At 46.3% G+C, this 70,553-nt stretch overlaps 2 protein-coding genes and 2 non-coding genes across 4 annotated transcripts; 3 read left to right on the top strand and 1 right to left on the bottom strand.

Annotated features, from left to right (window-relative positions):
• The first annotated feature begins 17,461 nt into the window (after positions 1 to 17,461).
• Positions 17,462 to 54,446, top strand: NRDE2 (NRDE-2, necessary for RNA interference, domain containing). Its single transcript, XM_090271288.1, has 14 exons — positions 17,462 to 17,573; positions 22,004 to 22,112; positions 25,676 to 25,909; positions 28,972 to 29,121; positions 35,264 to 35,714; positions 36,490 to 36,895; positions 38,487 to 38,620; positions 40,975 to 41,095; positions 44,028 to 44,206; positions 45,994 to 46,380; positions 47,294 to 48,222; positions 48,896 to 49,034; positions 53,409 to 53,480; positions 53,982 to 54,446. The coding sequence occupies exons 1-14, from the start codon at positions 17,477 to 17,479 to the stop codon at positions 54,105 to 54,107; spliced, it is 3,534 nt and encodes a 1,177-aa protein (XP_090127414.1). The 5' UTR covers positions 17,462 to 17,476; the 3' UTR covers positions 54,108 to 54,446.
• A 1,245-nt stretch (positions 54,447 to 55,691) lies between these two features.
• On the bottom strand, positions 55,692 to 67,985 carry PSMC1 (proteasome 26S subunit, ATPase 1). The gene is made up of 11 exons (XM_090271287.1): positions 67,954 to 67,985; positions 65,056 to 65,109; positions 63,839 to 63,935; positions 61,573 to 61,697; positions 61,161 to 61,346; positions 60,858 to 60,986; positions 59,740 to 59,836; positions 58,239 to 58,428; positions 57,663 to 57,814; positions 56,984 to 57,138; positions 55,692 to 56,016 (listed from the first exon to the last, which is right to left on the bottom strand). Exons 1-11 carry the CDS (start codon positions 67,954 to 67,956, stop codon positions 55,882 to 55,884), a joined length of 1,323 nt encoding a protein of 440 aa, XP_090127413.1. The 5' UTR covers positions 67,957 to 67,985; the 3' UTR covers positions 55,692 to 55,881.
• Positions 64,091 to 64,211, top strand: LOC150017157 (small nucleolar RNA SNORA32). The gene has a single exon (XR_016510301.1). It is a non-coding gene; the product is annotated as a small nucleolar RNA SNORA32 (small nucleolar RNA).
• Positions 64,480 to 64,604, top strand: LOC150017156 (small nucleolar RNA SNORA25). Its single transcript, XR_016510342.1, has one exon. It is a non-coding gene; the product is annotated as a small nucleolar RNA SNORA25 (small nucleolar RNA).
• Positions 67,986 to 70,553: the final 2,568 nt, after the last annotated feature.

Here is a 70,553-nt window from a genome sequence, read left to right as displayed (position 1 = left end):
CACCTCTAGTCTCATCTCCAGCATTCACTCTCACTTCCTCTCATTCAATCGGCAAATATTTATAGAGCTCCATGTATCTCGTGCGCTAGACTAGGCACAGGGCATACAATGAGCTGCAGAAAGTGATTCCTACCCTATGTCATACATCAGAATGAAATTTCGGATAAAGCAAAAATTTAGCTGTAAGACATGAAACTAGAATGTAGTAAAATATAATTTTGGTGAATGTTTATATATAGGGTGGGGCAAAAGTAGGTTTACAGTTGTTCATATGGAAAATAATACAATGATTAACAAGTAATAATCCAAGAATAAACTGTTTTTGCGTACTCGTGCTGTAAACCTACTTTTGCCCCGCCCTGTATTCTAGGAGGAGTGACCTTGATTTTTTCTAAGCATGACACCAAAGTCAGAAGCCACAAAAGTGAATAGACTAATTTGACTAAAAGGAAATTATAAAAACTTTGCCATGACAAGCAAATCTCATATAAGCAAAAATTTAAGGTGAACAACCACTTGAGAAAATATATTTTATAAAATTTAAAATATATAATAGACCCGTGTAACATCCTATAAATGTGTGTAGAGAGAATTCTTACAAGTAAACAAGGAAAAGACAAACTCTCCAATAGGAAAATGGGTGAAGGTTTTGATTAAACAATTTATGAAAGAGGAAATAAATATAAAGGACCACAAATATTTAAGTGTAAATTAGTATAATATTTCTGGAGCTAATGTACAGCATGGTGACTAGACTCTATTATATACTTGGAAATTGCTTCCCCCACGCACACACACAAATGGTAATTATTTGAAGTACTGGAGGTGTTAACCTTACTGTGGTAAACATTTTGCAATGTTGAATCATCATATTGTATGCCTTAAACTGACACTGTTACCTGTCAGTTATCTTTTGATAAAGTGGAAAAGAAATAGTCTCTGATCAATAGTCTATATAGTTCATCCTCTCTTGATTCTCAATAACTCAGTGCTTTCATCTGCTTCAAAGCAGAACTGTATCTTCTTGAGATGTTGAGACTCAAATGAGGCCCAGTCTTCTCCCAATCATATAATTTTGCATTTTCTGCTTCTCCTGGCCAGGTGCCAGGGCAGGCCAGCTCAGGGACACAGAGAGAACAGTTGTGGCCTCAGCTAACTAAGGGGTGGCAGTGCAGGGGGTGTGAGTGTTTAAGTAGTCATAACAACAGTAACAACAACAGCAAAAATACCTCAAATGACTTCACAATAAAAGACACTGTTGTCCCAACAGGCCATTGATGTGCTTTTTTAAAAAAAGTTTTTAAATTTAATCTTTGTTGTATTTTTTTTTCCATTACCATTTAGTTCCCTTATATCCCCTTCTCCCCAGGTTTTTAAATTCTGTTACATGTGAAACCAACTGATAGGAGTCAAATGGTGATAAGCATTCAAAAGGGTTTTTTTCTTATCAAATAGAGACCCTTGTTGCAAAATCATTATCTACAGTCTAAAACAGTTGATAATCTTGTTAGGAACCTCAACTAGAAGGTCTTCAAAGTGTATTTTTTCCTTAACTTCCCTTCAGAAGTGGGTAGCATGGAGAGAGCTGTTACCATGGGATACCATGACCGGGGAAACTGATTTATCTTGCTCTTGCTGAACAGGTAGGTTGGTTGATAGAATTCAATACCAGCTGCCAGAGCAGGTGAAAATTACAAGGATGATTTGGTGCGAGCTCATGAAAAATATCTAAGCATTACTTGCTCAGGTCCCCTTTTCACACAAAGGAGCATGGAAGAAAAATGCTCTTTGCGGTTCCCAAGTGCCCCATCCAAGAACCCACACCCTGCCGGCCATGAGGAGCCACAGAGCGAGGAATTTACCCTGGGTGGAAAGTTCACGGAACATGCTGCGCTCTTTGAAAATTACTTGTTCCAAAAGCCCTTCAGAAACCAGTAATCCTATTAGCTTGGCTTCTGGAACAGTTACCTGCCTGCAGTAAAAAGTAATTACAGCTGTCAGCCAGCAAATAATTGCTCTGGTGTCTAAATGAATGGGGACTCTTCTCTGGAAGGAATTACAGTTCCTTAAAGGAGTCAGCTCAGCCTGTCATCTCTGCTTTGGTTGCTGGCACATGGGGACATCTGCTGAAACCAGAGAGGAAGGGCGAAGTGGGGAGGGAGCTTTAATTGGCAGAAACAAGGAAAGACAGGGACTACCGAAAGTTTAGCAGGTGAAGGGCTCCCCACCCCCCCCCGGGCTCCCCACCCCCCATTTTCTTTGAAGGGCTTTTCTGAGCCACCCTCAAGTCTTTCCTGAAGAAAGCATGGGCACCCTGGGCTGGTTTCAGGTGGAAGACGTGGCTGCCCGCTGCATCATAAAACCTGCGAATCTCCGGCCTTTTCCTCCCATTCTTTGCCAGTGCTCACTTCATTTACAAGGGAGTCTGGAGGACAGGAATCCCCACGCCCACAGCTGCGTAACAAGGTCAAGGGGTGTCAAAGTAAATGCTTCCAAAGGAAATCAATGGGAAGGGTTTGGGAAGGACAGGGGTCAATTTGTAAAGGGAAAAAATTCCAGTGAATTGAAGCAATGCCTTTCTAATTAATACTACTCAAAAGCCCCAAATGCTGTTCAGGACTCCCAAAGGACCCTGCTTTCACCTCCTGAAATGCCAGCTCAATTTTGGTTGCTATCCCCACATCTCTAACGGCTGTAACTGGGGTACAGTGGAGCCTATTCTGAGGGGAGAAGATGACGGTTCCGGCCCAGCCATGCCCTAACCAGCTGCACAGTTCTGGGCCAGCTCTTGGATTTTCAAGTCACTGTTTTGTCACGTGTAAAATGCGAGGAACAGTTATTGTTGAGAGCTCTCCTAGTTGGAAATTCTCCTCTAAGCCCTGGCTGGTGTGGCTCAGTGGATTGAGCGCCAGCCTGTGAACCGAAGGGTCGCCGGTTCGATTCCCAGTCAGGACACGTGCCTGGGTTGCAGGCCAGGTCCCCAGTTGGGGGTGTGAGAGAGGCAACCACACATTGTTGTTTCTCTCCCTCTCTTTCTCCTTCCCTTCCCCTCTCTCTAAAAATAAATAAAATATTAAAAAAAATTTTTCTAAATTTGGGATACAGTTGGGCTGTATGGTTTGAGTGCTGGCGGAATGCTGGGGGCACTGGGTAGTGGATGAAGGTTTCAGGAGCTCTCAGAAGCTTAATTAAAAGGTTTTTAAAGGACTCCCGTGCATGGAGGTCCCCAGGGCATGGTTAAGCCCTGGGGGAAATTCATACAAAAATGCACTGCGGATTTGGAAGGCAGTAGATTGTCAGGTAGAGGCTTGTAAATGAGAAAAAGACAAACCACAGAAACTGTGTGCCTGGAGCCTGGGACCTGGTGCAAGTGACCAAACTTGCTGGACCTTGATATTACCCACTGCCCTCTGCAGACGAGGAAGATGAAGCATTGCAGGAATGTTATATTGGTGAGCATTGCTGATGCTGAGCCACGAGCTTCCTGCTTGCTTTTCCGTCCCAGTAACAGCTAACTTGGCAACTCAGTTGCCTATGAAAATAACACATCATAGCGTGGTTATGTATCTGTGCACCAGCTCTTGTTTTCTGTTCTCTTTTCAACGCCAAGTTTAATATTAGCGTTGACTCATAATATTAAAACACCTAACTTAACTGCAGACACATTTACTACTTAGAGACCAACAGTATCTGTTTGAATGTGTTGCTTAGAAGACATGAATTCTATCCTAAATAATTATGCCTGGGGTAGTTGCGTAAGTAACAATAAGCAAATGCCTGAGATAATTATTTACAAATTATTAACTCAGAGTGTATTTTCTGTCTCTCCCCTTTAGACATACTTCATTACCATATCTATAAAAAACGTAAACCGAAAGATGTCTGTTTAAGGCTGTCATTTGCCTTTTGGTGTATGAACCACTATAAACTGCTTATCAGCTATAATGCTTTTATAAATAGCAATTTATTACGAAAGTAATTCACTTATTTTTTACAAAGCACTTGGCTCAAAGTATTTTGCGGGCAAATTTGACCCTATGACACTCCGTGCACCGCCCATCAGACAGGTTTCGTTTTCCATGGAGAACAGGTGACACCCGCATTCCTTCTCTAAGCACTGGAGCAGCGCTCTTTTCGGAGCGCTGTGGCGGGCGCCGAAGTGCTGTCGGATTGAGAATGAGCTCTTGACTGCTTTTTGCTTTTATTCCCCCTTGGAGAGCTCTTTTCATCCTCAAGATTGAAACTTTGGAGAGCTTGTCTTTTTTCCAGGTTTTCACGTCTAGGCAGACAGTTCTCAAGTCAATGTTTCCGCATCCCCTCTCAGGTAGATATCCTCTCACCTGAAACAAAACTCTGAATCTCGGTCAGTCCTAGTCTGGAAGGCTTCTTGTGCTGGGCCCGGAGGTGTGGGGTGTGGACGGGTGTGGGGAAGAGGGCAGGGGACGTTTTCTAGGTAGGAGAGCGGCCAACAGAGAGCCACTCTCAGGCTCCTGGGGATGCTTCAGGCAGGGAGGTGTGGGAGGGCACAGAAGCCGTTAGAACTTGTGTCTGGTTGATGAAACGGTGGCATGGTGTCAGTGTGCACAGAACGGATTGGAAGGAAACTGGCGGCAATGGGATCAGCCAAGGGGCCATTGGGATAATGCAAGTATAACGTAATGATAGTATTGATTAAAATGACAGACCCTTTTGATCCCTTTGGAGGAGGAGCAGGTCATGGAGGGAATAGAATGAAAGCTTAGGGGTCTTCTCCCAAGAAAAATAGGCACACATGCATCCAGGGTTATGTATAATTGCGGGGGGGGAGGGGAATGGGTCCCAGTGGGTGAGGAAATAAATGGATTTGGAATCCCCAAAGGAGATAGGAATATTTGCACAGTGTAGCTGATAGACGTCAACGGGAGAGTTGGACAAGGAAGTCATTTGGAAAGAAGGGAACAGGCTTAGTTTCATAGCACGGCACGTGCGGACACACGGAGATGTGCTTTTGGCAGTAGACAGGCGTCCAGAGCTGTGAGGAGGGATCTGGACGCGTGGCCGGAGGGGGAGATCTAAGTCATTCGATTCCATTGCAAGAATTTACATTATGAGAATGAATGAGCTCCCTGGGTTCACAAAAAAAGTGGAAAGCAATCAAGTATTTTTTCATATAAATAATGGAGGCATAACTAGGCAGGTAATATCCCTACAAGAGTTTGGGATTGCTATTGCAAAAACCATACATAAAAAAATAGACACTCGGGGAAGGGGGCGTCTAAGAGAAATAAATAGTAAAGGAAAAAAATACAATAAAGATTAAAAAATAGACACTAGGTGAATTCCTAAGTAAATTATTCATTAATATTTATTCTAAAGCTTAAACATTAAACACAAGTTGTAAGGATCAAGATCAGGATAGAAGCTGACCATTTAAAATGATAGTTATTGAAATCAGTTTAAGATGAACAGATAGATCAAGATGGCTAAACCCTTCCACACCATTTCCACAGCGTCCGTGTCGCAGTGGAAGCAGTGCAAGTGACAATAGCCTGCCTCTGCAGTTCCAGGCCCTCTGCCCGCATCACCCTGAGCTGGCAGCCAAAGCAGCTCCTTCTCTGACCCTGTAACCTGTACTCAGTGGGGGCTTTTTTGGAGACTGGTCTCCCGGGAGCTGGTGTGTCAAAGTAGACTGCTCTCGCAGAAGAAAGAAGGGAAATGATATGGTTAGTTCCTAAAATATCCAGGCTGCTGCCCGCAATGTACACAAAATCACCACTCTGACATTCAGCGTTGGGAATTCACCAGTTCTTCCAACTGGGACCGAAGTGACACACCTATCCCAGAGACTGAGAGGGGACATAGTCGTGAATCCTCCCTCCTAGGCTGTCGGGGGTCACTGGACAGGCCATGAGGGGCCCTGCGTGGGTCCAGGCTGGGACTGAAGATGTGATAGCCGCACACCACCTCGGAACTGAGCACTAATCCTGACTTTCTCGGAACCCACATCCTATTCACTACAATCAGTTCTCTACAGCCAGGTTCTAGCAATAACCCAAGATAGAGAGCAGGATGACGGCTAAGGGCGCGGTGCGGTTGGGGGGAAGAGTTACAGGCAAAGAGATTGAGGAAAAAGGAAAAAAGGACTCATGGGTATGGACAATAATGTGGTGATTTGGTGGGGGTGAGGATCGTACAGGGAGACTAAATGGTAATGGAAAAAATACAATAAAAAAATTAAAAAAAAAAAGATAACCTGAAAGCAGAGAATATCCCTGAATTATCAGAGTATTTCTGGGCAGTGCGATTTATTTAACAAAATAATTGTGGCCATTTCAGAGGCCCTAAGGAACCTTTACTTCCCAGGGGCTGTATAGCTTTAGGGACCCATTCAGATAGTTACAGCATAGCAGGCCTAAAAGACCTCCGCTCCCCAAACTTGCAACTACTGGAACACTGTTGCTTATTTATTTTTTTAGTATGATACTTGTCCTTTTTGCTCTTCAGTGTATCTGGATACCAACTAATGCTAAATGAAGTTTGACATGTACCCCTAAGAAACAAAACTTATAAATTGTGGCTTCAAAGGAAACCTTGAATAAATAGGACACATTTGTATCTACCCAAGCTAACATCTAACATATGCTTCAGCTTCCTGATGATGAGACAGAGCAAAATAGCCCCTAGGAAAATTTGTAATTGTTTATTGCTTATTTGACCGGCATGTACAATATTAAATACCAGGCTTTCGTTCTCTTATAACTAGTTTTTTAGATGAAAATTAAAAGCACAGAAAAGTAGATTTGACCAGGTGTAGGATACTGAGATAGTAGGCATCCATATTGTACCCTGTGTATAAAGGCTTAAAAACAGTGCTAAATTCACCAATAGCAAGATTTGTATGCATATAAGTTTTAGAGCATACTTCTCACACACTGTTGCTAGTTGACCCTTTTTGAAAAGATTCAGAACCAAAGGCAAAAGCTCTTGTATCAAAAAACACCAACTCCCCACCTCCACCCCCACCCCGGTTTACTCATTCATCCAGAAAAATACTTACGGAGCTTCTACTATTTTTCCAGCCATTGCGCAGGCATTAGAACCATATTCAGTAAGGACAGAGTTCTGAACTTCCAGGTTCTGAGAGAGTTCGACGCCTATCTGCCAAATATTGTGCCAAACACATGTTCCTCACTACCAACAATATTGTACATGTGTGGAGCAGAGTATGGTTTCAAAACATTTTTTTTTTCACATACATTATCTTAGTTGATCTTGCTCAGTAAGTATGCTGGGATATGGTATTATGGTCCTTGTTTTAAAGGAGAAGGGGTGTCAAAGCTGGATATTTGTATCAATACTTTGGACATGTGGGGATGTGAAAGTAAATTTTTTTCTTGGCTAAGAAAGTCTTACAAATATGAATTATAACATCATGAGTTCTTTCAGCTACCCTTGGGTTTTAAGTTGGTCACACACTAACAAAAAACAGCTAAGTAGTCCAACAAAGTATGCACATTTTTATTAAGGGAAATTTCAGACGTATGCAAATGTAATGAAGTCAATAAAATGAACTTCCAGTTTCAACACTTAAAAACTCATGGCTAAACTTCATCTATATACCTATGTACTCCCTACTGTCCCCAGATATTTCATCTATGACTATTTTAGTGTATATCTTTAAAGGGTGTTTTATTCTTTAAAATACAACCACACCGAAGACACTTAACAGTAATTTCTTAATATCAGATATCTGGTCATGTGCACATGTCCCCTCTCATCTCATAACCTTAATTGGCTCCGGATTAAAAAAAAAAAAAAAATCGACCCATAACACAAACAAAATCTTATTTAAGGTTCATGTATGTCAATTCATTCTTTTTAACTAATAGGTTTTCTGTGTCTTCCCTTGTTTCCTTATGGTTTTATTTACTAGTTTCCCTGTATTTCTTGCATGTTGGTAATCAGGCTTTTTCTGTTAAGCTGTTGCTTCATAAGACACAACACCCAAATTTAGTGGCTTAAAGCTCCAGTGGACTCTCACAGTTTTGAGGATGGATGGGCTCAAAAGGGTGTTTCTCACTTGGGATCCCTAGTATGGTTTCAGTAAGATGGTAGCTGTGGCTGGAGTCTTCTGAAAACTTTCTTACATGTCTGGCTTTTGGGCTGAGAAAGATGGAGCAGTTTGGGGCTAGCTAGCTCCACATCTCTGTCTCACTGTGGCTTTTCCACATGGCTGGGTTGGACTCTTACATAGTCAGACTTTTTATGTGATAGCTGGTTTACACCAATGAGTGTACCGAGAGACCAAGGCTGAAATGCGAGTTTTCTTCTGGCCTACCCTTGGAAGTCACACCTTGTTACTTCTTCCACACTCTGTTAATAAAAATGAATCACAGGGGCAGCCCAGGTTAAAGGGATAGGACAATGCAAAAGTAGGAAAAACCGAAAGAAGCAGAGTTTTGGGGGGACAGATGGGACATCTTTGGTGACTAGCTACAAGGAGTTTGGATCAAATTGTTTTGCCAAATATATTTCATAGGCAGTGGCACGAATTTCCATCACAAGTCTATTTGCCATTAAAAAAAAATCAGTCACTGTAATCATTGCTTAGATCAGTTAGTAGTATTTCATTAGAGGTTAAGAGGTTGCAAAATGGTATTTTCCTAACTCTCTTTCTTCATTTATTTCTTCACTTATTCTTCATTTATTTTCTTCACTTATTTATTTTCTTCATTTATTCATTTATTCTTCATTTCTTTCTTTATTTGTTGGATTGCTTATAACTTCCCTGCATCAATTCTTTCCCTACCTTTAGTGGCATTTTGTCTAAAATGTCTGGATAAATGCTTGATTTTTTCCATTAATTACTAGTTTTCATTACCCTGGCTGGTTTGGCTCAGTGGATTGAGCGTCGGCCTGCGAGCTAAGTGTCGCTGGTTCGATCTTCCAGTCAGGGCACATCAGAGAAGGAAAACTCTGACTCCAAAAAACCTCCGCTGCCTTGCGGCATACCTCTTCAGGGGAAAGGCTAAGGGAGTAAACCCCGACAGAAAATCCGGAGCCGGAGTCCCTAAGGCGGTTTGACGTTGTAGTCAACACCGGCAACTCCTGCGGCGCACCTGAAGCCAAGCTGTATTGACTCCGTCTTTCCCTTGGACCCTTCAGCTGCGAAGAGAGGGGGAGTCTGCTGCATGGGCAACAGCAGACCCTCCATATCACCCTGCCCAGGCTCTGTAGCTTCAGCTTCACTGGAGAGGACACTCCAGCGTCATCGCAAGATGTCGATTCAACACGGGAGGAGACAGATACCGTGTCACTCCCGAGTCGGACTGCACAGCCATTCTCGGCGGTGCAGATAGACTCTTAAGAAGCTACACCATCGTCTCTCGAGACGGATGGCTGCCGCCGACGACGGATACTTGTCCTTTATCAGGAAACATCAAATGGCAAGAGAGGGACTCAAGCCAAGGATTCCAGTGTCAGGTCCTATTAGCTGATAAACCACATTGCAGGGTGAACCATACTCCGCGTTGCCTTCTCTGACGTTCAGGAGGATCCTGAGGTCCATACCTTCCCCATTCATCAAGGAAGGACCGGACAACCATCCACGAGATCTTTTGAAGTGTTGAAGCAAAAGAAGATTTTCTCTTTGGCTCTAAAAAGCAAATTATCCAGAAATGCCTTGGTCTGCTCAGCTGCAGGAGCCGGGGCTGGCTTGTGGGACCTGTCCTGGGTAAGGGGCTCCTAGAGGGGTGTATACAGGCCTCATAAAAAGAATGGGTTTAGCTCAAGGAGGAAGCAGGAAGACAGGGGTAAGACCCAAAAAAGCCATCCTGGGCATCAGGTCCAAGGGACTCAGAACAGGTTGGGAAACAAGAAGTGAGGGGTCAGGCCAGACAGATGCTTGTATGACAGATGAGTGTATGACAGATGAGTGGATTGGGACCATCCCTGTGATGAAGGAGGCCATGGCGCTGCGGGGACATATTCTGATTTAGGATGACCAAAAGGGGTGAGTGCAAATTGGCCACCTAAGATATGCCAGAGATGACTAGTTAGGAAAATTCTAGAAACCTGAGGTTCTATTATATTTTTGATAAAGAAATAAAATGCCTAAAATTAGAGTTTGAAGTTTCCTTGTGCTATGGGCATGTTGTATAATTTTGCAAAGGACGAATTAGTTACACAGCTACTTGCTCGTGCCAAGCACCGTTTCCTTCTCATGTTTTGTGTGATCTGGTCCCAGGCTGAGTAACCAATGGGCTCCCCAGACTCTGGGAGATTACTAATGCAGCCTGTTGTCATCAGGCCTCATTTGTTTTGGGGTGGTAAGAGGTCTAGCCTTCCTGGTTCCATCCTTATGGTTGAATCCCTCGAGCCAAGTGGAAAGCTCCCCCTCTATGGGCACATCTGGAGTGCCTGTGGATTGAGAGTCACAGGGCAGAGTGAGGTGAGCTGGCTGGAGGAAGCCTGGGCCGGCCCGTGGTTCTGTATTTAACTCCTCCAGCTTGCTGGCTGGTGCAGAATGCGGGCTCCCACTGAGCTCATTGCTGCCTTTGTCTCCCGGCCAACCGCTTGTCCTCACTCCCCACCGCTCTACTCACTCTTGTGTGATTGTGGGAGCCGTTCAGTGAGGCCCTCTCTAACCTTTCCTTGCCTGGGCCTCCCCTCCCTGGGACTTTTCCAGCAGAGATGATGTTCTACCCAGGGCGCTCCTGCTGGGAATGACACAGGGTTTCCAGGAGATTAAAAAACCCTGGTGGGCATGTCATCTCTGTGTTATGTGCCCCGAGCCCTTAGAGCCCAGGGCAGTGCTGGGAATCATGTCTGTGCTCACTGAAAGAAATACGAAAGGAAATCAAACACATGGACACACTTAGGGTTTAGTGCAAAGCTTAGTGAGGTCAGTGCTTCCAAAATCTCAGCTGCCTCTTGCTATTACCCTGGATCCTAGGGATTCCTGCTTTTGAGAGCTGTGGGCGATGGTTCGCTGTGACTCTTCAGTTGCTCAAGGGCAGGAGACCAGGTTTTCCTGAGCATTCTGGTTCTGAAAGGTTCCCTTCTGGGAGGTGCTTTGCAGGCCCACCAACACAAAGCCTAGAGTCTCTGGCTGGCATACCAGAGATGCTAATTTAGTCTTCTGTCTTTATTACGTGATCCCATTTAAAAGAAAAACTCCCTAGCACTGTTCATCTGATTGCTTAGGATCTCATGCCATGATGTGTAAAGTTTTACAGTAATTGAAAAAGTAATGAATAACACCCCAGGCAGTAAACAAATCACAAAGTTCATTAATTCAAAGTACCAAACATCAATTTGTAGAACACTATATAGCACAGTGTAAAATAACATTACCTACAGGGTAAGAATGGGAAAGTGGGGAATTAATTTTATTTTAATTTTTAATGCACTTTTGACTGCTCCAAAAGATATTAAACATTAATATAATTTAATATGTACACTGGCATTTATTAAACCACTGATTCATGAACAAATTAAGCATTATGTATTTTTTAAGTATTAAAGAGTCAATAGTGATAATTAACTGAAATGTCAGAGGAAGCCATTATCAACATATTCTGCAGAATCCCCCGTAGATTATGCAACCCACACGCTGAAGGATTGTGGAAAGTTGCAATCAGCTGCCTGATCATCTCAAGAGAGGTTGAAAGACCTCTTACTTTCACTTGTTCTGATGAATCACTATTTGAAGATAGTGACAAATCAGGAGCTGAATTGCATCCTTGATGCCTCCCGTCCATCTGACAGGGAGAGATGTGTTTTAGACAAATCAAGCTGCATCGTGGAGTTCTGCCTATGACATAAGCATCGCTAATGAGGCAGAATGGAGTGTTGCTTAGTCTGAATGACTGTCGCCACTATGTGACATTTCATTGCTGAGGTCTTTGAATTTGAGGGACCTGACTTGAATTTTGATTTTTTTAAATATAAAAACTGAGATGATTTTTCACTAAAAGAGAAGAGTTGTCACTCTGGGGACTGAATTAATTGGTAAACCAAGCAGGTGCTAATCCAACACAGTCTTCTTGCCCTGGTTTTGTCCTAGATATAAAATGGATTTACCCACGGAATTCTGTTTGGTTGCTGTTGAAATTGGGCATGGAATCCCAAGCTGCTAAAAAAAAAAAAAAAAAAAAAGAATTTATTGTCTCTGAAACTTGTCAGTATATATTTCTGTATTTCTCTCCTCTAACAGGGCCTTTTGGTTTAAATTATCTAGTCTGACAGGCTAGAATGATCAAATTAACAAAATGATTGCCAAGTGTCCATGAAGCACACCCATAAATTCTTTTGGAGAATTAATATTGTTTATAATTCCCCCCCAGATGAAACTCTCCCACTCAAGGTTGTAATCTGCTACACCTCAGTGCCCTCTTTGCTGGCACACTGTGTAGAACCATAGTTTGCAATTATTTATGCAAAAAATTAGTAACCAGAAGTTAAAATTTATTTAAATGATCCTCGAAGAAACACATTTAGGACTGAACTGTCCTTTTGTAAATAACTTCTTTCTCCTTTATTATACAGGTAAGAATATTCATTATATATTATGCATTATAATGTAAAGTTGAATGTGTATATTTCCCACAACTCTGCTGCCCAGATGTTACCTTGTTTACTTTGGGATGCATAAACTCTTATTTTTCAATTATACATATATATTTTTCCCAAAAGTGTGGCCCTTATGAAGCCTATTGTTTTAAACCTTTTATGAAACATGTCGTATATTATGGCAGCTTTCCATATTAATAAGTAGAAATCAATTTCATTATTTTTAAGGCTGCATAATTCTTTACTGGATGAACCTTTAGGTTGTTTCTAATTTTTCACTGTTTGTTGTGGACTGAATTGTGTTCCCCCCAAATTCGTAAGTTGAAGCCTTCAAGGTGACTGTATTTGGAGATACGGCCTTTAAGGAGGTAATTAAGGGTAAATGAGGCCATGAGGGTGAGGCTTTGATCCAGTATGACCGGTATCTCTCTATGAAGATGACAAGACACCAGAGCAAAGGCCACATGAGGACACTGGGAGAAGACAGAGGTCTGCAAGCCAGGGAGAAAGGTCTGGAAACCGGAAAAGCTTGTGTTCGTGCTGCCGGCCACCTACCAGACCCAGTAAGCAGAGACAGGGATTGAACCTTTATGGGCGCTTTATGCAGATGGTTGGTGATCTGAGAAGACAGTGGGTTTGTACCCTAACAGGCTGTCGTAAATTCCATTATAAACGGACCCTTTTTATAAGGAGAAGAAATGTGTAGGTAAGGGGTTTGGAATTCAGGAGAAAAGTTAATCAGATAGAAGCTCCAGTGTTCTTTCATCTGTGTCCCGGGGGCGGTGGTCTTTATCTGTGTCCTGGGTTGTGGTCATCTCACCCTGGAGCACAATGGCTCAGATACCATCTTGATTTCTCCCCATCCTCCTGAAGCACAAAGGTGGAACTGCTCATGGTTTCCTGGAGTCAAGATGGGTCATACCTCCAGTTACTGAAACAATAGCTTTTTATGTAGATCGATTACTAAGTTTATTAGCTATTACCTGAAACTAAACTTTTCCAACATTTGAGCCCTCCATCAATCTCACCAGAAACTAACCCTGCTGACACCTTGATCTTAGACTTCCAGCCTCCAGAACTGTGGGAAAATAAATCTTTGTTTAAGTCACCCACGCAGTCTGTAGTTTTTATATGTCATCCCCAGCAGATGAACACGCCATTATAAACACAATAGATAGATATTTAAGGTAAATTCTTAGAAGAGGACTTGTTAGTTCACATAGTGTTCCCTGCACCTTCTCCTGTTCCCCTCCACCTACCTTTATTTTTACTTCTTTGACATTTTTTACACATATTACTAAATTCCCATTCAGAAGATTTCCACCTAGGTATCTTCCCACCATCAGTGTATGTCTGCTTTCTGCACCTGGAAATTTACAGGTGAAAAAATCCACAGTTTTCCTTTTTTTTTTTGGCTATGAGAGGAGGCAGTGAAAAGAGAGGTGCAGATGGGAATGAAGGGGGGAGGAAATACACCAGCCACTCCTGCCCCACATTTAAAAGCCGCCGGAGCACAAGCCAGAGGAGGTGCCAGAAACAGAAAAGTCAGCAAGATAAAGGAGTTCTTTTTTTTTTTTTTTTTTTTTAAAGATTTTATTTATTTATTTTTAGAGAGAGATGAAGAGAAAGAGAAAGAGGCACAGAAACATCAATGTGTGGCTGCCTCTTGCACGCCCCCAACTGGGGACCTGGCCCACAACCCAGGCATGTGACCTGACCGGGAACCGGCGACCCTCTGGTTCGCAGGCTGGAGCTCAATACACCGAGCCACACCAGCCAGGGCGATAAAGGAGTTTTTAAATGGAGACTGAGATCAAATCAGTTCTTAAAAGGTCACTTTTCTAGTCAAAGAAAGGCACCCTGAATAGTGGGGATTTAATTATTTGCTTATTAAAAAATTATAAAAATATAGAAGATGTATGTTGTTTTGTTGGTCTCTTCCATTAGCAGCATAATATAAGACAGATATCCCTTTCTGGAAGAGCCCTATCCACAACAAAAGCTGAAAATTCTTTCAGGGCATTTGGGGAAGAAGTGTTAGTTTAAGAGTAAGCTCCCCAAGAAAATTCAGTTAACTTTTAAAACGCTGGTTAAAATTACTTTTATCCAAGGCTCTTAAAAATGCCCCCAACCTGACCACACAACCCTCCTTAGAGAAGCGTAAACCTAAGTGAGGCTCCTCGTAAAGATTTTAAATATTCTAAGTGGTAACATCATTTAGTATTGTTGCTAACATTAATTTCTATACAATTTCTCAAATCCTTACGTATTTTTCAGACAGATTCTTGAGTATGTGTATTGTGAGTAGGCATATAAATAGGCTAGTTTAGCTATGATTGAAGAACTATTGCTTGGGATTGTGTCCAGATATTAAGGCATTTCCAACCCAAGACATTCCTACTCTCACTACCCACCTCAAAAAAAAAAAAAAGTTGGGGTGGAATGCAGATCATATCAATGAAGTGGTTCGGGTTCTTTTATTTTCTTGCTGATATCTCTGGTTTTCAAAGGCATATTTTCTCTCTATTACTTCAGAGGGATTACCAGAAAATTCCTTGAGATTGAATGGGTTGATAGACCAGTTTCTCCAGTTTGCCTGAGTTGGTGAGGATTCTTTCTTAAGATGAAAGGAGTTTGCTTTTACATGTTCTGGGGTAGAGCAGTTTAAAAGTCTCACTCATCACTGAAACTAGCTGGAACACCTCCAGACTCTGGGATTATTAAGACCTTGAGTGTGGAAATGGTGTCATTTACCCATTCATTCGCTTTGTCATTCTGTATTATTTGGGACTCTTGGTTGTAAATGACAGAAAGTGAACCTGAATCTGTTTAACTAAAATGGGGAATATACTGTGATAATATTCAGCTGTTTCCCAGAATCCAAGCATAGGAATGAGGTCCCATGGACAACTAGAATTAGAGTTCCAAAATCTCTGGGACCCTCTTCTCCAACTGACATCCGCTTTCATCATTCTCCCTGAGCAGGCAGGTTTCCTCCTCTCCTCCACTAGCTCCTGGGCTATTACATCTTGCAGTCAAGACACACAGAGACATACTAGCTTATCTTTCTGAGTCATAGTTCCAAAATTCCTAGAAGAGAAAATTTCTTAGTCTGGCTTGGGTCAGAGCTGGGTTGAGCACCTACCACCTGAAAACCTGGCCAGGTTGAGTCACATACTAACCCTGACCAATCAACCAGATGGGGTCAGGACAGTGAGGCCACACTGTATGAACACAACCACCTTGTACATTCAGAAAACAGGGTGCTAATTAAGCAAAGCAGAAGGTGTTCACTACCTTTCTTTCTCCTATAATATCCTTCTGCAAAAGTAAATGGGAATTATGTAAGTGCTATTTCACCAGCAAACAAGTACTGAGCACCTAACGCATCTTGTGTCCAACTGCGTCTTGGCAATCCTTTTGTTCATTCTGTGTTCTCTATGACATTGCTTAAAGGCCTGTTTTTCTCTAGTTTGCAGCCCCTACTCGTGCCTACGTCTTTTCCATTCTTCATGGACTGTCTGGCTGCTTAGCTTACCGAGGTCAGGACTGTACATCATCTCTTGTCTGACTCCTCTGCCACTAAAATAAAGCCCCTTTCACACACCTCTCCTGCACAATTTTTCCTTCCCCCCTTTCCTTCACATAGCTTTTCTTCCTCCAGTTTCAGAGAAAATACTCACTCTTGTCAGTGTCAGAGGTCATCAAGATCTGTGAGAGAGATGCGGGCTAAAGGAGAATACACTAGAAAGTGAGATAGATGCCAGAACAGCAACATACCAATGTAGGTAAGTAATCTCTGCCACAGAGAATAGAAATACTTAAAAGTTGTTGAGTAGTGCATTCTCTTTCTTTAGTCAAGCCACTTAAAAAGCCAAATCATAATTCGAAACCATTTTTAGTTTATTCTAAGAAATTCCTATCTAACTCTAAAGATCTTTGAACTCCCAGGGATTCAAAAAATGTACTTTCATGTATTTATTTCCACCTGCAAACACTACAGTATGTATCTCTAACATGTAAGAACTTTTAAAAGTAACTTTATTGCCATTAGTTCATCTAACAGAATTAAGAATTACTTGATGTCATCTAATGCTTTGTTCACCTGTTGCTTCTCCATTTGTCCCCAAAAGACCTTTTTACAATGTGTCCAATCAGAATCATAATGAGGTTATATACTGTGTTGCATTTGGTCTCCAAAGTCTTTTCATCTATTGTAAACTTCCACCCCATTACGTTGAAGAAACTGGATTTTTAAAAAATAATTTCCCATATTCTGGATTTGGCTTATTGCTTCTAGGTGGTATGAAGTCTTTAAATTGTCCTTTTATCACCTATATTTCTACCAGTCTGGATTACTGTTCCTTTTATTTCTTTTTTAAGTTAAGAATCCTTCATGGGCTTGTAAATATATTTTCTAACTAGCAAAAGACTTGAACTTGATAGGACCTTACATTTCTGTTGTTCCTATAATACTTAAAATGGTAAACTGACATTCAGATGTCCTACATGGCAGTCACAACTCAAATAATAGCTAACTTTTATTAAGTGCTTTCCATGGACCAGGCACAATGCTAACTAAGCACCTAACCTATTAGCTCATTCGATCTTATAACCATCTTGCAGACGAGGAAACTAGAGCTTAGAGAGTTTGATTAAATTAACTTAGTTAGTAAATGATGGTGCGAGTTTAGTCGTGGAATTGGAATCCCAGTTTCGCAGCACTTCCCGCTCTGAACAATTCCATCCCTCAATCTCCGCCTTTTCCGGTTCTCACAGAAGCCTGAAGGTTATCAATTACTGGGAAGTGGTCCCGCCGCGCCCCGCCGGGTCAGCCTGTGTGAGCACCAGAAAAACCACACTTCCCAGAGTGCACCGCGATCACGAAGGTCGCACTACCGGCGTCCGCTCGCCGGCGCCATTTATGTCGCGGGGAAGGGCGGTGGGGCCTGTGATCATGGCGCTGTTCCCGGCCTTTGCGGGTGTTAGTGAGGCTCCCGATAGCGGGAGCTCCAGGAAAGGTAAGTACACAAAAGGGCTGAAGGCAATCGGCGGGCTTAAGGTGTAGCGTCTGGGCCCTTGCTTTGGATTTGTTTAGCCACTCCTGTCCCAGAGTTCTCCGCGGCCCTGCAAAGCCTTCTGGGAAGGGCTCCTGTGCGCGTCGGGTTTTTAGGGACTAGAGTTGTAGTTACGGAAGAAGACCTAGGAGATCAGTCCAATCATTCATTCTGTGATCCTCAGTTGCTTCACCTGTAAAATGGGGATGATGTTACTCTACATGTCAAGTAGACTCCTGACGCAAATGCTGGCTGTTCTTAATGCCCTCTTTCCTGTTTAACTTATTTCCGAAATGTTCACTGGGTTCAAATCTTTAGGCGGGCCTAGAGCTAGGGAAATTAAGGACCCAAAGCCCATTGAGTTTCTCTGCAGGAAGGCATAGAACAACATTTATTTACTGAGAGCCTACCGTGTGCCAGGTGATGGCGTTACATATTTTATTGAAGCCTTAAAAAGTCCCGAGGTTTATATTAAATATTGGGGCACAGTCAGGCATGCCTCGTAGATGCTGAGGGTTTGGTTCCAGACCACCGCAGCTAAGCGAGTTGGAACTTTGTGGTGGTGGAAGGTCTTGCCTGTGCAAAAAACAACAACAAAAAAAAACAACAACTCAGTACCTACGAAGCTCAATAAAGCGAAGCACAAAGGAGGTATCCCTGTAGTGAATTGCAATTTAAACTGATTCTAAGTCAGGCACTTCTGGCAGAGCCCAATTGGGTATGACACCTCTTTCATATCCTCTCATATAGTTCCTACACCTGCTTTTTTGGTAACACTTATAATTGTGATTAATTTTTTATATAGTGTAATTTTGACCATCCTTCCTGACTGTACCCTCCATGTGGTCAGGGACAGTGTTTGTCTGTTCACTGTGGCATCCTTAGCGGCTCGCACGGGCCCACAGGGTAGGTGTTTGCTAAGTACTTGCTGAATGTACAGAGTAGGTACTTAACACAGGAATAATAGTACGAGGTAGGATGGTAGAGATGTCGTAGGCGAACTACAGACATAACGACTTCAATGGGAGGCTCATATAAGGCTTTATAAAGGCACTAACTTGAGGGATGGGTCTTAAACAGGGCAGGAATGGGACAAATAGGCATAGTGGAAGGGCATTGCAGGAAGGGAAGCATGAGACCTATGCCGAGAACTGCAGATAGTCCAGTGTGTCTGGAGATCGAGAGGCATAAAGAGGAGCCTTGGGAAGTATGGTTGGGACTGTGGTGAGGAGGGTAGTGACTTGATTAACAGGCCAAGGGTTTTGTCCTTTTGTTTTGGAAGGGCGAAGCGGAGGTTTGTAACATGTCACACTCGTCATTTATCTTAGCCAGTATTTATTGTACATCTTCTGGGTATCCAGCATCAGGATAATGTTTGTAAAAGCACTTTGTAAAGTACTGTATTTGAAAAAATTTAAACAGTCAGTGTTCAGATTTCCCAACCTGTCTCAAAAATGGCCTTTTATAGTTGGTTTGTTCAAGTCAGGATCCCCAAAAGATCCAGCATTGCGTTTTGTGGCTGTGTCTCTCAGGTCTCTTTTAAATATAAAAGTTTCTTCCTCCCCTCCATTAACCCCTGTGATTTATTTGTTGTGGAAAATGGGTCATTTGTCTTATACACATTTTCCACCAGATCCTCACGGTGTCATTTAATATGCTTCTCTGTCCCAGTATTTCCTGTAAATTAGTAATTAGACCTAGAGAGTCAATAAGGTATAGGCACAATTTTTATTTTTATTTTTTAAGGTGCAAATACCTCATTGAGGGTTCCATGCACTTGATGTTGAATCAGATCAGGAGGATCTCCGGTCATGTTTTCTCTCCCTCAGTGATTTTAAGATCAAGATCCATCAGTTTCAGTTTTTTATAAAGTACCCCTCCCCTGCCAGATCCCTCATGGCAGAGCCTTAATTGCATCCTTAAAAACCTTTTGTTGTACCATCTGAAAGACTTTGGAGGGTCACACACTATTTTTTTTTTTTGACATTTGTATGACTTTATCTTTCCTCCAAGCTGTCATCACTATCTAGAATCTTTGTGTAAAAATGTACCGGAATTATTTGAGGGCTTCTCTCCTTGCATATTGTTTCATCTTTCCCCACTTTTCCTTTGTTCACTATAGCATCCAATTATTGTGGAAATAATTGTGGTCCCAGAGAGCAACAGGAGCTATTTTCACATGCCTCTTGCCAGGAATTAAGCCCAAGGGAAGGGAACCAACCTCAGAAGGAAAAGAGAGACCGTAGAAGAAAGATGGCATGAACAGTTGTTTAGCCCTTACTGGGTAGTACTTTACAAATTACTTAATCCCTTTGAGCTTTAGCTTCCTCTTCTATACAATAGACATCATAAGACCTTCCGTAGGGGGTTGCTGCGAGAATTAAAGATGTAAGGACATAAAGTGCTTAACCTCGTGCTCGGCCTACTGTAGACATTTAACATGGTGCTCAGCCTACCGTAGGCACTTAATAAATTAGAGTCCCTCTCTTCTTTCCCTTTTTCCTGTGCTTTTTTAATGTACTTTCCTCCCTGGAAAATTTTCTTCCTCCCCTCTTTTTCACAAATATTTATTGAACTCCTGCTAATGTATGCCAGACAGTGATTCCACTGCTGGGGATGCAGCAGTGAATAAAATCAAGTACCTGTCATCAGGGACTAGAATACAGAACATATAAAGAACTCTTACAACTCAATAATAAAAAGACAATCCAATTAAGAAAGGGGCAAAGGATTTCAACAGCTATTTTTATTCCATTGTGAATGGCCAATAAACACATGGAAAGTTGTTCAACATCAGGAGTCACCAGGGAACTGGAAATCAGAACTAGACTGAGAAAACACATCACTCCCACTCAGCTGAGTGTAATATAAAAGACATTCACGGACATGTTGGCAAGGATGTGGAGAAATTGGACTCCTCATACATTGTTAATGGGAATGTAAAATGGTGCAAAACAGCTTGGCAGTTCCTCAGAATGCTACAGTTACCCAGCAATTCTGCTCCTAGATATCTGCCCAGGAGAAGTGAAGACATATATTCATATAAAAACTAGTACATGAATGTTCATAGCAGTTATTCATAATAGCCTCAAAGTAGAAACAGTCCAAGTATCTATTAACTGATAAATAGGTAAAATGTGGTATAATCCATAAAATACTATTCAGCAGTAAAAAGGAATAAAGTAGTGATATTTGCTATAGCATGGATGACTCTTGAAAACATGTCAGGTGGAAGAAGCCAGTTACAAAAGACCATATACTGAATGAGCTTGTTTATATTAAATGTCCAAAATAGGCAAATCCAGAGAGAAAAAAGATTAGCTATTGCTTGAGGAACGGGAGAATAGGAAGTGGGTGATGGAGAGCGGCTGCTAACAGGTGGGTTTGGAGGATGCTGAGAATGTTCTAAAATTATTTCATCGTGATATTGTACCATATTCTAAATATTCTAAAAACTTATGAATTATACACTTCACATGGTTGAACCTTATGGTATATAAATTATCTCCTAATACAACTGTTAGAAGATCTAATTACCCTTCTCTTTTCTAACTGCAGCCTTTTCATGGGGTTCTTTCTTCTCAGCATATGAATGTGCTCTGGCCACCCATCCTAAAGCAAAATGGGATGAATAACCCCCTCCTTGGGGCCCCTTGCTGCTACCGTCGGGTGCTTTTTTCCTTCTCTTCATAGCTAAGACCCCAAAAAGTTAGCAAAGAAGTAATTTAGAAAAAGTTCATTGTAGAAGAATTAGAAAATAATGGATAAGCAGGAAAAAAAATTCAGACATTTGATCTCATTACCCAGAGATAATCATTGTTAACATCTTATGTAATTTTAGCATTAGTTAGAAAAGTTGACACCTTGTGTTTTTATTTTCAAAGAGGAGTACTGTTTGTTATAAGGAAAGGTTTATGTTAAGTTACTTAACTAAGAACATTGTAATAATCTTTTAAAGAAAAATATTTTAATCTTCTGTAATAATGTTAAGCATGGTGGGCTTTTATGCATGGTTTGGTTTTTAACTTTTTGGAATTGTCTGCATCAGATTTGAGGTCATTGAAACCCAATGCTTCGAAGCTTTCACGCTCATTAGAGTGCGGACTACCGCACAGAGCCTTGCCGCCTTTTAGGGAGTCACACTTGTTACGTGGCTTTTGCCGAAGCCCCAGCCTGAGATCACGGAGGATTTCGGTCTTAAAGATTTCAGAGTATGTTAAAGCCCCATGCCCTGTGAAATAGAATTTCATGGATTCCCTCCGGCTCCTTTGGACCGTTGTGAATGTTTGGCTGGCATTGGGTGTGAGTTAGGATGTCAGCTGGTAAGATGGATTTCTTGCTTCAGAAATCGTAGTGAGCTCATTCCATTGATCTTTTCTCTTTCGCACGTGCAGAGTTAGATTGGCTGAGCAACCCGAGCTTTTGTGTTGGAACCGGAACAACTCTGAGCGAGCAAACTGAAGAGGCCGCAGCTCCTGTGTCTGAAGGGTCACCACTGACGAGGTAGCACCCTTTATTTTTTTTTTTTTAAAGATTTTATATATTTATATTTAGAGAGAGGGGAAGGGAGGGAGAAAGAGAGGGAGAGAAACATCAATGTGTGGTTGCCTTTTGTGTGCCCCCAACCAGGGACCTGGTCTGCAACCCAGGCATGTGCCCTGACTGGGAATCGAACCAGCTACCCTTTGGATCGCAGGCTGGTGCTCAGTCTACTGAGCCACATCAGTCAGGGCGAGGTAGTAATTTTGATAGATGGAGTTTTAGTCTTTGTCAGTGCACTGTCTATGGCTTAGCTTGAACAATGCTCCTCAGAAAACCCCATGATAAAAGAGCTAAGTAAAACTCTTAAAGTAACAAGGTGAGCTTTGACTCTTCCCTTACCTCACTCTTACAGATTAGTCTCTTTTCCCCTTTGCATTGCAGTGGCAACTGTGTGACACAGTTACTGCCAGTAATTAGGCCATAAGGGAAATGGCATTGTTGTGATTCTTGTTACTTTACTGACCTCGTTAGTAACCTTTGGAATATTGATAAACTTGGAATTCAGATAGTTCTTTAACTGCATTTCAATACGTTTGTCAAAATAGAAGGAGCTTGTGTAATATAATGTAGGAAAGGGGAGACATTCCCCTTTCCCTCCTCTGGTTCTTTCTGGCTGGCCAAATAATAAATCCACAGGAGGCAGAGTGACAAGAGATAATCAAATTTAATATCATGCGCAGGGGAACCCCCACAATCCGAATGAAGCCAGAGACCCTGGATAGTGAGGGGTTCAGAAGTAGAAAGGAGGAGTGAGGTGTGTGAGACATCCTGAGCAGGGGGTGGGGGGTGTGGGGGATAGGTGAGGCTCCGTGGGGGCTCTGAAGGCTCATGGCAGGGCGATCAGAGGAGCGAGCCTTTGGTGAATAGACGTTTGCCCTGCCCTGTAAATAGGTCAAAAGAATTTATCTCTGATAATCGCTCATGGGCAAGGCCTCTAATTCAAATTCTTCCAGGTAGTTAAGAGAGGAGAACTGTATCCTGAGCCAGAAGCTAAAATTGCCTTTAGCTTTAAGTAATCTGCATACCACTGAGATACATCTTGGGGTGGCCCATTCTGGACCCCCACCATAACGTATGGTAAAGTCTCCTGATAACTTTGGGGAAGCAAAATGGTGCACATGTCTATCTGACTTTGAAAGAACTTTGTTTTAGATCATTGAATCGAGATATGTGCTCTCTCACCAATATAGGTTAGATGGTCTATTGATATGATGAATCCCAGGAAGCCATGTACCTAAAAGCAGAAGAAGCCTTTGGAAATCGAGAATAGTTAATGCATGAGATGGAGTTGTTTGTATGTCTTATAGTAATGATGAAGAGCTCATATAACCTTTAAAAATGGACTAGAATTGAAGCTTGTGGGGGGTTTTTTGGCATTAAGAACATGCTGGTGCAATACGTAGGACTGAAAATAAACCTTTTATAATGTTGCTTTTAAAAATACTATTAATTGACCAGGATACAAAATTAATATCCAGAAATCAGTTGCATTTTTATGTGCCAATAACAAACTAATAGAAAGGAAAATTAAGAAAATAATCCTATTCACAGTTTCTTCAAGAAGAATAAGATACTTAGGAATAAACCTAAACAGGGATGTAAAAGACCTGTACACAGAAAATTACAAGACACTGAAGAAAGAAATTGAAGAAGATAAAAATAAGTGGAAGCACATACTGTGTTCATAGATAGGAAGAGTTAACATCATTAAAATGTCCATACTATCCAAAGCAATCTGTAGATTCAATGCAATTGCTATGAAGATTCCAATGATGTGTTTCACAGAACTAGAACAAGTATTTCAAAAAATTTATATGGAACCACGAAAGGTCCCGCATAGCAACAGCGACCCTGAGAAAGAAGAACAAAGTTGGAGGTATCATGCTGTCTAATATCAAACTATGCTACAAGGCTATAGTAATCAAAACAGCCTGGTACTGGCATAGATCAATGGAACAGAATAGAGAGCCCAGAAAGAAACCCATCCCTTTATAGTCAATTAATACTTGACAGAGAAAGCAAGCACATACAACGGGCTGAAGATAGTTTATTCAGTAAATGGTGCTGGAGAGTCGGACAGATATATGCAGAAAAATGAAACTAGACACCTTCTTATGCCACACACAAGCATAAACTCAAAGTGGATCAGTGACTTAAATGGTAGGCACAAAACCATAAAAATCCTAGAAGAAAACAAAACCTTGGATATTGCCTGTAGGAATTTTTTATCAGATATATCTCTCCAGGCAAGGGAAACGAAAGAATAAAAAATGGGACTATATCAGACTAAAAAGTTTTTGCACAGCAAAGGAAATCATCAACAAAATAAAAAACCCACAGAATGCGAGAACATATTTGCTGATACATATGATAAGGGGTTAATGTCCAAAATTTATAAAGTACTTACAAAACTCAACACCAGTAAAACAAATAATTAAAAAATGGGCAAAGGACATGAATAGACACTTCTCCAAAGAGGGCAGACATACAGATGGCCAACAGACATATGAAAAGATGCTCAACGTCACTAATCAGAGAAATGCATATTATAACCACAATGGGCTACCATCTCACACCTGTCAGAACGGCCATCCATGATCAATAAATCAACAAACAAGTGCTGGTGAGGCTGTGGAGAAACGTGAACCCTTCTGCACTGTTGGTGGGAATGCAGACTGGTGCAGCCACTGTGGAAAGCAGTGTGGAGATACCTCAAAAAATTAAAAATGGATCTGCCTTTTGACCCAGCAATCCCATTTGTAGGAATATATCCGAAGGACCCCAAAACACTAATTTGAAAGAACATAAGCCCCCCTATGTCCATTGCAGCATTATTTACAATCTCCAAGATATGGAGGCAGCCCAAGTGCCCATCAGTAGGTGAGTGGATAAAACAACTATGGGACATTGACACAGTGGAATTCTACTAAAAAAGAAAATTTTGCCCTTTGTAACAATATGGATGGACCTGGAGAACATCATGCTAAGTGAAATAAGCCAGTCAGAGAAAGACAAGTACCATATGATCTCACTCATATGTGGAATCTAATAAACAAACTGAATTAACAAGCAAAACAGAGACAGACTCATGGATGGAGAGCAGATGACTGCTAGTGGGGGGAGGGGCGGGGGTTAACGGGTAAAGGGACTGAGCAAAAAGGAAAACGTTCTGATGGACACGAACAACAGCGTGGTGATTGCTGGGGGCGGGGGGTATGGAAGGCCAAATGATAATGGGAAGACAATACAATAAAGATTAAATTTTTAAAAATTAAGAAAAAGATCTGATCAATTTAAAAATAAACAGTTCAAGAGAAAAAAATACTACCATTGATAAAATAACAATAGATTACTTTCTTTTAAAAATGTATGGATATGAAAGTATAGGTTTAGAAGCTAAAGTCTATGTGAACATTTTTAGAATTTTCTTTTATATTAATCTTGTATATTTGTTTGATTACTTATTTACATATTGTTTTCCCTATTTCCTTTGTGAAAATTCTAATGCTGATTTTCTCAAACAGGAGTCCTTTGAAATCAGAGCCTTCAGATGAAAGTGACGTGAACAAGAAGCTCAGACAAACAAGCAGGAAAAAGAAGAAAGAGAAAAAGAAGAAAAGGAAGCACCAGCACCACAAGAAAACCAAGAGGAAACGTGGGCAGTCAGGTAGCAGCGGGTCTGAGTCAGACACTGATTCGGAAAAGGACAAACCCTCCAGAGGCATCAGAGATGGTAAAAAAGAACCGGAGAAACTGAAGTACGTTTTCTGTTCTTCGGTACCTATGATATTTTACAATAAATCTTTAATTTTTCTCCCTCAATTGTTGCCACAAGTTAGACATTTAAGTGATTATTTAACTCGGCTCAATCAAAATGGAGTCTATAAATATCTCAATAAAGTTGGGGAAAAACAGAGCTCTACCATTTGGTCAACATTAAAAAAAAAAAAAAAAAAAGAGAACTTAAACAAATTAGGGCCATGATTTTATTTGAGAAATGCTAATTAGGCACAGTAATGTTTGTGTTAAAATCTGATTTAGACAAAAAGCCGTTGGGAGTGTTGAAAGATGGCAGATGTGCTGCCCAGCGGGCATAAGGGCTAGTTCCTCCGAGGGGCTGTTGGCCCCCATGCTTGTGTAGAATGAGAAAATGTCTTCTTTCCACTGTGACATATCTTCCTTTCAGTCATTCCCGTTACCCCCCCCACCCCTGCTTTGGTGAAGGTTAATTATAGCCCTTAAAATAATCGTTGCTTTTGTCCTTATTTCCCATTTGTTTAGAACCACTGTGTGGAAGGAATAAAATAGCTCGTGACCACAGCTTTCCTTCCCTGGGGGCCTCAGTTCCCCTTACGTTGCCCCGCTGTCTACCTTGAGCATAGTGTTGGAGTCGCTCTGCAGACGGGTCACAACCTAGGTACTACTCCGTGGTGGCTTTTCCTCTCTGCTGAGTCTGACGTCCTCCTGCAGTAGGGAGGCACTTGGCCCCAGGGTGGGACAGTCCGTATGTGGTGACAGTACTGGCATTATTCCTCAGTTGACTTGTCTTGCTTTGTTCATACCGTGGAGAAGGGAGAGTAGTTAAGCACCTGCCCGAGGCATACACAAAAAACTTAGTGCTGTGAAGATTTTTGCGTTTCTTGAGGGGCGATTTGCTTTTGTTGTGTGCTCAGACATCCCATGGATGGCAGGGTGGGCTGTGTGTTGGGGCACATTGGGAATCTGGCCTGTCGAGGCTCCGCCAGAGGCAAGCACCGTGGTCTTCCGGGGTCCCTCTGCCGTCTGCTCCGTGCGGGAGAGCACAGTGGGTCCCTGTGGCTCAGGACCGAGGTTTATTTAGCCCCCTGTGGGTCTCTGCTACACCTGTGAGCCGCACAGGCCCTAGGAGGAAGAACAAAGGGGTCAAGCAGAAAGGTCTGAATTTGGCTGAACATATGTGGGCAGGGACCGTGCCCTCTTTGCTGGCCATTGCATGTCCCCAGGCTTGTCACAGGGCCTGATACATAGTAACATATCCTGAATACATTTTTATTATGTGAATGAATGGGTTAGTGATATTTTTGCTTGTCTTCAAAGAAAAATATATTAACGGTCACATCTTCTGAAAGCTCACCATTCACTCCTTGTCTTTTTATTATTTTTTTAAATAACTTGTTTGTTTTATTTATTTATTTATTTATTTAGAGAGAGGGGAAAGGAGAAAGAGGGGGTGAGAAACATCACTGTGTGGTTGCCTCTCACTTGCGCCCCTATCTAGGGGCCCGACGTGCAACCAAGTAATGTGCCCTGACTTGGAATCGAACCAGCAACACTTGGCTCGCAGACCGACGCTCAATCCACTGAACCACAGCAGCCAGGGCGCTCCTTGTCCTTTTTTATAGCTGATAAAAAATAAGACCTTTTGTGTCCTTCTGTTTTACTTTCTTGGTATTAATGTCTGTAGTCTCTTCCTGGGAAGGTGACCTGGGAGAATTGTTCGTTTCCATACTGACAAGATGTTAGTGAGTTCTGAGTCTTTCCATGGTGTCAGTAAATGGGTTCGTGGGGGGCAGTACACCATATGGGTCTCTATTTCAGGGAGCTTGAGGGACAACTTTCCCAGAGGCTACAGCTTCTAACTGACCTTAGTTTCCTAGGAAGATCCTTCCTCACCTTCAGGGGCAGATCCCTCCTCCCTCAGCCCAGACCTCCTGCTACTTCCTGACCTCAATACCCAATGGGGGAGGGCTAAGGGCTTGTTTACTCCCCAGGGTGGCCTGCAGCTGTCCCCCAACCCCCCCCACCTTTTTTCCCCACCCCCAGTGGGCTTTCTCTTTCTTTCTGGAATGTTTCACTCCCTTTCCCTCCCTTCACTGCCGCTATGGTTTTCATTGACAGACACCCCTCCACATTTGTTTTGAAGGGGAATGTGTTAACATCACCTTGTATTTTAACCTGAGATGCGGCATTCAACAAATATTTATGGAATTGCTACTTTGTGTCCCTGAAATACCATTCTCTTGTATTCCCAGCCAAGAATGATTTAGAGGCTTCCAGACTCTTTACTTCTATCTGAGCAGAGCTAAAAAGCAGAAGGAACAACAGGTCATGGCTCTGTGACCCCTTCGGCAGCTTATTTGTCAGCAGCATTATGAAATGATTTTTTTAGAGGAGGAAAGTGAGATGGCCCAGAACCCTTCCCTCCCTCTCATTTGACTCCTAGGGACGTGGTTCCATTTGTATCGGAGATGGAAGTATGCCAGTTCAGAAATCGGTTCAACGGGATAAACCAGGGTCTTGTCTTACAGTGAGCTCTGTCCTTCATGTAGGAGGTCAGTGCACACAGGCACAGCTCTGTACGCAGGGCCCCGGCCAGCAAAAGGAGACTTAGACCAAACCTAAGTGTCGTCTGAGGTCGAACTATTCACGGCTGTGGCCTTTGTCACTGTCATGTTCAGTTGGAATCAATAACCTGAGCACTTTCTAATCAGGTGAAGAGAGAGCTTGTGTACAAATATACTTGAAATTCATGTCACAGTAATTGAAATGGAATACTTGAAAAAGAACACCTGTATAGTCCTCAGATTAATTTCTGAGATGTCTTCCTTTTTGGTGAAGTGCTGCTTAGTGCTGACTGTTTTGCTTTGTATTCAGAACTTTTCTCGGGGCAGGCGGCCTCGTCCCATCTGTATGGCACACACACGTTTTATGTCCTCCGTTCCCTCCAGGCTGCGTGGCGTTGGAAGTGTTTCACTTCCATGTTTCTGCGGAGGTGAAACATGTAACTGCAAGGTTTTAAGTGCTTCTCCTTTTTTCTTCTTCGCCTTCCCTTGTCCCACAGTCAAGAAAATGGTGCTGCTGCAGATCTTGGACGTCGCTTTGTTTGGCTTGAGGACGTTCAGGCTCTGACCGAAGAAACCTTCCGAACAGATAAGAAACCAGACCCTGCAAACTGGGAATATAAGTCCCTCTACCGAGGAGATATAGCAAGGTATCTGTCGCGATCCCTTCCCCTGATTTTCTCGGGGGCGGGTGGGGGAGGTCGTGACTTCTTTCTCCTGAGCTCTCTGAGCGCTGCCTCCATCTGCCTGGCCCCCTCCGCCCCCTATAGATTGCTGGGGTTTGATCCATTGCTGAGTCATTGAGGCTTATCTTATCTCACATTCTAAAATGAAAATTTAAACCTTGGGATCAGCATCCAGGTTGGGTTGATTTTATTTATCCACAGTGCTTGGAAGAGTGTTTTCCATGATACATGTTCAGTAAATATTTGTTCAATGAGTGAATCTAAAAATACCTTGCAATTATTGTGACAAACTATCTGGAACCATTTGATCTAATCTATATGCCATTTTAAAAAGTTACAAAAGCCTTTTATTTATCCACCCCCAGCGTGTGCCATTTAAAAAATGGCATTGAGTGGTAATGACTTTTTCCAAGTGTTTTCAGCATACATCACAGATAGTCATAAAAATAGGTGATGGTATTTGCTTCAGTAAAGAGTTTAAACTTTTCTCCTCTAATCTGTCAATCAAAGCTATCAGAATAGTTATTAAGCCCTTTTAGACACTTGCTGCTTTGTGAGACACTGTTGGGAACACAAGAACAAGAATACACAGTCTCTGTTCCCAAACAGCATACAGGTGCTCAGCGGTGAGGGTAGAGAATCAGGGCACGTGAGGCCGGGAGGAGCCTTCAGAGCAGTGGTTCTCAACCTCCCTAACGCCGTGACCCTCTCATACAGCTCCTCATGTGGTGGGGACCCCCAACCATAAAATTATTTTCGCTGCTACTTCATAACTGTCATTTTGCTGCTGTTATGAATTGTAATGTAAATATCTGATACGCAGGATGTATTTTCATTGTTACAAATTGAACATAATTAGAGCATAGTGATCAATCACAAAAACTATGTAATTATATATGTGTTTTCCGATGGTCTTAGGCGGCCCCTGTGAAAGGGTCGTTCGACCCCCAAAGGGGTCGCGACCCACAGGTTGAGAGCCGCTGCTTCATAGGCTCGTTCTCCGTAGGCTGACTCCCTTTCAGAGTACATCTCAGTCCCCGTTACTGTCTGCACCTTCAAAGGTTCAGCATGTTTTCACTCATGGCATCACACCGCACCATGTAAGCAATTCCAACTACAAATTCCTTAATGGTGAGCTTATCTTAGTTATTTTTCAGTGCACTTTTATATCTGTGTGCCCTCTAGTAGAACCTCATGGCTGAGAGTAAATGGTTATATTTAAAATGCATCCTTATATTTTAAAATCCCTTTAATGCTCCCTGAAATCTTGTCGGTTTTCCGTGCCACCACAGTGCAGTGCCACAGGCGTGGGAGAAACCCAGCAACTACGGGGGGGCCAACACACACGGGTGGGGACTGGAGTGAGTGCCCCCGTCCCGAGCTCGCTCTCATGCACGGCTGCTCCGAGGGGAGGCGAGCCCTCTCGTGACGAACACAAGAAAGAAACCTCAGGCAGGTTCAGCGATTTCCCAAGGTCATGCAGGCGGGCAGCAGCAGAGCTGGGATTTGAATCGGTTTCTCTGGTTTCACATGTCCCTTCACTGTCCACAGACGGGACAGGTTATATGGTCGGACATTTTCAGATTGGGAAACAAGGCCTGTTTCTCGTTCTGACGTGGCCATTTACTAGTAACGTGGTCCCAGGCAAGTCACTTAAGCTGTCTGAGCCTCTGTTTCTTCATTTGTAAACGGGGGTTGTAATTCTGGCCGTGCCTTACGCTCAAATAGCAGAAATATTTGATACAGAATTAGAAATTGGTGCGCAAATGTAAAGGGTTATTATTTAGAAATAGAGGAACAAGGGAAACAGTAGTAACAATGAGTGGCTCTTGAGTGTCTGCTAACACGTGGCCCCGACCTTCGGAGGAGAGTGACTGGTGACAGCTTCGAGCCTCTAAACTGCAGAAATGCCGCGGGCAGGGGCTCGGGGCCCTGGGGTGACTCCTTAGTGGTTCATGAAAGCTTGCATGAGGGAAGTCTTGCCTGGACTCACAGCTGTACGACTGTTAGTGTCCAGGTCGAGCAAGGTCTCGGTCCCGTGGCGCTCCGAGCTGGCCGGGAGCCCGTGGGAATATCGTGCCAGGCACTGAATCTTCGCACCTGAAGAGGGACACTGACAACCAGGAGCACTGAGAAGGGTGCGGGGAGGCGGCTTGACTGGCACTGGCAGGTGGGGGCTAGCTGGGCGCTGGGGGGTGTCTGTTCCCCGGCGGGAACGGCCATGGTCTCTGAGGCTGTGTTGGCCCGGCCGTGTTCTGCGTCACGGGGGGAGGCACAGCCAGGACGCACGCGCGGAAGTGCTGCGAAGTCAGGTTTGGCTCAGTGCAAAGCGGACCTGATGGTGTGAGCGTCCCAGCAGCGACATGCTGTGTGTTGAGATACTGTGGTAAGCCGAGGTTAGGTTCTGAAGGTAAGAGATAAAAGAGTCAAATTACCTTTGGGAAATTCCGTAGGGCTAATATTGTCAGTGGAGTTTATGCATCGTTGTTTCTTCGGCTGCGCACCAGATGTGTAGGAGCCGAGTTTTATTAAGTAGTAATAGTTTAAACTTACCTACGTCTTACTATATGAGTAAGGATTTTACGTATATGAACTTCTTTGATCATCCCAGTAATTCTGTGGCATTGGAACCGTTTTCATCCCCATTTTATAGATGAGGAAACTGAGGCACAGATTTATTTGTTTGTCTTTTAAATAACTGGATCCAGGTCACCCAGACAGTAAATGTTGGAGCTGGAATTTGGACCCAGGCACTGTGAGAGGCACCTGTGAATGGCAGTCACTGAAGGAAAGGCAGATTTGTGCCCAGCTCAGCCCACTTTGGGGTTCAGGCCCACTGAATGGATTCAGGGCAGAATTGTGTGCTCGGCTTAAATATATTCTCTTCTGTACCCTCTTCCTCTTTATTCTTTTCACTTTCTTTTCTTTTCTTTCCTTCCTTTCCTGTCTCTTTCCCCATCCCTCCCTCCCTCCCGCCTCCCTCCTTCCTTCGTTCTTTCCTTCCTTCCTTCTTTTCCTTTCTTTTGGTGGCCAAGTGCCTATACCGAATTTATTTAAATTAAGTGCCCATATGATTTCATTTACTGAATGAAAGTGGGGGTTCCTACTTCTGGGGTTATTCAAATGAAGACTAGCTGATTACTTCATAAAGATTTTATACAAAAAGTGCCTTCGTTTGGGGGAATATTGACTTAAATTACATCTTAGGTCCTGTTCAGTTATTAAGAGTCTATGGTAAATGATAAATTAGCTACAACCTAAATGTCCAACAATAGGGAAATTGTTAAAGAAATTATGGCACACCACTCCAGTGAACCACTTTGAAGCCAAAAGAATTACATTTTTTAAGACTAATGGTATGGGGAAATGCTTAAACATAGGAAGGAAAGCCTAAATCTATATATCAATTTTTAATATAGGGTGTATGTATATACATATAAATCTATACATATACACATATCTGAAGGTAGATACTTAATAATATGGACAAGTAATATTATTTCTTCTCCTTTATCATTTTCATCTAATTTATTATGAAATGGAGCTTATAAAATCAGTTTTACAAAATGCAGCTTTAAATTCAGAAAACTCAGTATTTTTTAGAGGTTATATGAATATCTAGAATACTGTTCATTTTTAGTGAAAATAAAATAGTAATTAAGGAGAGAAAAACTAGTTTTTTACTTAAAACCTGTCCCTTAGGGAATGACGGGCTTATGCAGAGCTGTTGCCGCACTATTGTGTCCCCTCCCCATTGTGTCCCCTCCCCCTCTGTCGGAGTTGCTGCTGACTCTCCCGTGGGGGGGGGAGAGGGGCAGCTCCTGCGCATGTGTGAGACCCTCCCCCCAGAGTGGAGCCCACTGCGTGTAGCAGAGGGGGGCACAGCAAGCAGAGAGCTTCTCAGGCACCTGTCCACAGTGGGGGAGCGAAGGGGGTGATGGGCTCAGCTGTGGGGGTAGGGGTTGGTGGGGGGAGGCAGAGCTTCCTGGAGGTGACAGACGATGGCGGTGGACCTCGCCTGCCTTTTTCTCCCCACAGCATTTTATGATGAAATTTTAAGAAATAGAGCATAAGTTGAAAGAATTTTACCCACCCATTTTCTTATACTTGCCTTACCATATGTGCGCCCATCTTATTTATTTTATTTTATTTATTGATTTTAGAAGGAGAAACATTGATTTGTTGTTCCACTTATTTATGCATTCATGGGTTGATGTGTGTATGTACCCTGACCAGGGATCGAACCGACAACCTTGATGTTTTGGGATGACGCTCTAACCAACTGAGCTACCCAGCCAGGGACACCCATCTTATTTTTTGATGTATTTCAAAATAAATTGCTGACATCAATATACTACCCCCTAAATACTTCAACATGGATATCATTAACTAGAGTGCAATATTTGTTTCATTTTTTTCTTTTGATTTAAAATTTACATATATTGTAATATACAAATCTTCATTTGCTGAGTTTAGACAGGCATACACCCGGATAACCCAGACCTCTGTGAAAATGTTGTACGTCACTGTGATCCCGCAGGTTTCCTCCTGCTCCTTTTCTGTTCAGTCCCCACGCCACCTCCCCAGAGGCCATCACTGTTCTCATTTTTTCCACCATCAGTTAGTTTCATCTGATCTAGAGCTTCATAGAAATGGAATCACACAGTGTATACTCTTTTGTGTCTGACTTCCTTCATTCAGCAAGATGTTTGAGTGCTTCATCTGTGCTGTGGCACTTGCCACCATTTGTCTTTCACGCTCCTGTTGGCAGACACCTGGGCGCTTTCCAGCCCTGGGCTGCAATGCGCAAAGTTGTCATGAACACGTGTGCACAAGTCTTTGTGTGGACGCATGGTTTCCTTTTTCTTGGGTAAATACCTAGGGATAGAATTGCTGGGTCATAGGGTAGGTCTGTGTTTAGTTTTTTGTTTCTTTTTAAAGATTTTATTTTATTTTAGAGGGGATGGGAGGGAGAAAGAGAGGGAGAGACATCGATGTGCAAGAGAAACATCCGTTGGCTGCCTCTCGCACACCCCCAGCTGGGGACCCGGCCTGCCACCTGGCCGTGTGCCCTGATCGGGAAACAAACCAGCGACCTTTTGCTTTGCGAGACAACACCCAGCCACGTGAGCCACAGCGGCCAGGACTGTTTAGTTTTTAAAAGTAAGTGCCAGACCTTTTCCAAAGTGATTGTACCAGTTTATATTCCCATCCGCGGCATCTTGGTTCCTCTCCAGATGACTCACCAACGTTTGGTGCTGTCGGTCTTTTTAATTTTAGCTGTTTTGGTGGGTATGTGGTATCGCTTCCTGGCTTTAATTTGCACTTCCTCGATAACTAATGATGTTGAACACTTTTTCATGTGTTTATTGGCCATTCATGTCTTCTGTGAATTCTGTTTAGATCTTTTGCCCATTTTTAAATTGGGTTGTTTATATAACATACATCCAGAGAAGTGCACAGTTTTCACTCGCTTTTGTGCAGATACTCAGTAGTCACGTGTTTGTAGCTCTGGGGACGCCTACACGTTCCATAAAAGCATTTAGAACCCAGCCTCTTTTCCTCTGGCGTAGAAAATAGCCAGATGTAATTTTATTTGACATACTTTGTTTCAGGATTAAAAAAAGACTCTTAGACCTACACGTTACCTTTTTCAGGAGGGACACAGGACAGCCTGAGGAAAAGGGACTGCTCTGGGAGACAGACGCCTCAGTGTCCTTCTTTAGGAATAGTGTAAAAGGGGGTGATGGTTTCCGCCTTGCCTGTCCCCTGTGATGGTGATGGTCACGTGACATAATGTAGGTGACAGTACTTCAACTAGGAAGCTCCAGGAAACTATAAATTACTGAAATCTAGAAGACAGGCATGATTTTGAATTTATGAGCTGTTACTAAGGACTTTGAAATGTTAGAGTAATAAGTCCAAGGGCAGAAAAAGTTAATTGCTAGCCCTCATATTTCTCTAATTAGGAACAATTTAAAGGTCAGGCGAATCTGAATATATGTGGTTAACTTGCGTGACAGGCGTTTAAGTCTGATGCGCTTTCACTCATCTGGAGCCAGTGCACATATTCCCCCAGTGATTTTTTCTTTTTCTCAAATATAAGGTACAAGAGGAAAGGAGACTCCTGCCTCGGCATTAACCCTAAGAAGCAGTGCGTGTCCTGGGAGGGGGCTTCCACAGAAAAGAAGCATTCGCGTAAGCCTGTTGAGCGCTATTTTACGAAGAAGAACGTGGGGCTGATGAACACAGATGGAGTGGCCGTTAGCAGTAAAACCGAACCTCTCTCATCTGAGCCAATGTCGTTTATCTCAGTGAAGGACTCGGACGATGCAGTTCCTCCTGTTATAACCTGGCTGAACCCTCTGGGGATTTATGACCCATCCACCACACAGTGGTTACACGGACGGGGTCCTGTAGAGCAGGAATCAAAGCAGCCAGACTTAGAGCCGGACCGAGAGAATGCGCTTCTCAAGGCCAAGGTGGAGGAGTTTAACAGGAAGGTGCGGGAGAACCCTCGGGATATTCAGCTGTGGATGGCGTTCGTTGCTTTCCAGGTGAGTTTCTGTCCCTCTTCTCTCACTGCATGTAGCACGACAGCCCTCATTTGGGCAAAGAGGCGCTGTCCTTCTGAGCTCCTTCCTATGAGGAGCCCAGGTCCGGGGCACATAGGGATCACTAGAATGTAGCCCTAGCTCCGGGCTTGCCCGGGGTGCAGTGAGAAGACTGGTGAAGACGTGCCATCTGGGGCGGTAAATGCTTTAAAGCGTCATTTGGGGATGGAACGAGGGAGTGACTTGCTGTAGAGAGCAGGAAGAAAGGGCTTCCAGGAGAAGGTGACATTTGAATCTTGAAAGAAGCGTGGGTGTTCCCTGTGCAGGGGAAGGTCCGGGTACAGAGGACGCACAGGGCACACAGGGCTGGGCCAGGCAGGAGGCTGCTCATTGAGTTACCAGAGAGAGCTGTGCTCCCTTTCTAAAATACACGGATTCTCTTATTTCCAGTTACTTTTTGAACCACTGATACAATTATATTTTTCCCACATTTGACTGTTTTAATGGTAAAGTTGGCTCTTCAGAAGAGGTTTTCAAGGCATTGCATGCTAGTTATTGATACATAAATCTAAATTAAGTGACAGAGAGTGGACAGGTAAATAAACACAAGATCAAATATGCTGGTGACACAGGCACCCCAGGAACTGAGTGATGATCAAGAAAGTCTGAAAAGCAGTTCATTTTGAGAGGCGAGAAACCCTTTGGGGGCTTGTAACTTGAGCAGAGTCGGAGGATCCCGTTCCCTTTCCCTTTCTAAACGGGTCTTTTTGTTGTCGAGGACGAGGTCATGAAAAGTCCTGGCCTGTATGCCATCGAGGAAGGAGGGCAGGAAAAGCGGAAGAAGTCGCTGAAGCTCATTCTGGAGAAGAAGCTGGCCATTCTGGAGCGGGCCATCGAGAGCAACCAGGGCAGCGTGGAGCTGAAGCTGGCCAAGTTGCGGCTCTGCACCGAGCTCTGGGAGCCCGCCACGCTGCTCAAGGAGTGGCAGAAGCTGATCTTCCTCCACCCCAACAACACAGCCCTTTGGCAAAAGTACCTTTTATTTTGTCAGAGCCAGTTCAGCACCTTTTCAGTATCAAAAATTCATAGTCTTTACGGGAAATGCCTGAGTACTCTGTCTGCTGTGAAGGATGGCAGCATCTTGTCTCACCCCGAGCTGCCTGGCACCGAGGAGGCCATGTTTGGTAAGGACATGGTGGCCAGATCCGTGTACGTGGGAGGAATTATGCTTTTGACTGTAGTTGAAAATGAACATTTACTTTGGTTTATTTTAGAAAAGTCTAAGTTGATAAACATGATTAATAAATGGATAAAATTGATTAATCAAGAAAAAAAATATTAATGACTCTTTTTGACCATAGTAGATTCTCCCCACCCCCAGCTTTTTCTTCTTTTTTTTTTTTTTTAAGAGTTTATTTATTTTTTAGAAAAAGGGGGAGGGAGGGAGAATGGGAAAGAAACATCAATGTGTGGTTGCATCTTGCACGCCCCTAGCTGGGGACCTGGCCCACAACCCATGCCGGTGCCCTGACTGGGAATCGAACTGGTGACCCTTTGGTTCACAGGCCAGTGCTCAATCCACTCAGCTGCACCAGCCAGGGACCCGCCCCATCTTCTTAGTGGGGGTGGTGGGGGTGGGGGCATTACAGGCAATGAATCAGGAAGGAATCACTGGCCTAGAAGCTCTAGATTCTCTGTTTACTAACCAGGGAGGCACTGCAGCTGTCAGCGGCCTTATCCATTGAACTGTCTGCATTGCTGATCTCATCCAGTTCTCAGGGTTCAGGCAGTGGTGTGTGCGGGGTGCCTGACTGACTGGAAATCGTTGCGTAGATATATAGGCTATTGATAGTATACTGTTAACATTTTTGGTGTGTCCCGAAGGAGCCTAGAGTATAAATTTTGTCCAATAATGAGATATCAGAGGCAGCATCTTATGCAGGAGCTAGACTGTCCTTCTTGACTTGACTCCTGGGTTGGCCCTTCATTGGTTTTGATATGACCTTGGCTAGGTTCCTTCACCCGTTTGAGCTCTGGTTTCTCCCTCAGCAATAATAGTGTAAAACCTGCTTTGCAGGATTATTGTACGCATTAACTGAGAAAATATGTAGTGAGTCTAGCTCAGTCAGTGTCAGGCAGTTATTTGATCAAAACCCTGCTGTTACAATCATCTTCTAAAGATAAAAATATATTGCTCTAGAAATAATGAGCATTTACCACACTGGCATAAAGAGCCTTGTATTTGATATCATTTGCAATATGCTCAAATAGTTTAATGATGTTTAGTAAATGGAATTGTACCAGTGAAAGGCAAACAAATTTTCCAACATGGAACCTTGGTTTGTTGACCTCCAGCTCTGAGCACATGACGATAATTGCTGGCGAATACCGCCACCTAGCGGTCAGTGGGATGCAGGCCTTGGCTACGCCGAGATGCACGACGCATCCTTTTCCTAGAATTTTTCTTGTATAATGAGCTTTGAGTTTTTGATAACCAGTATTTAGACCAGTCTCTTGCCTTATGTTTATGTATATGTAGTCTTGTTCATATTTGTATTTTGTGATGGTTTCATATAAAAATTAGAATAAGTACACTTTGACTATAGTACTGTTGTGAGCTCTTTTAAATCCGGACCTGCAGGTGTTGCAGCTTTGAGGATGTAACAGGAGCTCATGTCAGGGAGAAGATGTTCTCGTGCTTTAGTGCATCTTAGAAATGACGCTCTTCCCCTTCAGTGGTGCTAACCAGGCCCCCCTCTGCTCTGCCGCTCTCAGCGCTCCTCCTCCAGCAGTGCCACTTCCTGCGCCTGGCCGGCCACTCGGAGAAGGCGGTCTCCTTGTTCCAGGCCATGGTTGACTTCACCTTCTTCAAACCCGACAGCGTGAAAGATCTGCCCACCAAAGGACAGGTGCAGCCCTGCTCTCCCATCTCTCCCTGCCCCTCCCCCTCCCCTCCCCTCCCCCTCCCTCTCTCCCTCCCCCTCTCACTCCCCTTCTCTCTCTTTCTGGGGGGAGGTCAGGATCTTAGGAGGTGGTGGTAGTATTTTTTAAATAGCATATCTTCATTTATATCAGACCTGCTGAGGACTGTTTCTCAGAAGGATCCTAGCAATCCACGGAAAGTTCCATAAAGAAAGTAGTGAAACGTGGGGAGGTGAAAGAAGACCCCCACCCTCCCAAATATGGGGACTCACTCTGTCCCTTTTTCTCCCTCCTTGTGGTCCTTGTTTACATGCTGGTTAATGCCCACCAGTCTGGGAAGTCGTTGTCATGCCTTTTGTACCGAGTGTCATTCTGCCTACGTTTCTAACGGGGTCTTGTGTCACTCCCCCCATTAGCCCTTCCGTTGCCTCAGATCTTTGCTGGGGTGCAGATGGAACGACATGCTGACACCTGGTCAAACACCAGTCCTGACTGGGGGAGGGGCTAGAAATTCAGATGACAGGTGAACATTGCCAGTATTTGTGATGTGAAGCAATTAAAAAAAACTTACAGAGCTGTCCACATAAGAAAACCTTCTCTTCCCTTTTCCACTTAAGAAAATTCAGTTTCCTATTCTGCAAAGAGGGTCTGGTGGAAGATGGATAGGATATCTGAATTCTTGGTGGTCTTTCAAAGGCCTTTCTTGAGAGGCTAAGGTCTCCATGTTGTAGTATTTTTGTGAATTGCCTGTAAAGACTTTATCATCATTATCTTTATCTTCTTTTCCCCCCGACAAAACTGCGTTAAAGAATTTGGTATAACTGATTATCAGCATAATAAGCCAGATAATAGCTATTTTGAGACACACTTTGCTGTCTTAATATGCTATGCTACAGAAGGGATTCTTAGCCAACTCTGCAGGGCAAGGGGTGTGTGGTCGGGGGTCAGGGTCACGGTCAGGGTCATGGTCAGGGTTGTGCTCATGTCTGCCCCTTCGCCAGCACTCTGTGACAAGGCAGTTGCTTGTCAGGGTGGGGCGGGGGGCACTGCCCGGGACTCTGGAGCATCGAGAACCATGTCCTTGATGTGTCAGAAGAGCTGGTCCAAGCTCTCAAGATTTTCAATACTAACAGCCCCTGTGACTGCAAAGTGTTTACACGACAGCTTTGAAATAAGCTTTTTATTTAAGGACTTTCTGTATCTTCATGACTAAAGAGACATTGTTAGCATAAATCCAGCCTGGTAATACTGGTCTGTGGAATAAATTAGTTAATCATTTATCACACTAAAAAAACAGAAAACAAAACCTTTTTCTTGAGTGGGCTTTCTTCCATCCCTCTTGTAAGAGTAAAGCCTGTAAAGAGGGAGTGGGTCTCCTCAGGCCCCCTTCCTGAGGAGGCTGGAGTGCGCGCAGCATCCGGCCCACGCCAGGACGCCCACCCTGCCCTCCCAGGCTCTCCTGCACAGCGTGCCCCTCCTTAAGTGCTAGCCCTTCCCGGGGCTCAGGCTAGATGAACCCACGGCTCCTGGCCCTTGATGTGCCTGCCGGAAGCCTGCTCATGCTCTTCAAAAGCTTTCTTACAAAAGCTCTCATTGAGCAACGCATTGGCTCTCTCTTGAAGTCCTTATTGTTGGTGGATAACATCACTTTTCCTGTTCCTTGCTGTGTTCACATTCTGTTCCACGTGGAATTATTGATTGCCACTGAACTGCAGACCTAACAGTGTCCAGGTGAATGAAGGAGGGGCCAGGCTTTAACATGCAGACCTTTTTATTCATTGGATGCCTGCTGTGTTTTCCTCTGCCAGCAAGTTACTGAGTCCTCCTAGGTGTGGGGCTCTGAGATGTGACCATGTCCTCGAGACCTGAGTCTGTCCTGTTGAAAGCTTGAATCCCCTTCCCCTGAAAAGATCTTAAAAGCAACCTGACCTCAGGTATCAGGGGGCCTGGCAGTGCCACTGTTTCCTGTTAGGCTGGACTGCCAGGTCAGAGCAGGGACACCATGCTGCTCCTGCCCTCCTCAGTGACCTCAGCCAGTCTTTGTAACCCGGTCTTGGAAGTGTCACCCATCACTTTCTTGCCATGTTGTAGGTCCAGCCCACACTCAAGGGCGTGATCCCACATGGCAGGTGTGGCGGTGGGGGCTACCGTGGAGGCTGCCTCCCACCCTAGAGAATTATAATCTCGGTTTCACAGTGTGTGTCATAGATCAGCTTCCGAGACTGATGACAGGCAAGGTTTCAGGAATCAGCCCCTCCTATGCCAGTCTGCACGTCTTCTGCCCAGTGACTCAGCAGTTTGGTGCAAGTTAGGATAACCTCCACATTTTGAATCTGAACAGGTAGAATTCTTTGAGCCCTTTTGGGACAGCGGCGAGCCCCGGGCCGGAGAGAAGGGCGCCCGAGGCTGGAGAGCGTGGATGCACCAGCAGGAGCGGGGCGGCTGGGTGGTCATCAGCCCAGGTAAGGCGCCTCTCAGAATGCGTGGGAATTCCTCTGGAATCTGTTTTTACATTTCGTTATTTGTTTATATGTATAATCCATTTACCAGCAGCTTGAGAACATTGTACAAACATCAGAATGTCAAAAGTACGTCAAGGAGATGTCCTGGTAGAACAGGCTGCTTCTGCCCCTCAGGGCCTTTGAAGCAGTCGACCCCCATCCTCTGTACATGACGCTCTGAGGGTTTGAGTTTTTCCCAGAGGAAATATTTTATTTTTCCATTATAGGCCGCTCCTGAAGAACTAATCTTGCTACTCGTCCCCCCACCCCCTCCCATTTTAGTGTGTGCGTAAGACAGTCTTTGCTTCCTTGGCAATGCCCAGGTCCTTTGAAAAATACTTGCTTTTTAAGGAACACTATAAATTAATAACTAGCATTTACCCTCTCAAACAGCACTGTCTAGTAGAAATACAATTCAAGCACGTGTGTAAGTTCCCATTTTCTGGTAGCCACATTGAACAAGCAAAAAGAAAACAGGTGAAATTAACTTTGATAATGTGTTTTGTTTGACCTAGTATATAAAAAATATTAATAGTTCAACATTAATATTGAAGTAATGAAATATTTTGCATTTTTTTTTCATATGAACTCTTTGGAATCTGGTGTGTATTTTTCATTTATACCGCATCCCCGTTCAGACGAGTCGCTTTCAGGGATGCGATGGCCACATATTAACGGCTGCTGCATCGACCAGCGCAGCTCCTAGCTGTTCAGGAATTGCTCCACTGGCCCGGTTTCATCCAGTGTGAGGGGGAGGAGTGGTGGGCGGGCACTCGGGGGACTAGCTCCTCATCCAGGTGCGGCTGGCCCCTGCTCACAGGTCTGTCACCTTGCTGAGCTGTGGTCCTTCCTCCGAGACATGGGGACTTCGGATTGGCTGTGGCCCGTGTGGGCAGTGTGGAGCTCCGTCACCACTTAGCTGGGCCCTTCAGGTGTCAGGGGACCTGGCTCTGAGCAGCGCCGTCAGGGGATGGTCGTGCCTCACGTGGGCTGTGAGTGTCCTTTCCCACGAGGCACTGGAACTGTGGCTCAGGCTGCCCAGTGGTCTCATACGTGAAGGACCCTGACCTGCAGGCAGCGGAGGGGTCGCGCCCCGGCTGCTGAGTCTGCGCGACCACGCGAAGGGCCGAAATGGAAAGGTCTTTCCCATGTACCTCTCCTTGTCTCCGAGGGCGCGGCTCAGCGTGCCCTGTGTTTTCAGGCGGCTCTCTTGCTTTTGTTCATGAGTGGAACTCTTAGAACGCACAGTGTTCAGGATCCGCAGTTTCTGCGAGGCAGGTTCTTGTGGCGGCGCCCAAAGGCCGCCTTAACGTCACTTCTCCGATGAGTACAAATGTCCAGCGGCCACTCGTCATCAGAGGTCAAGGTAGCTTTCTCAGTAAGGCAATGCAAGGATCAAACCCACCCCCACCCCCGGCCCCGACAGGCACCGCTCTGCTCCCGTCTCTGGACTTGACTCCTTCAGGGGCCTCGTATACGTGGAGTCATACAGGATTTGCTGTCGTTTGACTGGCTTATTTCACTTCAACATTCGTCCAGGGTGCAGCGTGTGCCGGTGCTTCCTTCCGTTTTATGGCAGAGTGATGACACGCTGTGGGTGGGTGTCACATTGTTTGTCCATTCACCTGCCAGTGATGCCAGGGCTGCTTCCCCTCTGGCAGGTGGGAGAGAGGCTGCCGTGAGCACGGATGCACGGACCCCTGTTCTGAGCCCCCTGCATTCTGTTCTGGGGGCTGTGTACCCGAAAGTGGAGTTGCTGGACCGTGCTAGGTCTGTTTCTCTCTCTGCGGAGCCGCTCTGTGGTTTTCTGCAGGGGCTGCGCCCTCACACTCCCACCGCCGGTGGGCAGGATTCCAGGCTTCCCGCCTCCTTGCCAGCACTCGTCTTCTGTGCAGCGTTTTTAGATTGGCCTTTTTCTCACTGAGCGTAATCCTCCTGAGGTTCGTCCCCGGTGTCGCATGTTTCAGTAGTTTGTTCCTGTTCATCGCTTAGTAGTGTTCTGTGCGGTAGCTGTACCGCGGTTTGTCCGTGTTGTTTCTGCTTCTTGGCTGTGAGGAGTAAAGCTGCCGTGGGCATGAGTGTACAGTTGTTGTGTGAACCTCGGTTTTCATTTTCGGGGCACCAGCACCCAACGGTGTAATTCCCGGGTCTTATGGCAAAACTGCCAGGCTTTCCGGAGTGGCTCTACCATTCTACATACCTTGTTTGTTTATTTTTAAATATGGAACGTTACAGATGACTCAGACTTTTCTCCTACTCCATTCTGTATGTTCAGAGTTAGGAAACAAAGTGAAATAAACTAAAAGATAAAGCATTTCAATAAAGGATATCTCGAATTGATCTTTTTTTTTTTTTTAAGAAGTGAGCATAGGTCGTAATCATAAGGCCACTGGTTAAAAATTCTGATGGCTTAAGAAAATCTAAACCAGCATTGTCATTAAGTGTCATTTAGCATTCTAGAACTGTGTTGTCCAGTAGTAGCCACTAGCTGCATGTGGCTATTTTAATTAAAATTAGTTAAAATGAGATAAAATTAAAAATTCATTTCTTCAACCAGCAACATTTCAGGTGCCCAGCAGGTCCCTTGTGCCCGGTGTCCCCATCAGACAGCCCAGATGCGGAACACTTCCCACCACAGAAGGTCCCGTTGGCCAGGGCCACTCTGGGTTATGTGCCATCTCCACTCTAACTGGTATGATGGCATCAGAAACCATTTTGTTTCATCGGCTGACCTGTCGGTTTTTCCTGGGAACCTGATTGTGATTATAGGAGAGTTCCGGAAGGCTGGGCCTAGTGGGTCTTCCTCGTCTTGGCCCTCCAGGTGTCCGCCGCAGCAGCTGCGTCCAGGTTGACTGGGTATCATCGGTGAGCTAGAAGTTTTGTTCTTGTCTAGATGATGATGATGACGATGAACCGGAAGATGATGACCAGGAAATCAGAGATAAGACTCTGCCCAGGTGGCAGATCTGGCTGGCTGCTGAGCGGTCCCGAGACCAGAGGCACTGGCGGCCGTGGCGCCCTGATAAGACCAAGAAGCAAACGGAGGAAGACTGTGAGGACCCAGAGAGACAGGCAAGTGCCCCCCCCCCCCCCCCACCCAGGAGGGACACTGGCCATGCGGGCTTCCTCTTCTCCCCACTCCCAGAAGGAGGTTGTCGGGCTCTCTGAGCACTTCCCTGGCCTAGGAGATGCTAGCCTGGCTCCCGTCTGTGGAAACGTGCCTTTTACCGAAAACCAGGGAATAATGTCATGGGCTGCTGGTGATGTGGGAGCATAGAGGCCCTGGACCAGATAGTTCCTGCCCTGAATTGGAGGGGGCTCTCGCGCTGACCCCTTTGGCGATTATCTCCCAGGTTGTTCAGTTACTTTTTCACATGGAAACTAGAGGGCTTAGGGTTTAAAAACACGGAGTCACTGTCCTAGATTCTTTAACTGTGTCCACTTTCCCCACCTTCCCCTTACCTTCTCAGAAATGTAACAGGTTTGACTCCAGAAGACAGAAGGGCCTGGGTGGAGAGGCCGGATGGGGACTGTAGGTACAGCCGGTCTTGCCGGAGAAGGGACTGGCATTTACAGCCGGTCGAGCCCAGGCCTTTGACTTGCGTCACGTATCTTATTTACTGTTTCTGCTGACTCGGCACACGCTACTCTGTCGGTGGCCAGTAGCTCTGGAAGTTTTGCATTGAAATGAGTGACATGATTCTGTTCTGATACCTGGAGGGGACCCAGTTTCCAAGACAGGGATGCCACTGCTTGGCGTGCAGCGCGGCGCAGGCACAGAGGCGCGAGGCTCGCTGGCTCCGGCCCGGCTGGTGGTCTGTGAGCCTTCCCGGGTGCTGCACGCCTTGCGGGGGGAGCGCCTGCTATTTTCTGCGCCACTGCTGCTGCAGCACCCATGCGTGGTGGGGGGCTGGCTGTTCACCGAGGCAGGCCTGCACAGGAGCGCCCCCTTCCCTGCCCGGAGCTGGAACGTCAAGGAGGGCTGGGGTCTTCCTATGGTGGGTGGGGTGGGGGCGTTTACAGAGCTCGTCACCCTTTCAGAGGCCACTTCTCAAGGCTCAGTCATGGCAGTTCCCTGGAAGCTCACTGCTGGAGCAGACAGCTGCTGTGAGCCAGCCGTTCCTTGTCACTTAGCCTCTTCTCTATTCAAAGCCTGGAGAAGATTACTGATTAATTGATGGTTTTCATTATTTGAATCCCAGGTAATCCCTCTTTGCTGAGAGCCACAAGACCAGTCAGATAAGCAGGACCTTGATGTAAAGGGTAGTATCAGCAGCGGCTTACACTTTAAAGTTATTACCCAAAATCAGCTATGAGTACCCACAGTCAGTATTATCCTGGCTCTCAGAATTGTTGTGTAACATGGTCCATTGCTCCTGTAGTTTCCTTCTTACCTCGCTGCTCTTTATTTCTGAGCATATTTTTCATTTCCTGAAGCAATTTTGTATAAAGAAACCACAAAATAATAAAGTCCTTTCTTCTATCTTAAAAAAAGTTTACACTTGTAACTACAAAGCAGTTGTGTGTGCTTTCAGACGTGAACATGACTATAGATTTTCTATGAGTCCGACAGGATACTTTGAAAATTGTTGGCTTTAACCCGCTCACGGACCTCCCTCCTTCTGCGAATCCCCCAAAGTGGGCACCCAGCAGCACCGCAGGGTTCCCCACGGGCACGCTGCAGCCCCTGGGCTACCAGGGAGGCTGAGCGTCTCTGCATCCTGAGGAAGACCTCGTCCCTCCCTGTCTGTTTAAAATGGCATAATGTCGAATCATTATGGGGAAAATGTGAAGGCTTTTTTGTTTGTTGCAATAAATGGATAAACTGAACAGGTCACTTGATTTTGTCTTTATTGCAGGTGGTGTTTGACGATATCGGGCAGTCTCTGATCCGACTTTCCAGCCGAGCTCTTCAGTTCCAGCTGATCTCGGCCTTCCTGCAGTTCCTGGGCGTGCCTGCCGGCTTCAGCCCGCCCGCTTCCTGCCTTTACCTGGCCATGGATGAGAACAGCATCTTCGATCACGGACTGCATGACGAAAAGCCATTGACTTTTCTCAGCCTTTCCTTTGCCGGTGTCAGCTGTGTCGGCCGCATGGAGCCGCTGGGCTGCCGGCGTTGGACCAGAGGCCACAGCCGAGAGGGCGAGGAGTTCATCCGCAACGTCTTCCACCTGGTCACGCCCCTGTTCTCAGGCAGGGAGAGGGCTCAGCTCTGCTTCTCCTGGCTGCGGTACGAGATCGCGAAGGTAACTGCAGCCCCTCCTCCCCCGCGTGCGGGCTTCCACCTGTGTCCGTGTTTCTGAACGGGATCGCGGGCTCTTGGTATTCTTCAGGGTCCTGGCCCACAGGCTGCCCCTTCTCAGCGGCCACAGGGAAGAGGCAAACAGGAGCTGTTTATTGTGTTGATACTATTTTTTTTTAAGATTTTATATATTTATTTTTAGAGCAAGAGGAAGGGAGGGAGAAAGAGAGGGAGAGAAACATCAATGTGTGGTTGCCTCTCACATGATCCCAACTGGGGACTGGCCCGCAGCCCAGGCCTGTGCCCTGACTGGGAACCAAACCAGCAGCCCTTTGCTTCTCGGGCCCGGCACTGGATCCACTGAGCCACAGCAGCCAGGGCCATTGTGCTGATTCTTGTATTACCAGATTCCTGTGATTGTATGAGCTGTTAGCATTAAGAACCAGTCTTAAGCAGGGTTAGAGGATTTAGGGGCTTATTAAAATAGATAAAATAAGCTACTTACCTTGCACTTTTTATCTGTGTATCTGCTACACGTTTGCCTAGGATGGACTCTTCTGCCCTCTGCTGGCCACAAGTAGTATCAAATCTTAATACCCAAAGTTCTGATGCTTTAACTACAGATTGCAAACACCAGGTTGTATTTAAGTAGTGTTATCTGATAAAATTGGGTGGCCGCCTCTCTTGGGAGAAGAACATGTAGAGTATTTAACAGGTGAAAGCCTGAATGTGTTCATTTTGGTGTTCCTGTGACCTCTGTAAAATCCTGATTTGTCTCCCGGCTCAGAGAGCCCAAGTGTTTACTAAACCTGGGCTGCAGGAAGGAAGTGTAAATGCCTCCTGTGGCTTTCCCAGTCCAGCCGATTGCTTTACGTTCACGGAGCGCTGGCAGTCATTCTTTTTCTTCTTACCTCTAGGTCATTTGGTGTCTGCACACTAAAAACAAGAAGAGATTAAAGTCACAAGGAAAGAACTGCAAAAAACTAGCCAAGAATCTCCTTAAGGAGCCAGAAAACCGCAACAATTTTTGCCTCTGGAAGCAGTATGCACACCTGGAGTGGTTGCTGGGCAACACAGAGGACGCCCGAAAAGTTTTCGATACAGCCCTCAGCACAGCAGGGAGCAGGGAGCTGAAGGACCCTGAGGTCTGTGAGCTCAGTCTGCTCTACGCTGAACTGGAGCAGGAGCTGGCGCCAGACCTGAGAGGGACCGCCACGGCCCGAGCCCTTCACATATTAACCAGGCTGACCGAGAACGGTCCCTATGGGCCCTATGCCGGGCAAGTCCTGGCTGTTCACATTCTGAAAGCACGGAAGGCTTATGAACACGCGCTGCAGGACTGCTTGGGTGAGAGCCACGTCCCTGACCCACCTGCCGCCGATTCCCTGGACCGCCTAGTGAGCGTGGTTAAGTGCTTTATGCTCTTCCAGTATTTGACCGTGGGGATTGATGCCGCTGGGCGGATATACGAGCAGGTGTTTGCGAAACTGAAGGGCTCTGTGCTCCCAGAAGGCCCAGGCCTGGAGGACAGAGCCGGCCCCCGCAGCGTGAGCAGTGCCCTCGAGGCCGTCACGCTGATGCACACAAGCCTGCTCAGGTTCCACATGAAAGTCAGCGTGTACCCCCTGGCTCCTCTGCGGCAGGCGCTCACAGAGGCCTTGAGGTTGTTTCCGGGCAACCAGGTTCTTTGGCGGTCCTATGTACAGATTCAGAGCAGGTCCCACAGCGCCAGTAAGACCAGAAGATTCTTCGACGCAATCACCAGGTCTGCTGAGCCCTTGGAGCCTTGGTTGTTTGCAATCGAAGCTGAGAAAACGAGGAAAAGACTGGTGGAAACTGTTCAGAGGTAATTACAGATCCCCTTGTTCAAGGGGCCACAGGCCGTATGGAATGCTTGCTGCGCTGCCCCCGCCCCCATAAGCTCAGGAATGCAGAAATGCATGTGGGCCCGTGCCTGGCACACCTGTGTGGGGTTTTAGGTGTTAGAGAATAGCTTATTGGAAGAGGAATAAAGGACCTGCAAGTAGCAACGTCTCGCGGTAGAGGCTTTGTAGGCCGTGTTTATTGGGATCCTCAGCGTTGCTTACATTGCGTGGGTGGTGACTCTCAGGCCTTCAGGTGTCTGAGTCACGGTAGTGAAAGAATAATGGGTAAGAGCACAGGCTCTGGAGTTGGACTCTGGGTTCAAATCCCAGCTCTTCCATTTACCAGCTTTGCGACTTTGAACAAGTCACTTTACCTTTCTAATTGGCGAGAAGCGAGGACTTGGTGTGAGACTTGTAGACAGACTCGCTGCGGTGCAGAAGCCACAGAGCCCTGGACAGTGCCTTCCTCTGGCCTCGGAGGAGCCACATCCTGTCTATACTCTGCACCCTCAGTGCCCACAGACCTGAGGGATGGCCCTGCCTGACAAGCTCAGGTCCCATGTGGCTGACGTTCGTCATCACTAACGCGAGTCTGCCTCCTGCGATGGCGGTGCGGGAACTTGCCTCAGAGTTACACGAGCCTTTGTCTTGCAGGGTAGATGGCCGGGAGGTCCACGCCACCATCCCCGAGACCGGCCTGACGCACCGCATCAGAGGCCTGTTTGAAAATGCGATCCAGAGTGGCCATGGCAGCCAGTGCCCTTTACTGTGGAGGATGTATTTGAATTTCTTGGTAAGAAAATATTTAGCGTTGTTTGTATTTATGCAGGACTCTGCTTCTTCCTCCATGAGTGAGAAGGCGCGGGGTCCAGTAGGCACTGCATGGGCGGCCTGGGGTGCCTCCTCCCCCCCCCTATCTGCGGGTGGGTGATGTCAGGTCTCTCGGGGCCGGGAAGGGGTAGCCAGTTGCACTTTGCTCAGGGTATTTATTTGGTAAAGCGGTAGGGCGGTGCCGTTGCCGGGCGGTTAGGTGCAGCACGCGGTCACGTGGGTTTCTCGGGTTGAGTTTGTTAAGTCGACAACTTAGAAATGGTCTAAGAGCTTTCATTGGAAAGAGACTTGAGTTCTTGGCCACGCTGCTCATAAGTGTTTCCAGGTCCTGATCTGTTTGTTATTCAAAGATGAGATTCTGTTTAGAACGTGGCTTTTAAATTAGACTTTTCCAAAGCAACTGTGTTTTCACTTGAAAGTACATGGTAATTGAACGGGGGAGGCACCATTTAATTTTGCTCATGTGCGTGTGCAGGCTGAACGTGGACTCTGCCCTGGTTACAGGCTGGGCATTGGGATGGGCCTCATTGACTACAACAAAGTCTTCCTGGCCACTTGAGTGTCATTTTGGCTCAAGGCTGCCAAGTCATATCCAAGAGACCTTATTGTACCTTAAGAAGTCAGGGGTGACCTTCCTTACAGATAAATCTCATGCATATCTCTGATTATTTCCACAGGATAAATTCTCAAAAGTCAACCCGAATGTCTGAACATTTGCAATGGACATGACAGAGTAGGGAGGTGTAAAGGGGTGCAGAGAGAGTAAGTTAGGGGCGAGGAGGTGTGGACCTCCCCATCTTCTTAGACCCCTGACCTCTGAAAGGCCTGAGTGCCGGGGGAGGACCCATTATCTCAGGGCAGCCGCTCATCGGCACACCCAGGACAGATGGGCACATCCTGTGGGCAGAAGTTGGCATCAGAATGAATTATTGCAACATTTGTGTGTTTTTAACATTTATCCTTCAGACCCAAAAGCTCAGATTTTATGTCTCGACTCCCTTGTGTGATATGGAAGCATTTGGAGTCCAAACGCTGGTGTTCTGTTCGTGGCTCATTTGTGGCCCATTGGTGGCCTGTCAGTCAGAGGTGGCAGCTCAGGCAGCCATCAGGAGGATGGGGTTCCAGTCCGGTCTCCACTCCTGTCGTTAGGCCTCCCAGCGAGTGAGCAGATTAGATGCTCCCTGATATTTTCAGCACTAATGTTCTGTGTGTCTTTCTAAGCAGATAGGAGACCTTCACATTTAAAAGGGGAGAGCTTGAAAATTTGCTGGTTTAATTCCTCCTGTCTTTTATAAGTAGAGATAGAGAAAGTGAGGTGCAAACTTGCAGTATTTTTACTGAGAATCTGCTGAGCCAGGCTTGGTTGGATTGTAGACAGAAAAGTTCTTATGGACTTGGAAAAAGATTGGGATCCTTAGGGAATTTCTCTCCTTTTGGAAAGCGCGGCATTGGAGATTAATTAGAGCAGTGACTCCCCCATGCAGCTCCTGAGGCATTTGGGTGGGCTCCTGAAGCTTTGATAAACACAGTGAGAAAACTAAATCGGGCCAAAATGCAAGGTGTAGGCTGCGAGTCCCAGGAGGGGACAGGAGGGCACAGGAGGGGGACAGGAGAAGGGAGCATGGGGCGTTGTGAAAGGTTACGGCTCCGTGGAGGAGGGTCGCTGGTTTGTTGATCGTGCATTTGCGTCTTCCAGCGTGCATACGTACACGCTTACCTGCCTGTTTATATCCATGCAAGTGTGTCTGCTTGTCTTTGCCCGCTGCGAAATCAAAGAAATTAACACTTTCTGTTGGTCATGGAGACTATGGAGAAAAGAGGACTTGGGACAAACAGTTAAAATTTTCCACTAAGGCTGCAACTTAATTTAAAGCCTCTTTTTTGAGGGAGACTTCCTGCATACCCATTAACACTTTTAGCCAAATTATTCCTGTTGTTTCCGCTAAAGTTACAGTTCAGTTTGGTTATCTGCCTACAGAATAAGGAGATAAATGTGAGTATATGAACCAGTTAGCTGATTCCATGGGCCTGATGAGAGAAGTCTTTAATACACGGAAAGGGAACAGTGGATTTCTGACTTGGAATCACCAGGTGCTATTTTCTCCCATGTAGTTTCTTTCCACTTAGTTGACAGCTGCCAGAGTGAGACTAGGTTGAAAGGCCACCGTTTACAGGAGCTGGTGGGAGGGGAAAGAACCCTCTTCGGTTCCCCTTTCCAGGGGAAAGGGTCGGCCTCCTCTTACGAATACTCCGATAAAGTATTCTAGGAATGTATCTTTTATTTGGGGAGGGTTTGATACTTTTTCAAAAAATTGTATAAGCTAACAGTTACTCAGATTTGTTTATACTTGGTTAAGAAAAGCGAATCAAACTTTGCCAAAGCTTGAAGACCTTCAGGCTTCTCATTTCCTTAGAGACGCCGCTTCTCCCGTGTGGAGGAGGCGCACAGATGAGAAGGCATGGAAGTGCCAGAACAGGTGATTCGCAGGCACCAGGAAGCTTCTCTAAATGCGGAGCTGTCGCTGAAGGTGGGTGGGCAGCTGCCACGCCGCACTGCCCTGGTCCCACCCCTGAGGCCCCTCCCGGCCCCCACCCACCCAGCTTCGGGCAGCTGGCCCGCAGCACAAGCCATAGACTCATCTGTTCGCGAGGGTCTCGTTTGCTGAGTCCTTCATGTGGTGCGTTCATGTGGCTTTAGTTTTGGAGGCTGGTGGTGGCGGCATCGGAGGCTTAGGTGGGTGGAGACCAATACCAGCACCCTGCCCCTTTGGGAGCTGTGACACAGGTCTGTGCCTGGTCCCAGTTACTGCCCCGAGATGCTCCCAGTCTGCCTAAGGAGACTTGTTCTTACCCATCACAGTCCCGTGGGGTCACCGGGTGCATGGGAGATTTCAGCCCTTAGGCATTTGACAAGGAGTTGGACTTGTTAAGATGGGGACGTTTAGGACGTGTGGAGGAGGACGGAGCAGGCCGGGGTGGTGCCCATGAACTTCTCACCTGAGGCCTCTGCTGGGCTGCGAGGGAAGAGACACCCAAGGCTGTGTTCTAGAGTATGAGATCCTGAACGGAGAAGACCAGTGGTCACCACCAGGCTTCCACCGGGCCTGGAGCACCCCCGTACCTGACTCAGCGAAGGTATCTTCTGGAGGCCAGTTGATGGTCGCAGAGAGCGGTTCTCACCTGAGGCAGCTCACGTGCTGGGATGTGCTGGGCTCCGGGATCACCCGTGAGTCTCACAGACCCAGCAGTTGAGAACATACATAGTGTAGTCCTCCTTTCTCCTTTCAAAAGCGAGGGGAGGAGGTCTTCAGTTTAGTCCGTATTTTGGGGGAGGAAATGAGAGTATTTTGTTGTGCAAAGGAAGGGCAGCTCACTGCTCCTGGGGTGGACGTTTGGGGGTCTAGGCTGAGCATGGCCGAGGCTCACGCCAGCACAGGAGCATGGGGTCCCCCAGCCGTGAGGCTGGCTCTGTGTGTGGTGGGCACTTGGAGGAGGCAGGGAAGGCCTGGGCCTTGCCTGAAGCGAAGTCATCACAGAGGCTGGTTGCAGCCCAGAGTGACAGTCCTGGTGACTGTGGAGCTCCCCTGGAAACGTGGAGGAGGAGGGGAGGCTGACCTCAGTAGGCAGAGCTCCTGAGGCATAGTTGGTGTCTGTAGGTGCCATTGCTGGGGCTTCTGGGGGGTTGGTCAGCAGCCCTCACTAGTCTCGTGCTGGACGCCAGGCACCAGCCACCTGGCAGAGAGAGACGGGTGTCCCCGGGAAGGTTCCCCTGTGGGAACGGGGAGGCTAGAGGACGGGTGGGTGTGCACTCACAGCTGCGGACACGTGCCAGCCCGGGGAGCTGCCCAGGTGGGCTGCGTGCATGCAGGAGCCGCCGAGCGAAAGCCCTTCCTGGGACGTGGGAGGGTCCCCCGTGGGGGGTGCCATGCACACCTCTGGCTCCCACAGTGGGCATGGAAGGACTGCGTGTCTGAGGGTTAGGACTAGGGGTTTTATGCCCAGAGAGAAAACCTGCTGGATATCTGCACACTTCCTGATTGAAATTCCTGACTGAAGATCTACTCTCAAAATTATGAGTATCTCTTTTCTCTAAGATAGTTTTCAGAAAATAGCAAATGTTAAAGCAAATACTTTCTCTATATAAAGTCATCAGCCTTCTCTCTCTCTCTCACACACACACACACACACAGTCACATGGTAAGTGGACACCCAGTAGCTACAGTGAGGATGTCCCCACAGGCTCATCTGAGGAGCCCTGTGTGGGCCAGGACAGAGGTGGTCTCCATAGCCTTAGCCTGCCTGTTGCAATTAATCATTTTTGTCCCCCCCACCTCAGGTTTCCTTAGGAAATAAAGAAAGGAGCAAAGGTGTGTTCTACAAAGCACTTCAGCACTGTCCTTGGGCAAAGGTAAGCTCTAAAGATCATGCCATCCCCAGATTCCAAGCACCTTCCTGCCTAGTCAGCCACCCAGTGCCTGCCCGGCCTGTGCCTGTCCCCAGAGAGGGCACATCCCAGGCTTTTCTTGGTAGAACTGTGCCCTGTGGGGCTGAGCCGAGGGACATGTTTGAGTCTCTGCGGCGGAGCTGGGGTTCCTGGCGAGTGTTGCTGTGGGCTGCTGGTTTCCCACGTTTGCCCCGAGTTCAGCCCAGGAGCTGCAGGCACTGGGACCTAGGTCCCACGGTGGCCTTGCAGAGCCCGGGACAGATACTCAGAAATCAAGCTGAGGGTGACCACACTGTGTGGCGACAGCCTCTGGTCCCACTTGGAGCTGGCTCCCTTTCGCTGTGCCCTTCCTGAGGCCTGCCCAGGAGCGGCCGAGCAAGTCAGGACCGCGACGGGGCGGCAGGGTCAGGCTTGCTGGGCCTGGCAGCAGCTGGCTGACCAGGGCGCGGGCTCTCCCGGCCGCAGGTGCTGTACATGGACGCTGTGGAGTACTTCCCCGACGCGATGCAGGAGATCCTGGACCTGATGACCGAGAAGGAGCTCCGGGTGCGCCTGCCCGTGGAGGAGCTGGAGCTCCTGCTTGAGGACTAGAGACCCTGGGGGATGGGGCCACACCTCCGAGGCTGTCGCCTGTCCCGCGGGAGCCAGGATGAGCAGGAGGAGATGGTGATACGTGCGTGTGAGCATGTGTGTCACACCTTTTAGTTTTTTGCCAGACAATGTGTGTCTGGCTTCTCACCTTTTGCACGTTTCAGATGTGCAAATGACACCAAAGCTCGTTTTACATATTATATATGTGAATCTGTGCATACATGTACATAGGCAAGAATCAGGTCACATGACTAACGGAACCTTTTGTGGTTGGTGTGGCGTTTGTTCCACCCCTCTGCCCAGCCAGCGCCAGCCCCGCCACGGTGAAGGTGCCCGCCCGGCTGGCACGTGGTGGTCCTTGCCAAGCCTTTGGGGTTTTGCAGTCAGGAAAAGAAAGGACTGGCCGCTCACACTGGGACCTCCTCCCCTGGGGCTGGTTAGTAGGAGCAGATTTTGCCCTTATTTTCAGACCAGAGTAGAGGGGAGTCATTTAAAACTTGGTCCTGCCGGCATCAGGTGTATTTAGTTTCTTGTCACTCCCTAAGCCTTACTCGGTGGGGCCTCCACCTGTGGACTGGCAGCATCGCCTGGGGGCGCGTCAGACATGCAGGCTTTGCCCCAGCTCTGCCCAGGCAGAATCTGCACGAGCACAGACCCCCCGGGGACTTGTGTGCACGTGAGTGTGCAAAGCGCTGCCTGAAGAAGTGAGGGCAGCCTGCCAGCCGCCACCACCTGCCGCTCCTCCCCCCCAGACCCACCCCTGCCCGTGGGAGGTGCCAGCGGCACACTTCCCTGGGCTGTGCAGCAGCGAAGAGGCGGAGACCCAGCCTGGCCACGTCCTCATTTGGATTTCTGAGGGTTGTCCAGCTTCTCTGGTTTTTAAAAATCATCTACACTCGCTGAAGAATACTTTCTTTTGGCAACGCTCCCAGAAAAGCCAGTGTTGCGGAGTAGGATTTTGGCTAGGAACAGATGGCTCTTGGGTTGGGGAAGGAGGCAGCCTGGCTGAAGCACAGTCCCGGGCAGTGCCCAGAGCACACAGGACGCTTGCCAGCCACGCAGACACTTGCTGCCCCACTTAATGGATTTAAGACTAAACTGTTCAGAAAGGAAATGTGTAAGAATTAGAGAAAAGGGGGAGAAGCTCTGGCGTTTTTAAAGGCTCTTGAGAAGGATGTGGTTTCTGAACCCAAGGACAAAGGAGGCAGGGCTGGTAAGATTGTTCACCCTGACCTTTTGAGATTTTTCAGGAAACCGCACGCAGTCAGCAGTACCAGTACTTTCTTGGCCCCAGAACCCACAGCTCCACGGCCTCCCAGAAAGGAAAGCTCCATTTCCTCCTGAAGCCGCAGCCGTGTGAACGCAGCCTCTGTTGCTAAACTACCAGGCACGGTTGGCGTGTGGTTCCCATCAGTTCTTGTTCAGTAGCTGCGGGTGTGCAGCGCCACCGCCAGCTCTGGGGGTGTGACGTGGGGGCAACAGGTATGGCAGTCTGCACTCCTGTGATCGCCCAGCAGCTTCCCTGGCACCCAGCCCACCCACTGGTGCTGCCGAGCGGCGGGCGTGGAGGCTCCAGGAGCAGGATGAGAACGAGCACGCTTTATTGGGAAGGGAGCCCTGCACGATGGGCACCGCACACGTGATGCTCGGAAAGGTACACAGCGCACAGGACGCGCTGCCCATGGAGACCGACTGGAGCGGGGCTCCTCTGGGCAGCTTCCCAGCCTCCTCCCTCCGAGCGGTCGGGCACGCCCAACCGTTTTCTTGAAGTTTGCTAGAGATAGAGCCCCTCCGGGGTGCCCTCTTGTTTCTTATAGAGAACATTTTCTTTTGACTTTTTGAAGTCTTCATTTGTTACTTTCATTCTACGTTCTCTCAAGGCCATCAGACCAGCTTCTGTACAGATTGCCTGTGAGGAAGAGCAGGATGTTCAGAAAGTGAAATACTTTATTTTTATCTTTACAACTCAGAGAGCTCTTCTGAAATAAGGCATAAGACACTAGATTTTTAAAAATGCGTTAAGCATCCTAATTATATTTGCAAAGGATCTGAGGGGGCTTAGACTGGAGTAACTGAGGAAGAGGACTGGCCAGGAAGTAGGGCCCTAGACTAGTCCTGGCTCAGGGGCTAACCAGCTCTGTGGCCTGGCAGCGCCTCTTATTAAAGGGAGTACATTTCTAAGATACAGATGACATTATACTCGGAAATCTAGAGGCAACAGAGTGTATATCCATCTCAGTTATCTATAGTTATAAGAAAACGTATTCTAGTTAAATACTGTAAGTTTCAATATAGTATTCATTTTTAATATATTTATCTTTTCAATAATTACTTGCCAAAAAATAAAACAAAACAAGAACCCATGCGATATGATGTGATAAAAACCCAATCCTGGCACTGAAGTTTCTATTTGGTTGTGGCTATATTTCAAATGGTTTAACAGAAAAGTAAGTGTGTGCATAGAAAAATAAAACAAACAGGTAAAATACTAACATTGGTAAATCGAAATGATGGGTATGTGGGTGTTTACTATTGTTGCAACTTTCCTAAAGGCTTGAAAATGTTCAAAGTGAAAAAAGTTGGTGCAAAATTAAATTTGTTTTAAAGTGAAGAGACTAATCTAGTTCTACAGATGCCAAGGACATGCAGCTCAGCACAGGCAGCAGCATGAAAAGGCCCCACGTCCGCCATCCCATCCCCTCCCGACCACGGAGCATCATTCACACCTCACAGACACCCAGGTCTTCCCATGAAAAGCAGGATGTGCCCATGTTCGGTGCTGGCTGGCCTCCTACACTCTGGTCACCTGGGAAGAAATGCCTCCCTCCCATACAGGCGTGATAAAGCCAAGAGCTACAGCCAGCCTAGCTTCTCACCTTGATGTCAGCGCCGGAGAGGTCATCCTTTGCCATGATCAAGTCGTCCAGCGTCACGTCGTCAGCCAGCGTCATCCTGCTTGTGTGGATCTGAAAGATGCGCTTCTTGGTCTTTTCATCGGGCAGGGGGAACTCGATCTTCCTGTCAATGCGGCCTGCAGGTGAGAGGTTTTCAGTGGTGGCCCTGGGGCAGCCCCAGGCTCTGCCCGGCTCAGAGAGGGGCCTGAGCCCACCTCCACGCACGGTTTCAGTGTCCTTTGGGAAGGAGGTCCAAATCTTAAAAAGCGAACATTCATCTTTGTGGTCTCTAAGTTTGTATGTTTGGATTCATCTATTTAAAAGAAATCTTCTCTGCTACCTTCAGAAACAAATATAAGGAGCAGTTCCTGGACAGCACATTTAGTGCAAAAGGACGGAAAACAGTAAACTAGCTACTGCTTCTTTTGGTGCTAAATGAGGTAAAAAAGGACTTAAAACTATCATATGAATTATTTCTTCAGGAAAAAGTTCTTGAGACTTAAAAGGAAGTATTTGGAAAAGAAAACATCACATAAGATTGGAACGCAAAGAGCCAGCTGCACAGACTAAATCACGCTCTCGTCTGTAATCTCAAGGGGACACAGTAACACACACACACAGAAACACTGATTCTCCGTAATGAAACAAAAGCAAACCTGACCTGGTCTGATAAGTGCCGGATCCAAAGTTTCTATTCGGTTTGTGGCCATGATAACTTTTACGTCCCCTCTTGAATCAAATCCATCCAACTGGTTCAGCAGTTCCAGCATCGTTCGCTGGATCTCCCTCTCACCCCCGGAGTTTGAGTCATACCTTTGGGAAAGGAAAGAGGAGGAACGAAGCTCCGATTGGTCTGCTAGAAGGTGTTGCAATGAAACACCTCCTCGTGCTCGTATCACCCCATGTCCCGCCCTCCTCAGCAGCCACGTCATGTGTGTCTTTTCTCTGTAGTGCTTTCCATGCCCCCAGTCAGATCATTTATCCTGTCTCAGGCTTGGTGTCCCCCAGGCCGACTGAGCTCCTTGAGGGCAGAGACCTGTGTTCAGGGCTATGTCCCCAGAGTCTAGATGGTGCTTGGAGAGCAGGGCCTCAAGCACCCACAGGGCCAGACACAGTCGGGACGGTGGCCGAACAAGGTGCCGGCCATACAGGGAGAGCCCTACGCTCGTTCATCGTCAGAGGAGAGCTACGTGGTTTTCACCTCTGGAGGGTACAAAACAGGTAAAAGAAAGTCTACCTTTTAGTCCCAATGGCATCGATTTCATCAATAAACACGATGGACGGTGCATGCTCTTCAGCAACTCGAAACAGCTCCCGAACGAGCTTGGGCCCGTCCCCGAGGTACTTCTGAATGAGCTCGGAGCCAACCACTCTCAAGAAAGTGGCCGAGGTTTGGTTTGCAACTGCTTTGGCTAATAAGGTTTTACCTATTTTAGGTTGAAAAAGATGAAAAGGGGGAAAAACGTCAAGTGGTGCTTTAACTTACAAACCCAGTCATTACTCCCTTAAATGGACATTAGAAACGGGCCGAGTCCTATGAGGAAAAGACATGCCACCACTCAGATGTCTTCACATTCCGCTCCCTCCGGTGTGGGCGACCCCCAGCACGGACCCTCTTGCGTACATGCTTTTAGGTCACTCAGACGACCCCTCTTCCTCTGTAATTCACGCAGCAGTGGGCTGCTAAGTCCTGGACAGCACAACGTGCACAGGCGAGTTTATGGCCCAGCGAACCGAAGGCGTGTGTTTTTACCTTCGTGCATTTATTCACCCAATAGTACATTTGGACGAAGCTGGTCTGAACAGCACAGGGTATCTCTTCAGCCATGGTCTCCACCATGGCTCTCATGTGTGACCACACTCCAGACGGATCTTCAGGGATGGGACCAGACATCAGTATTTTTTTCAGTTCCCAAGGTGATTTCCATGTTCAGCCAAGGTTTTATTTTTTCTTACAAACTTTTTTAACTGACTCACATCTAGTGTGTTGGAGTAGAAGAGGTCGTGGGAATGTAAATGTCTCACACTGAGCAGGTGGGTATTTCTGGGAGCAGTGCCTACTCTTGTTTGTTGTAACCCCTACGATTGTTTGTACCACACCAGCCCTGTGCAGTCTACAATTTCAGGCCTAAGTTCAGTTTCACAGTGCATCTTTTTTTTTTTTTAAAGAGAAACATTGACCTGGCTGGTGTGCCTCAGTGGATTGAGCGTCTGCCTGTGAACCAAGTGTCACTGGTTCAATTCCCAGTCAGGGCACATGACTAGGTTGCCCATCAGGTCCCCAGTTGGGAGCGCGTGTGAGAGGCAACCACATAGTGATGTTTCTCTCCCTCTCTTTCTCCCTCCCTCTCTCTAAGAATAAACAAATTATTTTTTTAAAAAGAGAGACATTGCTTTGTGTTTCACTTACTTATACATTCATTGGCTTTTTCTTTTATATGCCTTCACCTGGGATTGAACCCACAACCCCACTGTATCTGGATGAAACTAACCAACTGAGCGAGCCAGTCAGGGCCTCTTAGTCCGCCTGTTATACAGATAAATACATTTTTTTATGTAATAGGTGTTTTCCAGAGGAGACGCTTATTCAAAAATTCCAAAATGTTGCTTAGAGCACCATGTTCTAAACTCAAGACTGGTGGCATGCTCCCCCAACAGGTAAGTACTTGTAACTCACTAATGCTGCTGTTCAAGAGATGGGCTGAGCGCCTGGGAAGTGTCAGACACAGCACACGTACCTGTGCCAGGTGGACCGTAGAGGATGACCCCCTTAGGGGGCTTTATACCCATCTCTTCATAATATTCAGGATGAGTAAGAGGGAGTTCCACAGATTCCTGCAGAAAACAAATAGTAAAAATGAAAGGCTTTCTTACTGAAACCACCGTCAGATTCAGGAACTGGCACCAGGAGTATGTCTTACTTTCAACAAAAATAAGCTTAAGTTTCAGTTACTCTCTTTAGAAGCGAGTTGCCTGATGTCACTAGCAGCAGGACATAGTGAAGAGGACATTTGTCCTCCTGGTGTTCCCAGCACCCCCCCTTCCTAATAGCACCCCGTTTCCCGCTCACTTTCTCGTAGAAGTCAGCCTTGAACAGCCTGTAAGTACTTCCTCAGCAAACGGAACTTAAAAATGCTAAGGTTCACCCTTTCCAGACTGTACTACAGACAGGAGCTGGCAAGATTTTCTGATTCCTGTCCCCATCCAGGGTCGCCAGTAGAGACCTAGAGACCTGTGACAACTCTGACTTCTCTATAGATGAAAGAACCTACAAAGGACTGGCCCACAGCCATCCTGCACGGCCACTTCCCCCAGGACCTGGGCAAAGTGTTCCACCACTACCGCACACATCACTGCCGAGTTAACACAGTGGGGACATCATATATTCACACAGGGAATTATTAAACTTTCCATATAAAAGTACTAAGCTGCAGCTGCTGCAAGAATGCAGTCAAACCTCGGTTCTCATGTCTTGGTTTCTGACCAATTCAATTCTTGATCAAGTTCATGAAAAAATGCCTTGGTTGTAACAAAACTCCAGGTCACGCTGATACCTGTGTGATTGTTACACACCTTTCAGAAAAGGAGATTGGGTTTTCGAAGAAATCGGTCCTCAAACATTTTCCAGAACAGATTAAGTTCGAGAACCGAGGTTCCACTGCAACACAGGATGTGTGATTTTTATGACCTAACTCAGGATTCACAAATACATAACTCCACAGCTGGCAAGCTCCAAGTTAGTGACAAATCTGATCAATGAAGAGAACAAAACACGCAGAACAACTCCAAGTACCCTAACTAAGACGGCCGTAAGAAACCCGAGGTCTAAAAGCCCAGCACTGGTTCCCAGACGCACCTTAATTTCCTGAATTTGGTTGTCCAGCCCCCCGATGTCAGCATAGGTCTCCTGTGGGGCCTTCTCCACCTTCATCACTGTGACCAAAGGATCCGTGTCATCCATCAGCACCCCTATCACGGCATGCACCTAACGGGGAACATCACACTTTAACCCAGGGACGGGAGGATCACACACTTCATTACGACCAAGCGATGCCAGTCATAGGTTTTGTTTGTGGAAGGCTTACTTCTACAGGGGTGGGGTGGGGGGTGGACAGACAGACCTAAGAGCAGAGAAATCTTTTTCTGAGACTCAGCTCACCTTGTGGTTGAGCAGGACGGAGCAGCCTGGTTCCAGCAGGTCCTTGTCCACGAATGAGAGGATGCTGACGTAGTGTTCTGAGCCCACAGATGTAGACACAATGGCATGATTGTCATCAATGATCTCTTCCAAGGTTCCTACCGACATCGGGGTTCCCCTCAGATCATCCACCTTTGATCGTTCTTCCTATGGCAGAGCATGCCGAGAAGGAAAAGCAGATTAGACCTAAAAAGCAGATGATGTTGAGTGTTCACTAGATTTATAAAGCAGCTGGTGCTTTTAAAAGGCAGTTAATAATGATTCATAAAACCCTAGAAGGTCCAACTGCTTGAATTTCACTTATTCATTGGCAGTTTTAGGGCCTAAGTAGAACTCAGTTTGTAAAAATGGAAAGTTATAATTCCTCATTTACCTCTTGCTTTTCTTCTAAAGGCTTCATTTGTTCCTGATTTCTAATGAATTCTTCCTCCATGAGAAGATAGTCTTTAATTCTCTCTAACTTCAATAATTTTAACCGGCACTGAGTGTGAGGGGTCACTGTAATTTAAAAAAAATAAAGTTTTATTATACTTGAAGCTTGAAGTTGGCAATTCAGTTTATTCTTTTTTTTAAGAGTTTATTTATTTATTTTTAGAGGGAAAGGGAAGGAGGGAGAGAAACATCAATGTGTGGTTGCTTCCGCTGTGCCCCCAACTGGGGACCTGGCCCGCAACCCAGGCATGTGCCCTGACTGGGAATTGAACCGATGACCCTTTGGTTCGCAGGCCAGTGCTCAATCCACTGAGCCACACCAGCCAGGGCTGTTTATTCTTAAGAAAAAAGTTAAGACTTAAAATAAGCTTAGTTGGACAGACTGAACAGTTACAAGTTTGGTGACCCTAATTAAGCAGGTGCCTAAATGCAAAGGGGACAGGATTTCAGCAGTCATAAGCTAGCCTGTGAAAATAGGGATGAGGTCTAAGACCCAACAGCTCATGTGCAATGAACATGCTAACTGAATGGTGTGTGTGTGTGTGTATGTATGTGATAAAAAAGTCATAGACCCCAAAGATAGTTTGCTTTGGCTTATTCTTCCCCATACTGCGGATAAAAATGTGTCCATATGCCGTTCAGCCAGTACCCTCGCTGCACACCAGCTGTAAGACACTCTCCACCTGTAGGACTATGAAATGTTAGGGATATTAACAGGGCAAACTTTTTCCACACTCTTCTGTGCTGTTTCTTTTGGCTTGACTTTTATGCTATACAGGATTTTTAACATTTATATAGATAAACCTGTCAATCTTTTCTTTTGTGGTACAGGAGTCCCTCTCTGTATCGCGGTTCACTTATTGTGGCCTCACTGTATCGTGGGATTTTAAAAAATATTATATTTATTTATCACAGATTTTTCGCTATATTGCGGGACTTTGCAGTACTGTATACGTATGTTATTAAGGTTACGTAGGTTTAAGAGTGTAGAATATGTTTTAAGGACATAAGTAGTGCTTATAAAAGTGTGGAAAAGGTTAATAAGGAAGTGGGAAAGGTTAATAAGGACTGGGAACGGTTTATAAGTGTGTGGGAAGGGTTTATAAAGCCTTAAAATGTATATAAATACTAAAATAAAAGTAAGGTTCCTACTTCGCGGATTTTCACCTATTGCAGGGGGGTCTAGAACGTCATACCCGTGGTAAGAGAGGGAATACTGTATTGGGTTTCTTGACTTTTTCAAAAGGTCTCTTCTCCCCTAAGGTTCATAAATTTGTTCCTGAATTTTCATTACTTACTTTCATATGTATATTTATAACCTATCTGGCAAAAAGCAAGGGATCTATTTTCATTTTCTTTCAATAGCAAATAAAGGATGCCAGCCATTTACATTAAATAACCCATCCTCTTTCCACAGAACTAAAATGTCACCTTGAACATAAATTATCCATGTAATCTGACTCCGGAGGTTTTTGCACTTTCTGTGCTCTTCTGGTGACCTGACGATCTCTTTATTAATACTGTATTGATTCATTACAGTAGATTAATGGCACATTTTTTATTGTGTGACTTCTTTCTTAAGCCAGAAATATTTTAAAAATTATTTCATCCAAGCAGGAAGGGACTTGTTAAGATAGTGAGTGAGGGGGGAGGCGTGTGAGCTGAAGCCGAAAGGGGCGGGAAGCAGGCAGCCGCGGGAAGAACACGCTGGAGCGGAGGGCAAGGCCTCGACGTGCAGGAGAGTCAAGAGCACAGGCTGTGAGTGACCAGCAATGGATGCGGCAGGGCCGAGGACGGACACGTGGGCTGGGGTGCGTTCCCGGGTTTGAGTTTTACTCTCTGCAGGAAGCCAGTGAGAACTGTTATGTTCAGGCACCACATCATGTGAATTCCAACACCACAGGATGTGAAATAAATGCCTAAGTTACTCAAGCTCAGCCTGTGTTTTCCAATCTAAAACTGTACTTTTAATATAGTAAAGGAATTGGTTAAGGTTTCTGTAGAGGAACTGGTTATAGTTTCGAAGGTGAGACTATTAAAACCAAAACAGCTTTTATTCCTTCGTAGAGGAAGGCCGCACCAAGAGTTAGAAAGAACAGAGTCACGGAGCTAGAGCTTCACCCACACCCCGATTTCCCGTCTACACGCTACATACGCAGTCGATTCCCCCAGGGATCAAAGACGACAAGGAAGAACAGTGTTATTACCCAGTGGCAGTTTGCTGGCAGCATCTGGTCCCTTGGTTTTCTTCTTCTTTTTCCCCACTCTAGTTGGTACGGGAGGTTCATATTTCTTTTTCTTGTCCTTGAGTTTTCAGAACAGCAGGGGGAAAACAATCACACATCACATTAAAACACAAGCTTATCTCTGTAGGACTATTGTCTATTTCCAGATGATGTAATTTTCCCTATCTTTTTAGGTTGCTATTAAAAACCGTCCTTAAAAAAACCTAACTAGGATGGTCATTAGCAAGGCTTTTAGAGTGCAGTTTCTCATCTGCCGTGGACATGACCACCAAGCATTTTCCCACTAGGTTTTCTTTCAGCTACGTTGCTAGCTTTCAGCCTATTGGGAACATCTTATTAACCCTAGATCAGCACTGTCCAATGTAAATATAACACTGTATGTGACTTTATAATAGCCATTGGTAATCGGTGAGATTTTTACAGTAGCTGTCTTAAGATTTCTGGAGTCCTCCAGTTGTCCTCTGTCTAGCTGATCCTTTGCTAGTGACCAAACAGTTTGTGATCACATGCTCGTCTCTATTCTTGTTATATAGGACTGACTGTCATGGCAACTGGATTGAGCAAAAAAGGTATGTACACATTAAAAAAAGATAATAATTTAAAGGTCATTTCAAAAAGAGCTTATGGGACCAAAGTCAGGAGCTCTTAACACTGTGACCTGATTGAAGTTCTCCATAGGATGTAACAGACATTCAATAGTGCTGTGTTTTTCTGAGGAGCTATAAGATTTAAAAACAAAACAAAAAAAGCTAGGTTTACATTCCTGTCATTTTAATATGTGAATGTAATTGATTTTGCTTTTTATAATAAAGAATAAATAGCAAGGTTAGAACTCAGAGTTGTGTGCCAAAGTTTGAGTTGATATAATTTGAGACAATTCTTCACATTTCAGGATATTAAACACTACTAAAATGAAAGCAAATTACTTTAACACTTCTGTAATGTGTAATTGCTTTTACACATTTAAAATCATTAATTCATAAACACCTATTTGACAGGTCAATAATCTTTTTAAAACCACATAAAAGGTACTGACTGTATTTGTAGGCCAGGCTGGTTAAATAACTACAGGGTCGTTTATTTTGCATTTTAAGATTCATGAATCCCAAAGAACCCAGCGGAGATCTACAACATTCCCCACTATTTGCTCACATCACTAATACATCTGGCTTATTTACCTTGTCATCCTTCTTGCCACCTCCAGGACCGTGACCCCCACTCTGACTTTGACCCTGCGGGTGGGGGTGGGAAGAGGTATAAATTCAGAACCTGATCACTTCAAAAGAATATCCTTCTTATTTTCCCGAGAGTCTAAGAGACTAGCGTGCCCCCCCCCCCATTTTAACATTTCTGAACTCGATATGTACTTGTCGTCAACGGGCACATGGGCTGGTAGAATTTTTCCTGAAAAGCTGTTAGCTGCACGGTGGCACATCTTGTAATTGATTGCATCTTAAACCAAGAACAACTATCGACAAACAGATATAATTAATGTATCACCATGAGGCCAAGACTCTAAACCATCCCCGCTTCTTGAGGGAAAGGTATGGATTGGAATTCTTTAATATAAAAAGACCCGACTGAGGCCAGCAGGACTGTATTTTGTGAAATTAGGCCATGAAAGGCGAAGTCATTTTCCCTTTTCAACAAGGACTTATTAATCATTCACTCCTTACTAAGATAACATCAAGATCCAGACTTCCCTTTTAACAGCAAATCACAAACCCGCCCTCACGCCTGGGGTCCTCAGGCAGCCCCCCCCCCCGAAAAGCTGAATCACCTTAAGGTATCAAGAACGTAAGTGTCTTAATAACAAGCTTCAGCGGGATTCTGATTTTAAAAGACCCTTTAGTTACAGAATAATGCTTAACCCAGAGCAACGTCTTAGAAATGAGAGCATTTTAAACAAATAATAGTGAACTTGACGAGGGGGTGGGGGCGGCTTCTCCGTCCCCCCCACCCCAAGTCCCTTCTGCACAGGCGCCGCTAGGTTAATACACCGCCGGCACCGGAGAGGGTCCAAGTCACAGGCACACCCCACGTGCGGCTTCCTCACACCTTGTGCTTCGCTCCGAAGGTAAACGAGGGCTCAGAAATTCCGGGAACCCGCTGGACCGCAAGGGGCTGTCCCAGTTACAGGCCTGTGACAGAGCCTGACAGCCGCTGAGGAGGGCTGCGTGTTGGTGGGGCGCTCGCCCCGCGCCCAGGCCTGTGCCAGACACTGTCCTTCACTGTCCCCGACCCCACACCACCCTTCAAGGCTGGGTTCACCACTGCCGCTTTCCAGGTGAGGAACTACAGCCAGCCCGCGGCCCTGGCTGCGCCCAGGCGTGACATCCGACCCATCACCAGCAGGCGAGGCGACCTGGGCCGGTCAGCGCGTCCCTGAGCCTTGGGGTCCTTGGCTGGGAAGCACGGGGTTCCGGTGGGTAAGAAACGCCAGGGTCAGGGCTCTAACTGCCGGCCTGGCTGCAAACCTGGGCGCGGGAACAACTCCCTGCCGCCCTCGGATCTTAGCTGGACTCAGCCTCCCAACCGAGACCCCCACGTCCAGCTTCTCCTCCCCCCACCCCCACCCCCCCAATCCGGCTTTTGCTTCTAAACCAAACAGCGGAGCCTTCAATCCTCCCGAAGAGCCTTCGGCTGCGCCCCAGCATCACGGTGCGGCGCCCGGTCACCAGCCCAGCGGTCCCGTCCCTGCCACCGCGGCTGCAGGCTCGTCTCCTTCTCAGGGGAACCTGCTCCCGACCCACAGCCCTGCCCACCGCGGACGCCCTCCCGCACAGACCCCGCGCTTCGTTCCGGCCGGGTCATCTTACACGCCGCTTCCCAGTCTCAGCGGCCTGAGCCCGTGCTACAGGCCACGTAACACGCCGAACACCCTCGGGGTGTCTTCCCTCAGTTCTCGCAGGCACCGCGGGGCCGGCACCATCACCGCCTCCCAGCCACACACCAGAAATCTAAAGCCCGGAGAAGGAACGCGCATCGTCGCAAAGCGCGCCAGAGACGCGGCCGGCAGCCACCACGCGCGGGCCCACGGGCCACCAGGACTCCGCCGTCCGCGCCCAACACGGCGAAGGTGCTAGGAAACAATGACGGGATCTCAGCGTCCTCCTCGGCCGAGCGAGGACAAGAGTTACCTGCAGACACTGCTGGGAGGAATAATGAGAAAACAATGGAAAAGTCCCCGGCGCCTGCTGAGAACAGCACCCCGAAGTCCTCCTAAGGCCCCTCCGGCTCTGCGGGCCGGCCTTGCTGTACCCCGCCCCGGCGCGGCAGCCCCTCTTCCTTCGGGGGGGTGACAGGCGACCCCCTCACCGTGTTCGGCTCTGCGCTCCCATCCCCGCGCCACGGAGGGCCCCCGCTGCTGCCCCGTGTAGAACAGCCGCCCGCCCCGCCCCGCCCCACGCTTTCCCGGGCGACAGCCTCACGGCCGCGGCCACTCCATCTCTCTCCCTCCGACGCCACACGGTTCCTTTCTGGTTTTCGCGGCCTGATCTAGGACGCAAGCCCCGCGAGGGCCGACCCCGACGGCCGCGCTCGGCCCCTACACCCTCAGCGCCCACAAAGAGCGGCCGCTCAACGTGCATTTGCCTGGTGACCCGCAGAATAACCGCCAGCTGCTTATTATTATCATCGCTAATGCAGCCCGGGGCCTTGCCCGCTGCCTTCCACCGGGGTCCTAGAGGCGCCGGTCTCCGAGGCCGCCTTCAAATGCCCCGCGCTCCCGTGCTCGGCGCCAACGAACCCCTCCCCCCGAGAGGCGCAGGAAGGAGAGTCCGTCCCGGTTCCTCGGCGTGGCCCCCGCTGAAACAACCCGCGCCGGTCTGCAGAGCTCACTCGCCCGCAGCCCCAGTGGCCGCCCGGGGCACCCCCTGCGCCGCGCCCGGGTCCCAGGCTCCCCCGGGCAAGCCTGCGGTCGGCCACGGCCCGCCGTAGATCTTGAACACCGTCTCCCGGGGCCTCCCGGGGAAGCGGGCAGGCAGAGTGCCTCGGGCAGCCACCTCGTCCCTTCGTTTCGGGCCGCTTGAACCTCGTTACACCGCGACCACCGACCAAAACCCTTAGTCACTCACCATCTTGATTCGGCTGCCGGAGCCGTCGTTGCCGGAAGTGCATTCGCACCACGAACACTCGGAAGCGGAAGCTGCCGAGAGCCGCTACGGTGGCCGGTAGGACCCAAACCCCGCGCACGGGCGGAGCGCGCTCCAGCGGTTGCTGCGGGAGAGTTGGGACGACGGTACCGGATAATATGTGAACCTTGTAAATAGTTTACTTGAAAAAAAATATATAAATCTCAGCAACTAGGCTGCCGTCAACGACTTAAGACAATAACCCCGACTGTCAGATAACTAAGATAACTGTGAAAATAGAAAATATTTGAAACATGCGAAGACCGTAACTGGAAAGAACTTGATTTATTGCTCCAAGAACCGGAACGGCATTCGGAACTGCGAGGCTGACGTATACGTTTGCATCAATATTTAAGTTATGATTTGGTCTGTGGAACTAATGAGTTACCTAAATCTTTTTTTTTTTTTTTTCTCTCTTTCTGATGACTTGTGACTTGTGATGTTGCCAGATGTCTTAAAAGTCCTCATCTTGCATCTGGTTGGTAACGTTCGTCATTTATCATATCCACCAGGACATCGGGAAGACAGCAAGCACCCCTTTGGCCTCCGGAAACTTTCACAAGGGGTGCACAAAATGCCGCATCTTGCTGAACTGGAGAGATGGATTTTTTTTTTTTTCTGTTCCAGATTAATTTAGGCATTTTAGTTGTTGCATTTAGCTCACTAAAAATATTTTACTAATAAACGCGCAACAGGTACAAAATACCCCATCATTAAAATAAAAAGTCTTGACACTGTCGACCCCCACTAAGAAATCTGGGATCTACGTGATACATGAAAGGGTCGGGGTGAGGGGCAAGACAACTCCCATGAATGATGACAAGCAATGTCTAGGTGTCCTAGTCAAAGAAATACAGCCTAATTATCAAAACCTAAGAAGATTTAAATTCTGAAGGACATGTATCAAGAGGTGCCTTCTTAATGCCGAGCGAAATGTCCGTGTTTTTCCTCCCGATGGCTGACTTTCTCAGTGTTCTCCGCCCAGCCGACAGCCACATCAGCAACAACCTCCCCAAGTGCCAGGTGCCCCAGTCTTTCTACCCCGCTCCCTGCTTTCTCTTAGCTACTCATTGTGCAAATAGTCCTAACTTCCCTGATCTTCTATGTTTTATCTACATTTTACCAATTTCTTGCATTTCCTTAACCACGGGCACAGGAACTGACCCAGTCGTGGAGAATCTTTCTGCATTAGAAAGGAGGGTGGAGCGGGTTTCCCAGGGATGGCGGCGACTCTGATGGGACACTTAGGAAGGGTGTGGGGCAGCTTTGGGTCGTCATGACAATGGGGGCGTGAATTTAGGATAGACGAGGACACCTGCAAGACCAATGGTCTTGCGCAATAAAACATCAGCATTCAGCATGATTCTTCAGTGTCTTCCCACCAAGCCTCTAGTAGTTGAAAAACCTATTTATGATGATTAGAGCCTAGAACCTGACTCTTTTCAACCATGAACTTCTTTTTCTTCTCAAGGCTTGATTTCTGCTGTCAGGCAGAAGCCCCAGAGAAGGGTTTAAGCCTCGCTTAGACCATAGTGTGAAAGGAAGTTCAGCAATGGGGAGGACTCAGTCTTGGGAACCGATGGCAGTGGTGGTGAAGGGATGAGGGGAGAGGGAGGGACAGAAGGTGGCAAGTGCTGGGAGCTCGGGTTGAGCTTGCTGACTTAATGGGGAGGCCCTGGCGGAGGGACGATGTGGTGTAGTGTGAGGGGCACTGGCCACAGTCAGAGACCTGGGGTCAGCTTCTGGCCTTTTCTTTACCTTGATGTGTGACTGGGGGTAAGTCCCTTCCCTCACTGGACCTTCCTCGATATCCTTACCTTAAAAAAAATAATGAGGGGGGTGGGGATGGGCGGAGGTGGAAGAGGGTATATGGGGTATATGGGGTAATGCAAAAATATCATAGAATTTAAAAAATATAAAAACTACATGATAAAAGACTAATTTCTTTGAGGGTAGAGACTATCTGCAATTGATTTTTGTATACTCTACAAAGTAGATATTTGGTAAGTAGCAGCAGAATGAATTGAATCAATAAGAAGTATTCAGCACTGAAATGAAGCCTCAAGGATACAGTAGAAAAGCCAAACTATGGTTCCTGCAATTATGCCACAAATATTTATTAAACAAGTACTATGTCCTAGGCACAGAGGATTTATATCAAGAAGAGACTAAGCTTAACCCTTTAAAAGCATAGTTGAGTGTGGCACTTACAATCCTATATTCTTAAAGCCTCAAGGTAATCAGGGAAGTACGAGAAACAGAATCCTTGATAAGCCCATTTAGAAATGGGTCAGTCTTTTTCTATTAACAAAAATGAAGGGACATTCTGGCAGCTCCTCCAAAGGTTAAACACAGAGTTACCCTATGACCCAACTATTCTGCTTGTAGGTAAGCACCCAAGCACTAAAAACAGGTGTCTGCATAAAACTTGTACATGGTTTGCATAGCAGCGTTATTCATCAAAAACATTCTGGAGCTTTTGACGAATACAACAGACTATTATTCAGACATAAAAGCAATAAAATCTGCTACATATCACGTGC

The sequence above is a fragment of the Furipterus horrens genome, unplaced genomic scaffold (genome assembly GCF_987537825.1).
Source record: "Furipterus horrens unplaced genomic scaffold, mFurHor1.1.pri manual_scaffold_3, whole genome shotgun sequence".
Taxonomy (NCBI): Eukaryota; Metazoa; Chordata; class Mammalia; order Chiroptera; family Furipteridae; genus Furipterus; species Furipterus horrens.
Note: the sequence above shows the minus strand (reverse complement) of the source record. Positions and strands in the feature narration are given on the sequence as shown.

Excerpts from the sequence above, each read along its gene's own strand:
- NRDE2 (XM_090271288.1), top strand. The coding sequence starts at position 17,477 with ATGTCGCGGGGAAGGGCGGTGGGGCCTGTGATCATGGCGCTGTTCCCG. Across the intron at positions 35,715-36,489 it reads TGGCGTTCGTTGCTTTCCAG|GACGAGGTCATGAAAAGTCC; the intron begins GTGAGTTTCTGT and ends TTTGTTGTCGAG. Across the intron at positions 53,481-53,981 it reads AGCACTGTCCTTGGGCAAAG|GTGCTGTACATGGACGCTGT; the intron begins GTAAGCTCTAAA and ends TCCCGGCCGCAG.
- PSMC1 (XM_090271287.1), bottom strand. Across the intron at positions 61,698-63,838 it reads TGCCAGCAAACTGCCACTGG|TGACCCCTCACACTCAGTGC; the intron begins GTAATAACACTG and ends TTTAAATTACAG. Across the intron at positions 56,017-56,983 it reads TCTCCGGCGCTGACATCAAG|GCAATCTGTACAGAAGCTGG; the intron begins GTGAGAAGCTAG and ends TCTTCCTCACAG.